Here is a 72,089-nt window from a genome sequence, read left to right as displayed (position 1 = left end):
GAATATTGGCAAGGGCAGCTGGAAAGATTCAGCGATGAACTGCCTCATCCTCTAAGCCAGAAATCAAGACCGATTTACGAGTCTCTGAACATCATCAAAAGAATCTTGTTCTTGGATATCTGTTGTTTCTTGGTGGGAGAGGACAAAGATTTAGCAGTGAGCGTGTTGGAGGGATTGCATTACAAGTCCGAGTTCGTGCAGAGTCTATGTAATAAATCACTCATAAGAGTTGATGATTATGATCTTCGAACAGGCCATGAAATTGGAAGCGGAACGGAACTGGATTACGAGGATCTGTACCTACCGCCACCATGGAGAAGCTATAAAATTATAGTTCAGGATGAAGTTAGGCTATTGGCGAGAGATCTAGCGCAAGAAGAGTTTCGTGCGTCGAAGCGACTACGCCTTAGCTGCGTAAATGATCTAGATACTATGTTAATTTTAGGGGTCAATGAAGATTCCTCAATAGAAATACGGGGAATTCGAATGTCTGAACAATTCGATTTACGGGAGGCTCCCATTCGCGGTAAAGGCGTTCGTCTCTTTGTGCTGGACGGTCCGATACAATTATCATCATTTTTTGGATTGTGGGATGTGCGGGGACAATTAGTTTGGCTTCGCTTGCGCAATTTCGACTCTACGTTTCCTTCTGCTATGAAATTTTTCAGCCTCAGAGTTTTGCAGCTTCAATGTCATGGCGACTATCTCGAGCAGAAGTTTCGATTCCTGCCAGATTGGCCGGGGTGAAGGACAAGACTGTCTGCCAGTTGTATTTTCTTTTTTTTGCATTGGGTACCTAAAATGGCCATGTTGCCGGGACCCATTCATTATTACATCACACTCACCTAAGTTATGCTTAAGGGGGGGTGTTGGTGTACATGCACTAGCTGTAGACTAGCCGTAGACTTAGACTAGCTGTAGACTAGTTGTGTTGGTGTACATGCACCTAGATTAGCTCTAGTTAACTTATTGCTTGCATGCATGCGGCACAACACACTTAACTTTAGTTAGCTTTAGTTATTGCATGCACAACTAAGCTTAACTTAGTTGCTTTTGTGTATTTATTCTAAACCTCATAATGTAGAATTTACTTTTCATTCTTTTCTCAATTCTTGCTCGCTTTCTTCCTTGCCTTGCAAGCTTGTTATTGTTTTGCAAATCTAGATCTATCTGTGTTTCTCAAAATATTACAAACTTTACGTCAAACTTAGTAAGTCTAAATGAACAATGCTAAATCCATAAAATATATTAGAAAAGGAATCTAGATGGTTCTTTGTAAGTCTAAATGAACAATGCTAAATCCAATACCAAAGATATGGTAAAAAAATATATTAAAAAAGGAATCTAGATGGTTCTTGAATTCCTTATGCCTTATGGATGTGAATTCCTTATGCCTTATGGAACCAATACCAAACATATGGTAAAAAAATATATTAGAAAAGGAATGTAGATAATGCCTTATGGATGTGAATTCCTTATGCATTATAGATGGGAAGGGCACACGGTAGTGTAAGTTACACATTGAGAATATAAAATCATGGAACGGTTCACTAGTTGATCTATGTTTTGATCGCCTCATGATTGAGAAGGTCAAGTTTACTAGAGAAATTTGATTGGTTGAAAGAAGATTAGTTGCAAGATTTGTTGCCATCTAGATATTATGGACAAGCTATCAGAATCACCCAATAAAAAAAATTGTGTATATATATCATTATACGTGTATATATATCATTATACGTCAGGGCCATATGATACAACCATAACTTTCCTTAACTTGGTCCTTTCCTGTTTAATATGGAAACTGTTTAAGACAAAAGCATAGATGTGAAGTAAATGATTGAATCATTTATAGTAATAGTCAATGAATGACTAATCATATTCACTCGACGTGTCAACATGTGTTTTGAAACTGTAAAGGTTTACGATTATGGAATATCTTCTTCTTAGAGCATCAGATTTGTCTACTACAAATATCTATAAGTTCCTATTATGGATGATTTCCGGAAGTTTTCAGGAAGTTTGAAAAGAATATGAAATAAGAACGAAGTTAAAGATTTGTATAGGGAATTAAAAAAAGGGTTAATATTTTGAAATCGGTTTGTTCCAATATATAAAGGTAAAATATTATCCCTGGTGGAACAACCCATAATTATGTTGATTATGTACCTAAATCTAAGCACTTTATGAACAAAGAGGGTCCCTTTAATTCTCAAACATTTGAATATAGAATTCTCGAACATTTGAATATAGAATTTACAATGGTGAATAATAGATAAGAAGATACCGCTAAAGAGAAGAGAAATACTTGGAGGTAGTTCCTTTCTGAAATTTCTCGAACATTTGAATTTAGAATTTAGAGTGGTAAATAATAGATAAGAAGATACCGATAAAGAGAAGAGAAATAGTCAGAAGCAGTTCCTTCATAAAACTGTGAATTGCGTTCAACAAATAAAAATTTTGAGGCATGACGGTTAGTTCCGATAGGTCAGCTCGAGTCGACCATCAGGAGTAAGAGCACTTGCACCAAAAAAAAAAAAAAAAATATATATATATATATATATATATATTAACTGAAATAGTTAGAAGTAGTTCCTTCATAAAACTGTGAATTGTGTTCAACAAATAAAAATTTTGAGGCATGACGGTTAGTTCCGATAGGTCAGCTCGAGCCGACCATCAGGAGTAAGAGCACTTCCACCAAAATATATATATTAACTGTTATGGATCACTTCCTCCAATGGACACGTCCTACAAAAGGAACTCAGAATACCCTTTCACAGAAAAGTGAGTAAATAATACTCTGCAAGTAAATGACGAGAGCCAACAAGATCATAGATTTCCACATTTAATTTTCAAAAGTAGGCCATTGAACCAAAGACAAAATTGGAAATTCAAATTCACCCATTACCAAAAAGTTAACGGTAACTTGAAAGAAACCTGTTAGGAACTAAATGTTAACTAGTTTATAAATCTGAATAAATAGGTCTAATTAAGAAATAACTGCAAAGCTACTGCCAACAAAATATATATGCGATACAATGGAATGTTTAGGAACACATTTATATATAAAACTTGTATAGTAAATCAAGCGAGAGTTTATGCATAGCCACTACATTTCAACAAGTCTATATATCTGAATAAATATGTCTAATTAATAAATAGCTGCCAACAAAATATATATGCAATACAATGAAACGTTCAGGACCAACATAGTTAAAAAAACCCATAGTATAAATTGTATTGGTAAATCCATGTTGACAAACAAATCTTCAAGCTAACCTTAAGAGTTTCAATACAGCAGAATAGTTCAAAAGAACATGATTAATTTGACTACAAGCGGACACAAGCCAAAATACCTGGAACCGACTAGGGTAATTTTCCATGTAAAGAAAATGGTTACTAATTACAAGAAATTCAAGGATCAAAACCCTGGAACCGAGTATGGTAATTTTAATTTTCTATGTAAGGAATATGGCTACTAAGTACAAGAAATTTAAGGGTCAAAACCTTGGAACCGAGTATGGTAATTTTGCATGTAAGGAATATTGCTACTAATTACAAGAAATTTAAAGGCCAAAACCCCAATCCAGTTCCAGGGAAGCCTGGAAATTCAAAAAGGATGGAAATTCAAAAAGGGAAGAAAGAAAGAAGCCAAACACACTCCTATAGGAAAGAAAGAAAAAAGCCAAACACACTTTTTACAAGCACAAAATTGTAATAGCAGCAGTTGTGGCATGGATGTTAATGTAGAGCTATACCAATGACCCATTGGTAGGTCAATTAATAGCAGCAGTTGTGGCATGGATGTTAATGTAGAGCTATACCAATGACCCATGGATTACATAAAGGACTGCGAAGGAAAGCTGTAACCAGAAATATACACTTCAACCCTCCAATCCTAGGGCTAGCAAGTTCAAATATCGAGTCATCCTTCTATCCCTATGGACCTCAAATAGAGAAACAGGGGAGGCGTTGTTCAGAGAATAATATGGTCGAAAATTCTCATAATGTGGATGGTCATCAAGAACCTGTAACATGCGAGAATAAGTCATTTCAGGAACCTGGGCAATTCTTGAGACAGGCTCTAAAGTGAGTGACCGCACCGTAGTGAGTCCAAATACAACAAACCTGCAATTGTCGGAAGGTCGGGTTAATCAAATTTCTCGTCGAAAGGGATACAACCTTGGCAAACTAACAAAACAGGGTAAGTGGAAGCTGTAAAAACCTTAATTGAGTTGCTATTCAGGCGAAGCTTAATTAGCCAGGGAGAGGTTTAGAACAACTCACTGTTGGCTAATTTGGAATTCCAATATAATTCTTTACCAAGCGCAAGGACTGAGTGTTCACCTTCTTCGCCGTGTCTCGGGTGAGGAAAAACGTGCAGAACTGCTAGCCCGGAAAACATATTGACCTTGAGGAATAGCAAACAGAGTAAAGCATAAAAGACGAGCATTCCCGTGCACTTAGTTACCTGGGTTCCATCTTGAAGAACACTGGTCGCAGAGCGTCCAACCTCTAGAACGCTAGGGTTTCGAATGATTCGAGTCCGCGTGAGGGAAGAGGGAAGGTCGTTAACATCGTAACTTCCACAGAAACTGACCGCCCCGATTCACCTTAGATTTCCACCATTCGATATGTAAGACCGCATTAATGATCCTATAGTGGTGGAAATAGGATTTTCCTTCGATGTTTGCCAGCAGATGCTTCAAGGACAAGTGGAGGACTATTGCGTCTACATCTGAAAGTCCAGAAGCTTCCGTCGGGTTCTGCGACGAGCAATGTTAAACCGAGATATGGACAGGTCAATTAATGCCAACCTTGTGGGTTTTATAAACATTGATAATGTATCATAAATATAAACCAAATGCTTAACTCGATAGTGCAGCTTGACATCGTAACTTGGGTTTTATAAACATTGATAATGTATCATAAATATAAACCAAATGCTTAACTCGATAGTGCAGCTTGACATCGTAACTTGGCATATATATATATATATATATATATTCGAACCAAACAAGCAGACACTTATTCCCGTATCTTGTGAAGTGTTAAAAACATGTATTTAAAAAAACAAATTTCAATCAGCCTATTATAATCCAAATAGTTAATTAAAAATTGATTACAAAAATACGTATCATAACATGAACACGGAGCTGCAGTAACTATTGGATCAGAATCGCTAAACCTCACTTCAGCTTCATCGATTTTAGCAAAATTAATAAAAGAGAATTTATTTTTTTTAATGTAAAATTACATGAATTTATTTCAATCGAACTAATTACCATATAAGTGATTTAATTAAAAAATGTATTGCAATGTCTTTCTCCTCTATATGGGTATGGTACGACCTATATGGATATGGTACGATAAGCACACTGTTTTTTAATATATATATATATATATATTATTTTTTAATAAATATTAAATTTGTGTATGAGATTTTTTTGTTTATAAGTATATACTCGATTTTTTTTTACTTTTTTTTTTCTCATTTTAAATTAGGACACTATTTTTTAATATATATATATATATATATATATATATTATTTTTTAATAAATATCAAATTGATGTATGAGATTTTTTGTTTATGGTACAAGGGATCTACTAAAAATCTGCATAGGTATATATACTAGACTCTTTCTTACTTTCTTTTTCTCATTTTAAATCTATGACCTCTCAAAAAATATAAAAACACATCTAAAAAAACACATGCTCTTAATCATTAAGCCACTAAAACTATATCAAAACTAAACTTAATCAATTTTCGTAAATGTTTCTATATTTTTTTTAGCCATATCACTTTCATTTATGCATTTACTGTATGTATAGTAACAGCGTGACAGGGCCTACCGATGACCAACAATTCGTTGCTTCTTGAGCCCCGGGGAAACGGCTCAGAGGGTTTCCCGTCCTCCATCAACGACACACTTTGCACTATACAGAATGATGGTTCTCGTGACTTCAACCGATTTACTCTCCTCAATCAGTGGCACGTGTCCCACCTCTAATTCTCTGAGAGACTGTTTCGACAGCATGTGCTACCAATTATTTTTTAATTAACCAAACACGAGACTTCCATATTAGGACTGCATATCTTCAAAGAGATCATTTGCAAAGGCCAAGAGAAAGGTTAGTGCATAATTTTATGTAGTGGACTGTTAAAATAAAAGAATAGAGGCCGTTAAAAATTTTCCTGTCAGCTTTTGTCTTACGATAGCAATATATTTAAATAAAATTATTTACCAAAGGCAAAGGTAAGAGATTAGAAATGGCAAGGAGCTGTTCTTTTTTGAGGTTTCCCTGTACAATGTTTGGGAGCTGGAGCTGGAGCTGGAACGTGAGAGAACGTGCGTTTTCCCAGAGAAATCTAGACACCTATTCATAGTCACCTTCAGGTTTCCCTGTACACTTGTCTTCTGCTAAGCTTCCGCAGGGTGTTTGAAGCCTATGCACTCCTCGCCACCTTGTGTCTTGAACGTGCTTTCCTCAGGCGCCCACAGGTAATCTAACTATTGGTTGGCGGTCTCTTTCAGACACCTATCAATAGTGTCCATTGGTTCAACCTCCTCGTATCTAGCTTTTAGATACTACCCTCCCTATCAGTTGGACATGTTATTGTTTTCATGCATGGAGCGGGATTAGCGGTTTACGTCCTCTCCCAGGCTTACTGCGTCTATTATACTCCTTCAGACCACCTTTCTGTGGTTTTTTTTAATCCGAGGCCTTTCGGCCTTGGACGGTATTGAAGAAGAGGAGTTATTTGGGTCTGTTACTTGACTTTTGCATATGTTAGTCTCGGGGTTCCTCTTGGGATCTTTCCTGCTCTTTGTAAGGAGTTTTCTCTGGTCTGATTTCGGACGCCCTCTCCCGCTGTCTCGGTAATAGCTCCAGCGAGGTCAGTTGTTTTTTCACCTTCTCTTGCTTAATGTTCTTAACAGTTTTTTCAGGAAGATGAAAGTTAGTTATTGTATATTCAGAGTTGTTATTCTGGATTGTTCATATTTAAGGGGAGATGATATAGGTATTCAATGGTTCTGATATCTAAAATGTTGAAGTCTATCTTCACTAAGATAAAGAATTCTATAGTCCTCTATAGCCCCTGCTCAGATTTTCGCATTAGAATTGGGAACTGGTGGTGTGTATTCCAACTATACTGCTACTGTATAGTCTGCCAAGAATGCTCATCAGCATAGGGTTTCCATTCGTCTTCCTGAATCAGTAGCTGTATTCATCCATAGAATTAGGTTAGGCTAAGGTTTCTATCTTACCGAACTCCTGGAAATTTCATCTCTTCAGCCTCCTGTAACAGCTTTCCGATCATCTGAAAAATTCAAATTTTCAGACCTTCAGTACCAGCTAATTTTCTTGCTCTGTCTGGGTACCTTTCCATGGATTTGGCAGACCTACCTCTATCTCTCATTATGATCTTAGTGTCCTTATCCTGCAGAGCTTCATTAACTCTCATATCATATTAAATTCTCCTGCCTGGATCGGATCTACGGATTGATCTTGCCTGATCTGTCTCTTTAATTCCCTTTTCTCTAGACCTTTTTCTATTAGGGGGTTATGCTCTGGAAGATCTCTGGACAAGATTGAGCTTGTACTTGGAACAGTGGGTAATCCCAAAGCCCCTGTCTTGTTTTGATTTTGTCTCGAAACCCCAATCACAATGGTGGATGACTCAGACTCTTCAGCCACGAGGGCACTTGTACAGGCTGCCATTCAAGCTGAGGAAGCGCGGGAAAAGGTCCCCTCCCTTACAGGTTGGCAAGCCACAGTCGAGGACATGATAATAAATCCGTCCTATAAGGAATCCCTTCGGTCTAAAAATAATAGTTTTGGGAAAGATGGGTCCCCGTCCTCTTTTTTCAACAAATCAAAAAACCCAATCAAGACTGTCCCCCCCCCGAAAGTTGTTTCTGTGGAGGATGCTACCTTAGCTGATAGAATCGACAGCCTGAAGAACTTAGCACTGGTAGGGAAGTGGCAATTCCCGGAGATGGGTGATTCGGACATGAGGAAGTGGCTATCGGAAAAATGGTCTCCCTTACTAGGGTATACCCCCATCATCTCTCGGCTCATGAAGGAATGGTACTCATTCCATTTCTTAAAAGCCCAAGACCTTGAATTAATCCTGAATAACCCCTGGGTATTTGGTAGAAGTTTCCTGGCACTTTCTCGCTGGTACATTGGTTTCGACCCATTAAAGAACACCCCATCGAACAGCCTGATATGGGTGAAACTTCCGAACCTACCGCTGGAACTTTGGTCAGAAGAGACCCTTGCTAAAATTGGTAATTCGATAGGTAAGTTCGTGTATGTTGACCCCTGGTGCAGGGGAGAGAAGGATAAGCGAATAGCTTGGATCCTTATTGAGAAGCAATATAAGGGCGGATATCCTGATCATCTGGAGATCATATGGGGAGGATCTAATATCCATCAAAGGTTAGACTTCTGGGGCATTCCCTTCAGGTGTTCCGGTTGTCATAAAACGGGACATCTGATCAAAAATTGCAGTCTTCGATTCTCAAGAAGAATAAAGAAATCAGTCTTCAATCGAGACAGGAAATCAGAATCTGAGCATTCTCAGGAGATATTAGATGTCCACGAGTCTTCATTTCAGAGAGAGAAGAAATTACAAGAAACAAATCCGAACCATAAAATATCTTCCCAGGATCTTCCACCTCAGTCTGATATACTCTTCTCTTCTCTTGATCCTCCCGGTCGAACTGATGCATTTTCTCCGCCTCCTAAAATTGCTCATATTCCGGAACCCCGTGAGGACTTCCCTGTATCTTCCCCCCCAGATATGAATCAGAGGGACTTTATAATTGGATCTCTTCCAATTCAGATTTCATCCTCTACTCCATCTCCGGTCAAAGTCCACTCAAAAGGAAAGGAACCTATTCTGTCACAAGGGAATGATCTGCCTTCATCGGACAATCAGCTTTTGGAATCTCCTGTTAATAACCCTGACAACGACTTAGACTTCCTTTTCAATAGATCATCTCTGGATCTAGAACCCCTGACCATTCATAAGCCGATTAGCTCTCCCAATCAGTACATCAGTCCAAATTCGGCCAAAAATATTACGGTTAGGAAGAAATCCAAAGGGGGCAGTCGTCATTTTAGAGGAAGGTCGGTAGTCTCTGCACATGGTGTGAGGAACTTATCATTAGTGGAAGTCCCTGTCTTGGAATCATCTGAGTTTCAGCCCCTTAGAGCATGTGAGGCTGGCCAATCTTCAAAATGACCTTTCTTGTTTCGATGAATATCAGGGGACTAGGCGCAGCCCCTAAATTTAATGCGCTAAAAGAGGTCTTCTTCAGGGCTCATCCAAAGGTCATTTTTATTCAAGAAACTATGCATCCTAGTAATGTGTCGATTGTATATTTTAGGAGAATGTTTCCAAAGTGGTACATGGCTGCCACTGAGGCAAATGGTCAGTCAGGCGGTCTTGTTGTTATGTGGGATCCAGAATGGATAAGGGCAAAAGCTTATAAATGCAGTGCAGGAATCCTACTAACAGCTTCTATCAGGGGTCAAGACTTCACTTTCAACTTGATAAATATTTATGCGCCATATAAAAATAGACTTGCTTACTGGGAAAGGATCTTTCAATCCAGAATTCTTGAAATTGAATCTCTATTGATGGCCGGTGATTTTAATCTAGTTCTGGGCTCTGACGAATGTTGGGGTAATTGCAGGAGATCTGATAAAATGGCTGGCAGAATCAGGAAAGAACTTCTAAACAGGGACTTGGTCGACATTGTGCCGGAAAATATGAGACCAACATGGGACAACAGCAGGACCGGGCAGGGATACATAGCAAAGCGAATCGATAGAGTTATTATGCATGCTAGCGTTATTGCAAAGATGGGAATGCCTGTTTTATCCATAGGAAGTGATCACACATCAGACCACAGACCCATCATCCTAAAATGGAGAGAAAAAGTCTTCAGGCTCGGTTATCCCTTTAAATTCAATAGGATTCATCTAGCAGATCCTTCCTTTAATGAAAAGATCTCCAACAAATGGAAAAGTGTTCTTGAAGATGATATGGTGTTGTTTATCCCTTTCCGCATCAAAATGGATAGGCTGCGGGCAGTGACAATGGAATGGCAAAGACATAAAAGGAGGCTGGATAAACAGGAATTGGAAAATACGAGAAGGGAATTGGACTCCCTTTTTCAATCAGCTGACCAAAACAGTCTATCTATCGATCAAAAAATTATGATTAGGAATCTGGAGAAAAAGAAACACCAGATCTTGCAAAGGGAGGAGGTTACCTGGCGTCTCAAGAGTAGAGCCATCTGGCTCAAAGAAGGAGATAGGAATACAAGATTCTTTCATAGGTTTGCAAATGCTAGGAGGGAAAGGAATTCCATATGGAGCATAAAATACGATATGGGAAATATCCTCTCTTCTCAGGAAGAGATCACAAAGGAGGCAGTCAGATTTTTCCAAAGCCACTTTAAAAGAAGGGAGGTTCTCTTTCAAGATGTTTTGTGGGGCATAGAGATGGTTCCGGAAATGCTGGATGGTGCTGCAAATGAAGAATTTATCAAGCCTATATCAGAAGAGGAACTCTTAAGCGCTATTAAGTCTTTCAAAAAGGACAAAAGTCCGGGTCCCGATGGGTGGCCAATAGAATTTTTCTCCCACTTCTTCGATCTTATTAAATCGGACTTGCTGCGGATGCTTGAAGCTTCAAGGATGTCCGGAAGTATTCATCCCGACATCTCTTCAACTTTTATTGCTCTGATTCCAAAAAAATTCAGGGCGGAGACCTTTCAGGACTTCAGGCCTATCTCGCTCTGTAATATTTTGTTCAAACTATCTTCCAAAATCATTGCAGAAAGATTGAAGCCATTTCTTAATTGCTGCATTTCGGGGGACCAACATGCCTTCTTAAAAGGCAGGTTCATCTTGGACGCGATCACCATGACACAGGAAGCTCTTTTCTCTATGCTATCCAAAAATAAGGACGCAGCCATCCTCAAGATCGATTTGCAAAGAGCTTACGACTGTGTGGATTGGGGTTTTTTAAGAATTCTACTGGCTAAAATTGGGTTGAAGGCTCCTAGTGTCAACTGGGTCATGAACTGTGTAGAGAATGTTAAATATTCAGTGATTATAAATGGATCTCCCTCTCCTTTTTTTCAGGCGGAGAGAGGCCTCCGACAGGGGTGTCCCTTATCCCCTTTGCTCTTTATTCTGGTTATGAATTCTCTTAGCTTGCAGCTGAACAAAGCAGTAGCAGAGAGGCGTTGTCGGTTGGTAAAGATATGAAAAATTGTATCCCTTTCTCATAATCTCTTCGTAGATGATGTTCTAATTTTTGCTATGCATTGCAAAGACTCTTGGTTATGCATAAATGATATTCTTGTTAAGTTCCAGAGAGCCACAAGCCTGTTTATTAATAGGGGAAAATCCTTCTTATTCCATAATGATTCGAACATGGAAATAGTTCGCTGGATTACTGACCTGATGAGCATTGCTCCTATTTCTATATCGCAAGGGCTTAAATATTTGGGCTTTCCTTTAAAAGCAAAAGGCAACTCAAATTCGGATTGGTTATGGCTCTTGGATCGTTTTTATAAAAGGATTTCAAGCTGGGAGTATAAACTCCTTTCCTTGGCTGGCAGACTCGTTCTCGTTCAGGCTGTTCTCTCTCAACTCTCAGTTTATTGGGCTCATTTATTTTATCTTCCTTCAAGTACTATTAAACATATGAATAGATTGATCACAAATTTCCTTTGGGGTGGACACTCTTTTCATAATAAAATGCACCTTGTTAAGTTAATGGCTATATCTAAGCCTAAAAAGGATGGAGGTTGGGGTCTCCTAGACTTGCGCACCTTTGGAAATGCTCTTCTATGTAAATCTCTCCACCGAGGTATTTTCGGAGTCAGGGCATGGAGTAAGATCACAAAGGGTAAATACTTAAGAGGTAGATGCATTGAATTCTGGTACAGGAGGGGATCCGTTGGCATCAGGAAAGGATCGTCGATCTGGCAGAGTCTCAGGAAAGTTCAGCCTTATTTCCTACAGTATTTAAGTTGGAACCTCTCCTCGGGTACCAGTATGCTCACTGGTTTCGACACTATCTCATGCGCTCGGGGTTTCTCCTTTCCTCATCCGCTAGTTCTCTCTCTCCATAGGCAGGGTCTTTTCACATGGGATAAGTTGATAAAGCAATGGTTGGGTTCTGTCCCGGTCTGGAAAGAAGGGGAGGATCTGTTTTTGCTACCTTTATTGCGCCCGCTTTGGGATTCGACTAAATCTAGTCTTGGCTGCATGGGAATTAAGCGATCGGGCACACATGATCACCTGGTGTGGTGCTTAAAAGGATCCAATCAATATGCAAACGTGAAGCTCATTTATGCAGACCTGATTTCATCTTCAGTAAGGAGTCCCTTTCCGCTCTTTCCCTCATGTTTCTGGAAGGCTACTTGCCCTCTTAAAATGATCGTTTTTTTCTGGCTGTTATTTTGGAATAAGAACCTCACTTGGGAAGTTCTACAGAGGAAAAATTGGCAGGGACCGAGCAGATGTTCCATGTGCTTCAACGATGCCGAATCAAATCTGCACTTGTTCTTTCAATGCTCCTCGTCCCTCAAAATCTGGTATGAATTGTCTTTACAGTTTGGTTTTCCTCTCATGTCTTTTTCTTCTGTTCAGGAAGCTTTTCTTTGGTGGAGTAGAGAGTCCTCTCCGGGGAGATCGTTGTTCATTATATCCTGCTGGTTCTTGTGGTTATGGCGGAATGCTCTAATCTTTCAAGATTCTAAAGAGCCCATTCAGGTTATTCTTCAGAAGATTCTGGCCTTCTATGATTCGTATATCCAGAATGCCGACCTTTCAGCTCCTTGACTCTATGTTGGTGTTTCTGCTTATGATGGCATCAGTCTTTGTGTTTTTCCATCGCTCTTTGGCAGTTGAGGTTTTGGTCCCTTTTTCCTTTAGGAGGCTGTCACCTTTTTCCAACTTCTGTAATCTATCGCAATCTGTGGTTACTTTGGACATATGGTTATTTAGATGGCTATGTTAGGGGCTTTTTTCTGGATCCAATCTTTGGATGATATGGCTACATGTCAATGGTGCTAACTGTTGGGAGGCTCGTTATAGCTCGTCCATTTGCCTTATGTATTGTTATATGTCCTTTTATATTCTCTTAATATAAAACTATGCTGGTTTCTTTCTCTGAAAAAAAAAAAAGGGTGTATATTTAAATCAAATTATTTGCCAAATACAAGAGATTAGAAATGGAAATATATAGTTTTATGGATAAGATGGTAATGTAATTTTTATGTATAAATTAATTGATTGGGTTTTCAGATTTCCAAGCCTTGTGTTGTAAGGTTGTTAGGATTGTAATTGTGTGACTCAGGTTTTTAAGGTTTCAAATTCATCGTAATTGGTAATAGATATTCAAAAAATAGTTATCCATATTAAAAGTTAAGTTGTTGTGTGGTAATTTTGGTGGAATAGATGTATGTTGATTAGGGTTGATTTAGATGTTTCTGGATTGCTACACATTTTTGGAGACTCCAAAGTCCCCATCCATCATGTTCTGTCCAAAAGTCGAATCAGAAATATACACCTTACAGGCTAGTTAAACAAGATTGAGGATTGGTGGCTCAACAGGAAGGACTACACCATCTCCCACATTTCCAGAGGAAAAAATCGAAGAGCAGAGATTTTTTCTAAGTAGGGACTTACATCGTCGCAGGGCATATGGAGGCTGCAGATTTCTGTGGACAACTACACCTGCCAGGTCCAAGATTTCTCAATGACAGGTACACAATTCACTATTTTGTGATACCAATGCCAGGTCCAAGATTTCTCAATGACAAGTACACAATTCACTATTTTGTGATACCAATCCGATAAGATTTCTGTTTCCCTACTTATGTCTCACACATATGTGGTTTTTCATACTATACACTGGCCCATTGAATCTATTCGAAGATATGTCCGATGTTATATTTCACTCCCTATGATCCAATTTTTTATTTGGATACACATATCCGTCACCATGAGGTCTATGGTTTTATTTTTATCCTACCAGGACATATGCCATAACTATAATGATGTACATGTTTCTGTTTTTTGATTAATACAAAATATCTATATAGCTTTTTTCGTGCTGAAAAAAAAAATGTTGTTAGGATTGTAATTGTGTAAGGTTTTTAAGATTTCAAATTCATTTTAATTGGAAACAAATATTCAAAAAATAATTATCTATATTAAAAGTTGTTGCACAGTAATTTTGGTGGAATAGACCCTTGATTAGGGTTGACTTAAATTTTGAAAAAATCAAAATAAAATAATAATAATAAGAGTATATAAATTAAACAATTAAAAATATTAATAAACCCATCATAAAATAATTCCTGATGAGATCTTATATATTAAAAGTTGTTGCGTGGTAATTTTGGTGGAATAGACCTTTGATTAGGGTTGACTTAGATTTTGAAAAAATCAAAATAAAATAATAATAATAAGAGTATATAAATTAAATAATTAAAAATATTAATAAACCCATCATAAAATAATTCGTGATGAGATCTTAAAAGATAAAAATAAAAATATTAATAAACGCATTCTAAAATAATATCCTGATGACATCTTAAAAGATACTTTGTGATGGCCTAATTAACCCGTCACTCTTAGTACAATTGAAAAATGTGTTACCTATTTTTTTATCTATATAACTTTAGGAGTGACCAAACTTAGATTTATTAATTGTTAACAGGTCACTCTTAATACAATTGAAAAAAGTGTTACCTATTTTTTTTTATCTATATAACTTTAAGAGTGACCAAACTTAGATATATGATATATTATTTTTTGAGCTTTTTTAAGTACACTTGTTTCACTATTTTTTTTATGAGTTGAAAGAAGTGTTAATTATTTTTTTATCTATATAATTCTAGGAGTGGCCAAACATAGATTAGATAAAACCTAGGAGTGGCCAAACTTAGATTTATGATTTCTGATTTGTATTTGAGTTTTTCTTTAATAAGTATATTTGTTTCACTATTTTTTTTATGAGTTTTGTTTTCCTCATTTTGATGTTAATTTTTTTAATATTAAATTCAACAAAAAAATTAATTTTTGACTTTTTTAATTTTATAAAATTATTTAAAAATTATTATATTAAAATGATTTTATTTTTTTTTAAATTAAAATTATTTTTTTGAATTTTAAAAATTTTATTTTTATCAATCTAAACCATGAATTAGATTATTTCTACCGAATTTAATTTTCACTTTTCAAATATAAAAATAAAATATAAAATATGAATTTAAAAAAATATATAAAATTTACACATAATTTATAATGACAATCTATACCAACCTGCTACAAACCTTTTATTTCAATTTACCATCAAATCTCAAATCTAATGCTTAAAGTTAAAATTCGAATGACAATCTATACCAACCTACTAAAAACCTCTTATTTCATTTTACCATCAAATCTTAACCTCTTATTTCATTTTACCATCAAATCTTAAATCTAATACTTAAAGTTAAAATTCGAATGACAATCTATACCAAACTCCTACAAACCTCTTATTTGAATTTACCATCAAATCTTAAATCTAATCCTTAGAATTAAAATTCGATTTATGAGATAATTAGATTAATTTAGTGGAAAGGTAGTTTATGGGAAAGTTGGATTAGCAGAAAACCCAAAAAAACAAAATCATATTAAAATGGCTTGCCTCGGCTGATGCAATGAATACAAAAATTCATGTAATTAATACATAGAGTTAATGTAAGATAATTAGATTAATTTAGTGAAAAAATAGTTTAGGAAAAAGTTGGCTTCCCAGAAAATAAAAACAAAACCATATTAAAATGTTTCTTAGTTGATGCAATGAATACTAAAAGATTCCTGTAATTAACATATAGAGTTAACGTAATCCTGCTTAACCACGAGTTTCACCTATTCTCGTGGGTCCTTAACATCAGCGAATGTAAAATTGTGCACGAGTTTCACCTATTCTCGTGGGTCCTTAACATCAGCGAATGTAAAATTGTTTTTGAATTGTTTCCTTTGGTGATTATTGGCCTCTATTGCCACTATGTCTGTTAATTAATTTGTTGTTCTAATTTGAAAATTAGTGTTGAGATTTTATTTTTTAAATTATTGTTTCATTTTTTACTACTTTCTCCATGAGTCCTCGTCGGTCAAATTTGGTGAAAACATGTCAAAAATTCCCCCGACGCGCCCTCCCCGCTCGGAAACTAAGAACCCAAGAAATAGGATGTGATATATAATTAGATATTTATTTAAAAATTTTGTGTAATTTCTAAATCTAGGCTTTTTTCGCTTGCTAATACTTCAATTACTAAAATTACTTTGTTAAACCTCTTTAGATCCTCATACTCATAAAAATATATTTGTGATGAAAGACAAAGAGGTTCAAGTGTTAAAAAGTTTTTTTATTTAGATATTAGAGGTGAAATAATTGTATCATAATTTTAATAATTTTTACAATTTTTTTTTGCCTTTTCCAACTATGATATTCTATATTCTTACAGTTTGACTTGTATAATTTAGAATATAAATTATGATGGAGTCATATTTTAAGTAAATGAGATAATTAATATATAAAGGGAGAGTTGATAATTAGGTTTACTAATCGAATATGAGGTGAATTGAATTGATTATTAAATAAAGTCTTATTGATTAAGTAAGAAGTTGAAACCGTTGGACTCTACTTTCTAATTGTTTTGTGCAAAATACACAACCATACGTCAAGGTTAATAGAAGGATTTGAACCAAAATAAATGGCTTTAACACCATTAATATAAACCATTAAAACTATCCCTTTGACAAGTAAAACGATTATTAGGTTGTTTAACACCATTTAAAATTTGAATAAAAGTATTAAATAGTTTATATCTAGTTACAAAAGTAATAACAGTGTTCTTCATTTTAGTCCTGTCGTCTCGGCATGGGACTATAGTAATCGAAAACGATGAAGTTAATATTAGTCGATGAATTTAATATTAGTTGAGTTGTCTGCTAATCCAAGTTCATCGAATATAATCAAATTTTTTAGGCACATAGTGATTTACCATTTAATTTGGCCTATTACCAAGGTAGAAACGTTGAAATAATATATTATCTTGGCTTTGTGTTGTTCATTTTTCGACGATGTCGACTGATGCTAACATTAGTCTACCACTATAAAATGCTAGCTTCTGGGTATTTTCTATGCGGGAATTAGTACATCTTTCCTGATGTGACTGATTGGCTTTCTCTTGGAATTTATTAATCTTTTAAGTTGCCACCTATCGTTGTTGTGTCTACTGTGGTGTTGTTGTGGTGTCTATGGAACCGAAGTTGAACTGAAGATAGATAGAACATAAGTGATCATAGTTGTGTTGTGTTTTTCTAGGTGCCCAGTGGAGGAAAATAAAGGGTCCTCATAATTGTGTGTTTTTTCACTGCCATCTATTGGTAAGGACTTATTTGCAGTAAGAGCTTCTCTGGGGTAAGGTGACACTAAAGCTCGCTCACTTCAAGCAAGCTCACTCGACTTACTCGATCAAGTGTAGAGGCAAAGGTAACAAAGTGATAGAAAGTGTATTACAACGAACAAGGGAAGCATAGATACCATCATAGGACTAATAAAAAACAACTAGTGCTTACAAACATGCACTTTCTAATGGTAAAACACAGGTCCTAGAGCACTCTATAATCCCTAGAGGAAGAAGATTTATTTGGCTGACATACCTTCCATTCAGAAAGCCTCAGAAAGCCTATTCGAAAGCCAACATCCTATTCTATTCCAGGTTTCCTTCGCCTAGTATCAAAGCTTTCATAGCTTTCATATGCAAAAGAAGGAGCTTCAGTTTTGAACCTTGAAGCAATCCCAGTTGAAGTTGCAACGTACCCATCAGCATCAAAGAAGGAAGAAAATTCACCACTTGTTATTACTATCCAAAGGAAAAGGGTCGTCACACTCAAGGTGGTATTCTTCCTTCAACTTGTCCCATTCCCATGTTGTCAGTTCCAATAGATAGGTAGCTCAGAGTTTCTTTATTCATTGATCATAAGAACAACAGCTCAAAGAAAAGGTGCATATAATAGATCATCATTTTACAAACCATTTGAGCTCTGTAAGCTCATTCATCACAAACTTATTCTTTCATTACTATATGGATCAATTTATTAGTCAACTGATATAAGGGTGTATAGCTCTCATAGTTGGGTTCTGCCTGAGAGAATAAGCTATTGATGAACCCACTATTTTCTCAAGACTTTGGAAGGAACAGAACACAAGGATACCATCCAGATTCTAGATGGTTGTCTCCATATGGAGTTCAACGAGGCTCTATTTTTCAGAAAATTTGGGATCCTCTAAAGCCCGAGACAGTTCTCTCTCACAGATCCGCCAATTAAGAAATTGTTTCAATTTGACACAGACACTACAGGCCAATCAAATTAGCATGATGCAACATTAAAGGGCATCCTTGAGGCTTTGATGCTACGTTATGGAGACTAAGCGGTGAGGACAGGTGACCCCCATTTAGGCTTACATGCTATGTTATGGAGATTGAGTGGTGAGGACAAGTGAACCTCATGTGAAATGTGAAGGACCATCATGGGCATTTCTAATCTATTTTTTATTCCACGTGTTGTTTAAAAGTCATTATTCGACGTGTTGTGTTTAAAAGTCACTTTAATGACTTGGTGTTAAAACATTATTGGACGTGTTGTGTTTAAAAGTCACTTTAATGGCTTGGTGGACTATCAAGGACAGTTCTTCTTCTCCAAATTCTACACAAGTTCTTCACAGCTAGAGTTTCCCCCTGCAAAATTTGCACATTTACATTTTTCCCTCTCCAAAATCTACAATGTTTAGGGCAAATAGGCGAATTGAATAACACAACATTGATTATTTAGTTGAATAATGCAACATCGATTCTGTAGGAAAATATGTGTTCAGTGGGTTGGGAGGGTTATTTTTTGTTGTTGTTCCCTCAAGGTTTTCATTATATAATTATGGAGGGATTACGATAACCTGTGCTCGAAGTCTTCTGCAACATGGGCTCCTAAGGTTTGTTTTGTAATGAGAATTTTCCACAGCATTGTTGTTTAGGCTTGTTCAAAATCCAAAGCTATTTTTCCTTAATGGGTTCTTCACTTGTCACTCTTCTGCTATAAAAAATAATACCATTATCACTAGTGTTTTTAATTTTTGTCAGGATTTTAGTGCTGATAAACTTGTTTGTTCGATGCATTGGTAGTTATTTTTTCTGCTTGGGCATTTTTTTACAATGTTTTTACACTATTGATGTACTTGGGTGTCTCAGAAACCTTCAGCAAATTATACCCAAAATCCATATGTCAACCCCTACTCCAAACACCATAATTAACAACAAATATGGTGCCAGAGTAGTATTTACAATAGTGTCTGTTACAGACGAACCTATTTTTGATGGCTAAAATTGTTTGTACCTCAACCTAGACAGACGAAATTTTGTTATCACTTGGAACTTACCGAGTTTTCAGTAAATTCCATGATTTTCACAAAAAAGGAGGATGCGAACAAACAACTAAGATGGCTTTAGACAAGGTTTGAACTCTAGCCCAATTCATTAGATTTTTATGCATATTTTTTAATTTCTACTTTTCTATTTTGAAAATGTTGATACTTAAATCACTAAAAGAGATGCAATTGACAGCCCTTCAAATAGTACAGTCCTAGCCATCATTACATCAGAATATCCTTTCCTTCAAGTAGGGAAAAGGCATGAGATGCATCTCTACATATAGTTTTTAGTGACTGATTTGTTTCAATAATGGTTTTAAAACCTGTGGCTTAAATCTCAACAAAGTTCACGGCTCATGCATGTTGTTATAATCATCATTTAGGGGCTCTGTATGAGGATAACCAGAAACTATACTGACTGATTTGTTTCAATAATGGTTTTAAAACCTGTGGCTTGAATCTCAGCAAAGTTCTTGGCTCATCTATGTTGTTATAATTAACATTTAAGGGCTCTATATGAGGATAAACAGTTTGTCGAAGTGTTCATTGGAATTTTCAATTAGATGATATGAATAATTGTTATGGTTTCTCAAACACACTGCTATTGTAGTCCAACCGATAATAAATTGGAAACTCATATTGGAATACTTGATATTTTATATAATAAAATTTATATGGTTGATTATTTTTATTTGGACTTGATATTATTTATTCTTGTAATTAACATATGTAACTTTGAGTTATCATATTAGATAAACATGCACATTGTATGGCATTTTTTAAAAATTTAGTCACAAAATCATACTAATTAATTTATGTTGATTAATAATGAACACATAAAATCAATCTAAAACTACTAATTTAGTAGTTTATATTAATTGATGATGAACACGAATAAGATGAATATATGAGTAAATTAATCGTTTATAATGATTACGAATGAAATTTAATTAAATGAATAGAATCTACTAAATCAATTGTTTATAATGATTATGAATGAAATTAAACGAAATGACTAGAAACTACTAAATCAATCGTTTATATAATGAATATGAAAATACCAAAAAAAGATAAATGACTACTGCAAATGATAATTTTTTTATTAAAATGACTAAATTTTGCATACATACAATTATTAGTCGCTAATTTACAGTATCTTATAACATGACTAAAATTTAGTCATATTTCTTTGGTTATTAATTGGTTTCAAATGATGACTAAAATGTACATATATATGTTATTATTAATAGCTTATTTACAATATCTTATAACACGACCAACATTTTGGTCATATTTCTTTGGTCATTAATTGGTTTTCTCAAAGATTCATATAGTAATATATTTTGTTGTATATTTGGTCATTGATTGTGATAATTAATGACTAAATCAATGAAAAATTTATGACTAAATATACTACTAGATGGTAAAATTGAGGAAACCAATTACTGACTAAGCTAAAAATCACTAAAACTTGGTTGCGTTATAAGATACTATAAATTAGTTACTATTGGTCACCAACTAAAAAATTGTCGTTTATATGAAAATTTTAGTTTTTTTCAGTAACTAATTAGTCATTTTGTACTAGTGTACTGACCAACCAGGTGCTCACACTTGGTATGTTCTCGTTTGATGGTTTTAGGTCATTTTTTATTGGTTCATGAATGATTGAGTGGACCAATGGGGAGGTGCCACATGGCCCAATCACAAGCTACCACGTTGGACCCCCAGAGTGCATCAAAATTTTGATATGGTCGATTAGAGGCCCAGGCGGATTGAACCCCAGACCTGCTATTCAGTATTGTAGTGCCTTACCACTAGGCTCACGACAGTTCTTATAATACATATGGCCAAAACCTATTTATAAAATTTTTAATGACACTCATTTGGAAAAATGGGTTGGGCTAGCAGCCTTGTCCCTTAGTCATAGTGAAAACATATGACCATAGCACAAAAGGATGGGGCTTGGGGACCAACCCTGAACCTTGGCCATGATGCTCCGATAGAACCATAGCCAAATTGAAAAGGCGCCGACGGGATGAGGCTTGGGTTAAGGACCTAGTCATGGGCATACGGATCGGTAGTATAGGACCTCGCGCAGAGAAAAAAGGGGGTCCAACATATGAGAACTTATGGAGGGGGATAGCCCCTGGTCTAGTCACAACAATGTGACCACAGTGTGATAAGAAAGGCGACCCGATGGTTAGGGTAGGTTGGTGGACCGACTTTCAATCCTGTGGAAATAATATGGCCACAGCCCAAATCTTAAGGGGATGGACCAGTGGAGGGAAGCACTAAGGCCCAACCCATGGCCACATGACCACGTGGTCTTAATTTTTTTCCTTAAGGGGTTATTAGGAAATTTAATTGTCCCAAAAATTGCACCGTCGAAGCATCAAATTGTCACGACACACCGGAAAATAGGGCACATTTGTAGGATAGTTAGACTTTTACTCTGTTTTGTAGGACAGGTAACAACAAAACTACACGGAGAGCCTATAGAGCATATCATTGTTATATTTTTTCATTTTGGAGCTCAAGAAGAATCTACCTAGGGGTTTTTGGACTTTTTGGATCCAATGGTGACCTCTATTTGTTGATTTGAGCACATCTAAATGAATTTTTTGCAGGGTCCAGTTCATGGTTGTATGGATCAATCAATGTTTTGGAGCAATTCTTGAAGGTGTTTGAGCATGGAGAAGGATTTGTAGGAGTTTTATTACCTTTCAATGTCTACTGCAGCAGCTTTTACTTGCAAGGTTCATCTCTTCTATACTTTTCTCACTATATCTTGGTGAGGAAAGCTTTGTTTTTGTCCTTCAATGTGCAATTAAAGTTCTTATATGCTCATTTCCAGTTGGAGTATAGGGGCTTTCTAGGAGATGCCTTGTGTTGCTAATGTTTTCATGATGAATGTAGGTTTTCATGCTATTTTCTATGAGAGTTCTTTGCAAGAGGACATTTCCCTCGAAGGAAAATAGCCACATGTTTATTAACAAATTTTTATGTACTCCTCCTTCTACTAAATATATGGAGTGATCTAGCTATGTTGGCAAGCCTAGAGATGTAGCCCAGGATGGGTGAACTCCGTCAACAATTCCTTTGTTCTAATTTTCCTGTATGTATGTATGATTTATGTGATGTTGTGTTGCTTATGCTTAAGTTTACATGTGAAAACTAACTCATATCTTGAAGAGACCTTTTGGAAAACATGTTTTGCGTTAAGACCCATTTTTCCTTGCAAAGCGCCGAAGAATGATCCTTTTTTTTGGAGAAGAGAAAATTGATCACCTCCTCCATTTTCAGATCAGTTGGTATCATAGCCTCATCTGGCAAGTCTGCAAGAATGGGAAAAAAGAGTCCCCAAGAACTAGAGTAGACGAATTTGGCTCTCCGAATGGAGAACATTGAGTTTAGAAGAATGCTAGAAATGGCTAAAGAGTAGAAGAGGCATATGCACCTTTAGTTTCAGCATCTTCTAGAGGAACAAGTTGTTGAAATTTCCCCTCACGTGAATGCAAATGACACCTCCAAAATGAAACCAATATGTGAGCATGGTTCAAATAGTAGTTATGGACCTTATGAGGAAGATGATGCATATGCATTTTGTAAGCATCTTCAATATTCTCACCATATTCCAGTTAGTAAAAGTGGGTGGCTAGATCCATTTGCAATGTTGTCATCATCATTAGAAGATGAGAAGATGAATATAAAGTTTAAGGAGGTAATAAGCATTTCAAGTACAATTCATTCTATTTATGTTCATAACATCTCTTTTGCAACATTTTAGAAACATACCAAAGGCATTGATATGAAGCTTCTTTCTAAAATGGTTATGAAGGAGAAGGCCTTCACATCAATGGCTAAGGGATCACCAATCTAATCATGGCTAAAGAGAGACTAGAGTATCAAGCATTGGGATATGGTCAAAGGTAGCTTGAAGAATGCTCTAAATGATTTGAGGCACAAAAATCATAGGAGGATGATATGTCACACCAAGATGGTGGTGACAATGTTCATTTGTCTCTCAAGCGAGATGAATGCTCGAAGCGACCTTGCATGTCATCTTCCACCTCACATCATCAAATTTGCAACCCGAGAGATAGCTATAAATCTCATGGGTTTTTTTCCAGATGATGGTAATTTTGACTACTTGTGGAACATGAACCCTTGTACTCTTTGTGATGCATTTGCTCATTCTGTGGTTGTCTGTGAGCAATGCATGGTAATGGTTAAATGAATGGATCAGATTCTATGCATGAAGCATAATTAATCTCCTTCACATGAGAGGACTTCTTTGTCAGCAAGAAAGAGAAAGTTCTTTTGTACCCATTGCATGATGCATGAACATGGAAATGAACGATGTTGCAACAAGTATGTGTTTTTCATTGATGTTATGTATTTGGCTTTTTATAAGTCCATATGTTGAAGGACTTTTGGAATGTATAAGTTGTCATCCAAGATTGCCTACAAGTTTTTCATGTACACATCAATTCAAGTATTCAAGATGGAACTTATTGTGAATATAATCTTTGTTTAAGATTGTAAAGATGACTATTTTTTGTAAGAAAAGTCAACTACGTCATTGAAAATTTTATAGCCTTGTACTTTTGTCTAGAAGCTCAGTGTGAGGACAGTAAAGAAAGTTTTATGTTGCTTCTAATTTCCAAGATGGACTCAAGTTTGTCTTCAACAACTGAACTTCAAGATGAAGTCGTTTTTGAGTGGTACAAATATTATATTAAAGACAATGTTTAAATTCCACTCATCATTGTTTTTTCTTGCATCAGCGATAAGAATTTTTGTTTTATTCTTAACAGGACAATAGGTCTTCACAAAGAAGATAGGTGAAGTGCCTTGATTGCGGATTGAAGGGAACCAATTGAAAAGTGAGAATTTTGGATTTTTTTTTTTGGGTGATTTTTAATTTCAACCTTATTTTATTTACTAGGAGAAGTAAAAATTTTGAGTCCAAAAGCTCCTTGTAGGGAGGTATGATTTGGTGATCAAATTTTAGCTCAATAATTAAAGTGATCATAAAGTCTTGAAATTTGCATTAATTCAAAGTGCTCACCGTTTTGAATCCAATGACATTCATTTCACCTCAATCTGACACCGTATGCTCAAGTTATCACGTTCTGATCATTTGGCCCAAGAGTAAAAAATGAGCAAGGATGTTGACTGGGCAGTTGACTAGGCTTTCTATAGCTGAAATTAGCCAGGGTGATTGTGTAGGGTACATACCAACCAGTTGTTCACACATGGCATGTCCTGGTTCATTAGTTGTGTCATTTTTTATTGGTTCGTAAATTATTTGTCGGATAGAGGCGTGGGTGGATCGAACCCCCGACCTCCTATTCAACAATGAAGAACCTTACCACTAGGCTCATGGTGGTTCTTACAATACATAGGAACAAAACCTCTATATAAAGTTTACAATGGCACTCATTTCGGAAGACAAGTCGGGCTGCCAGCCTTGATCCCTGGTCATGGCGAAAAGATATGATCATAGAGCAGAAGGATGGGGATTGGGGACTAGACCTGACCCCTGGTCATGATGCTCCCATAGAGCCTTAACAGTATCGAAAAAGCGTTGATATGAGGAGGATTGAGGTAAGGCCCTAGTCATGGGCATATGGACCGGAAGCATATGACCTCACGTGTGGAGAAAAAAAGGGTGTTGATAGATCGCCGCTTACATAGGGGGCTAGCCCCCGGTCTTGTCACAACAATTTGACCATGACATGATAAGAACTGGGTCCCGACGATTAGGGCTAGTCGTTGACCTGACCCTTAATCCTATGGCAATAATATGACCACAACTCGAATCTTAAGGAGCTAAACTAGCAGGGGCGGGCATTAAATACCATCCCATGACCACATGGCCATGTGGCCTTAATTTTTGCCATTAAGGGGTTATTGGAAATTGAATTGTCCAAGAAATTGCACTATCGGAGGGAAAAAATTTCACCTCGGCAACGGAAAACAAGGAGAATTTATAGGACACTTAGAATGTTAATCCAATTTGTAAGATGGATAACAAAAAAACTACAAGGAAATCTTGTAGAGGATATCTTTATGAGTTTTTTTCCTTTTGGAGCTCAATAAGAGTCTACCTACAGTTTTTTGGACATTCTAGATCCAATAGTGACCTCTATTTGATGATTTGAGGACATCTAAAGTAACTTTTTGAATGCTCAAGTTCATGGTTGTATAGATCAAACAGTGTTTTAGAGCAGCTCTTGAAAGTGTTTGAGCATGAAGAACGATTTGTAGGAGATTTCTTACCTCCAGATGTTTACTACAATAGTTGTTACTTGCACAGTTCATCTCTTCTACCATTTTCTCACTATGTCTTGTTGAGGAAATCCTTTTTTTGTCCTTCAATGTGAAATTGAAGTGCTTATATGCTCATTTTTAGTTGGAGTATAGGGTTTTTGTAGGAGATGCCTTGTGTTGCTGATGTTTTCAAGATGAATGTAGGTTGTCATGTTTCTTTTTGTGAGATTTCTTTGCAGGAGAACATTTCCTTGAAATGTAAATAGCCACATGTTTATCAACAGACTTTTATGTATTCCATTTTCCACTAAATACATGGAGTGGTCTAGCTATGTTGGCAGGCCCAAAGATATAGCCCAAGTGGGGTAACCCCATCAAAAAATCCTTTGTTCTACTCTACATGTATACATGTATGAGTTATATGATGTTATGTTGGTTATGCTTAAGTTTACATATGAAAAATAACTCATAACTTGAAGAGACCTTTTGGAAAACTTGTTTTGTGTGAAGACCCATATTTCCTTGTAAAGTGTTGGAGAATGGTATTTGGTTTTGGAGAAGAAGAAATTTATCACCTCCATTTTCAGATTAAGTAAATATTATAATTAAATATTAGTCACATGGAGACAAATTGTGATAAACAATTATAACAGTGGTAAACAAAAATATAGCTTCAGAAATAATGGAGTATGCAACATAGTTGAGGCTTCTGAGTTGAATGTAACATAATAATTTTGAAAATAAACATGGAAGCAGTTTGGAGAATAGTGTTGCTAATTCTTAAGAAAATATTATCTTTACGTCGAACTTAGTAATTCTAAATGAACAACGCTAAAGCCAATACCAAAGATATGGTTAAAAAAATATATTAGAAAAGGAATCTAGATAGATCTTGAATTCCTTACACTTGATGGATGTGAAGGGCTCACGGTGGTGTAAGTTACGCATTTTGAATAGCAAATCATTAAACGGTTCACTAGTTCATCTATGTTATGACTGCTTCATGATTGAAAAGGTCAAGTTTACTAGAGAAATTTGATCGTTTGAAAGAATATTAGTTGCAAGATTTGTTGCTATCTAGATATTATGGACCAACTAACAGAATCACCAAATTAAAAAGAAAATGTGTATATATATCAGTATATTTCAAGGCCCTATGACACAACCAAAACTTTCCTTCAATGTAAAATTGAAATTCTTATATGCTCATTTTCAGTTGGAGTATAGGGTATTTGTAAGAGACACCTTGTGTTATTGATTTTTTCATGATGAATGTAGGTTGTCATGTTTCTTTTTGTGAGAGTTCTTTGCAGGAGAACATTTCCTTGAAAGGTAAATAACCACATGTTTATCAACAAAATTTTATGTATTTCTTTTCCACTAAATATATGGAGTGGTCTAGCTATGTTGGCAGGGCCAAAGATGTAGCCCAGGAGGGGTAAACCTTGTCAACAAATCCTTTGTTCTACTCTACATGTATACATGTATAAGTTATATGATGTTGTGTTGGTTATGCTTAAGTTTACATCTGAAAACTAACTCATAACTTGAAGAGACCTTTTGGAAAACTTGTTTTGTGTTAAGACAGGTATTTCTTTGCAAAGCATTGGAGAATGGTCTTTGGTTTTGAAGAAGAAGAAATTTATCACCTCCTCCATTTTCAGATTAAGTAAAAATTATAATTAAATATTAGTCACATGGAGACAAATTGTGATAAACAATTATAACAGTGGCAAAGGAAAATATAGCTTCAAAAATAATGGAGTATGCAACATAGTTGAGGCTTCTGAGTTGAAAGTAACATAATAATTTTCAAAATAAGCATGGAAGAAATTCGGAGAATAGTGTTGCTAATTCTTAAGAAAATATCATCTTTACATCGAACTTAGTAAGTCTAAATGGACAATGCTAAAGCCAATACCAAAGATATGGTAAAAGAAATACATTAGAAAAGGAATCTAGATAGTCTTAAATTCCTTATGCCTCATGGATGTGAAGGGATCATGGTGGTGTAAGTTACACATTTTGAATAGAAAATCATGGAACAGTTCACTAGTTCATCTATGTTATGACTGCCTCATGATTGAAAAGGTCAAGTTTACTAGAGAAATTTGATCGGTTGAAATAATATTAGTTGCACGATTTGTTGTCGTCTAGATATTATGGACCAACTGGAAAAATCACCAAATCAAAAAGAAAATGTGTATAAATATCAGTATATGTCAATGCCATATGATACACCTAAAACTTTCCTTAACTTGGTCCTTTCCTGTTTAATACTTCTTGCAAAATGTTTAAGTCAAAAGAATAGATGTGAAGTAACTGATTGGATCGCTTCGAGCAATAGTTACTGAATGACTAATTATATTCACTGTAACATTTCTCAACATGTCAACATGTGTTTTGGATTTGTAAAGGAATATGGTTATGGAATATCATGTTCCTAGAGAATCATCTTTGTCAGACCAGAAGGTAACTCCTCAAATGTAATTGATTTATTCATTCAGGTTGTTCATTATTATATACAAGAAGGAGTGATTGTGCAGTTCATCTCCTGATGACTCTCCATTTCTTCTATTATTTATTTACACTAATTACAACTATTCACCCAATCCCTATAATTAGGTGTAAACATTGCCCCCCTAATCTGAAGGGATGTTGGCGAGTCCAAGCATCGTTTTGAATCTTTCAAGCTTTTCTCTTCCAAGCGCTTTTGTGAAGATGTCTGCAATCTGCTCATTAGTGGAACAATGACAAAGATGGATTGTTTTGGCCTCAACATGATGTCAAATCAGATGATATTTTGTATTTATGTGCTTTGTTTGATCATGGAACTTTGGGTTCTTGGCCAACTTTATTGTTGAGGTATTTTCAATCATGAGTGGAGTCGATTATACTTGTTTTACTTGCAAATCTTCAAGAATTTTCCTGAGCCACACAATTTCTTTTGTTGCCACTGTTGCTGCCACATATTCTATCTCTGTTGTGGAATCTGTTGGAACTGTTTTTTTGCGCGATCTCCAGAAGATAGCTTGTGATCCAATACTCATAGCATAACTAGAATTAGATACCCTAGTTTCTTTATCTCCATCGAAGTCTGAATCAGAGTATCCAATCAAGCTGAAGTCACCCACCTGTGTATACTTGATTCCAAAGTCTTGAGTTCCCCTCAAGTACTTTAGAACTCCTTTTGCAACAAGCCAATGTCCCTCACAATGCTTTTGCATAAACCTGGAGAGGATTCCAACATCAAACAAAATGTCTAGTCTGGTAGTAGTTAGGTAGTTGAGACTTCCTACAAGCTGTCTATACTTTGTTGCATCCTCAAATTCTTTCAATGGATCCGAGCTTTAAGTTTTGTTCCATTGGAGTAGTCAGAGGATTGCATTCAATCATACCAAACCTATTCAACATATCTCCAATGTACTTCTTTTGAGAAATGAATATGGACTTCGGATGTTGATTTGCTTCAATACCAAGATAGTAATGAACATAGCCCAAATCAGTGATTTCAAAACCTTTCCTCAATTCCTTCTTTATGTAAGCAATGTATCTCTCATTGTTCCCTATCATCAAAAGATCATATACGTATACCACAAGATATACAACTGTTTTGCCAACCTTCTTGACAAACAAAGTTGCATTGTCAAGATCATAATGTTTGAAATTGAGTTTCAGAAGATGCTCGGTTAGTTTTTCATACTAGGCTCGCGGTGCTTGTTTGAGGCCATACAAGGATTTCACAAGTTTTCATACTTTATGTTCATGTCGTTTACAACAAATCCTTCTGGCTAGGACATAAAAACATTCTCTTTTAGATCTCCATTCAAGAAAACAGTTTTTACATCCATTCAATGAGCTTTCCAACCATTCTGAGCTGCTAGGGCAAAAAGTGTTTAGATGGTAGCCCATTTTGCTGTGGGGCCGAAAGTCTCCTCATAATCGACCCCTTCCTTTTGTGCAAAACCTTTTGCCACAAGCCTGCCATTCATTATCAAGGCATCATACTCCTTTTGCATCGCTTCTTTCCATTCATCATGAGAAACAACTTCTTTGAAGGAAGTTGGTTCAAAATCTGTAGACAAATTCAATTCACAATCATAAGAAGCATCTATATCAACAGCGAAATTAGAGTCATCTACATCACCTCCATTTTGTCAGTTTGAATTTCTAGCTCTTGCCTTTCCAACCTCATTAGGATGAACACTTTCAAGTGTCTTTGTCAGCCACTTTGGGGGACCTTTCTCAGATGGTCCAAGCTACTTCGTTGATTGAGTTGGGACTAGATCAAGATTGAGTCTCCCAATTCTGTCAATCACATCACTCAAAGTATCATCCATTGTTGGAGTTTCGTGCGGGCGAGAGAGTTCTTTAGAAGAAGATTCCACAGGTTGATCTAATATAGGAATCCCCCCTTCAAGATGTGAAATCTAATTATCAATTTGTTGAAATGATTTTGCATTTACAAATCTATCCAAGCGATCAAGTTGCCGCTCAACAACATTGTCAGTTTTGGGTGATTCAAGAAAGATTACATCTCTAAATACAACAAATTTTTTATTGACTCATCATAGAAATGATATGCTTTGGAGGTGTTTGAATACTCCAGGAAGATAGACTTACGAATTCTTGCACCAAGTTTGTTTCTATGTACCTTTAGTATCAAGGCATAACATGTGGAACCAAAGACCCTGAGATGCTTTTACCGAAGGAATGTTCCCATACCACATTTCATAAAGAGTCTTGTTTCTAATACCATTAGATGGACATCTATTCTTTACATATACAACACATAAAACTGCATCAGCCCAAAACATCAATTTTACATTTTTGAAAAACATCACGGAGCGTACCCTATTTAAGATTTTTCTATTCATTCTTTCAGCTACTCCATTTTGTTGAGTATTATAAGGCACAGTTATTTGATGTTTGATCCCATGTTGGCAAAGGTAGTTTTCAAATTCATTTAAAGTGTATTATTTTCAATTATCAGTGCGAATAGAGCCAATATGACATTGTGCATCATTTTCAATCCATGTATGAAAGTTCTTGAATGTTTGAAAAGCATTAGATTTTTTCTTCAATAAATAAACCCAACACATTCTAGTGTAGTCATCAACAAATGTCATCATATATTTATTTCCATTTGCAAAAGGAACAAGCATTGGGCCACATAAATCTGAATGAATGAGTTCAAGTTTTTTATGTGCTCTTGAATGTGAATCATGAAAATACTTTTTTCTATGCTTTCCTAGTATGAAAATATCACATTGCTTAAGTTCCTAGGAATTGTACGCAAAGCAGCAACACCATTTTTCTTCAACAAGCGGAGGCTATCATAGTTCAAGTGTCCAAATCTCGCATGCCATAATAAACTTGATGGAAATGTACCTTTTTCATAATGAGAAGTTCTTTGCAGGAGAACATTTCCTTGAAAGGTAAATAACCACATGTTTATCAACAAACTTTTATGTATTTCTTTTTCCACTAATTATATGGAGTGGTCTAGCTATGTTGGCAGGGCCAAAGATGTAGCCCAGGAGGGGTAAACCTCATCAACAAATCCTTTGTTCTACTCTACATGTATACATGTATGAGTTATATGATGTTGTGTTGGTTATGCTTAAGTTTACATCTGAAAAATAACTCATAACTTGAAGAGACCTTTTGGAAAACTTGTTTTGTGTTAAGACAGATATTTCTTTGCAAAGCATCGGAGAATGGTCTTTGGGTTTGAAGAAGAAGAAATTTATCACCTCCTCCATGTTCAGATTAAGTATAAATTATAATTAAATATTAGTCACATGGAGACAAATTGTGATAAACAATTATAACAGTTGTAAAGGAAAATATAGCTTCAAAAATAATGGAGTATGCAACATAGTTGAGGCTTCTGAGTTGAAAGTAACATAATAATTTTCAAAATAAGCATGGAAGAAATTCGGAGAATAGCGTTGCTAATTCTTAAGAAAATATCGTCTTTACATCGAACTTAGTAAGTCTAAATGAACAATGCTAAAGCCAATACAAAAGATATGGTAAAAGAAATACATTAGAAAAGGAATCTAGATAGTCTTAAATTCCTTACGCCTCATGGATGTGAAGGGCTCATGGTGGTGTAAGTTACACATTTTGAATAGAAAATGATGGAACAGTTCACTAGTTAATCTATGTTATGACTGCCTCATGATTGAAAAGGTCAAGTTTACTAGAGAAATTTGATCGGTTGAAAGAATATTAGTTGCACGATTTGTTGTCGTCTAGATATTATGGACCAACTAGAAGTTCTTTGTAGGAGGCTATCATAGTTCAAGTGTCCAAATCTCGCATGCCATAATAAACTTGATGGAAATTTACCTTCTTCATAATGAGAGTTCTTTGCAGGAGAACATTTCCTTGAAAGGTAAATAACCACATGTTTATCAACAAACTTTTATGTATTTCTTTTTCCACTAAATATATGGAGTGGTCTAGGTATGTTGGCAGGGCCAAAGATGTAGCCCAGGAGGGGTAAACCTCGTCAACAAATCCTTTGTTCTACTCTACATGTATACATGTATGAGTTATATGATGTTGTGTTGGTTATGCTTAAGTTTACATCTGAAAACTAACTCATAACTTGAAGAGACCTTTTGGAAAACTTGTTTTGTGTTAAGACAGATATTTCTTTGCAAAGCATCGGAGAATGGTCTTTGGTTTTGAAGAAGAAGAAATTTATCATAGTTCAAGTTGAAAGTAACACAATAATTTTCAAAATAAGCATGGAAGAAATTCAGAGAATAGTGTTGCTAATTCTTAACAAAATATCGTCTTTACATCGAACTTAGTAAGTCTAAATGAACAATGCTAAAGCCAATACCAAAGATATGGTAAAAGAAATACATTAGAAAAGGAATCTATATAGTCTTAAATTCCTTACGCCTCATGGATGTGAAGGGCTCATGGTGGTGTAAGTTACACATTTTGAATAGAAAATCATGGAACAGTTCACTAGTTCATCTATGTTATGACAGCCTCATGATTGAAAACGTCAAGTATACTAGAGAAATTTGATCGGTTGAAAGAATATTAGTTGCACGATTTGTTGTCGTCTAGATATTATGGACCAACTAGAAGTTCTTTGCAGGAGGCTATCATAGTTCAAGTGTCCAAATCTCGCATGCCATAATAAACTTGATGGAAATGTACCTTCTTCATAATGAGAGTTCTTTGCAGGAGAACATTTCTTTATAGGGGAACATTTCTTTGCAGGAAAACATCACATTGCTTAAGTTCCTAGGAATTGTACGCAAGCCAGCAACACCATTTTTCTTCAACAAGCGGAGGCTATCATAGTTCAAGTGTCCAAATCTCGCATGCCATAATAAACTTGATGGAAATGTACCTTCTTCATAATGAGAATTGTATGAAAAATTTTGTGCACAAGTAGAGGTACCCTGCAGCTTAAGAAGCCTTTCTTCTTCTATCCCCATCATGACAATTGAGTGGTCTGATGCTTTTCTCACCTCAAGCTTGCCATCAAACCTATGAATGGAGTGTCCTTGCTGGCGGATGTGGCCCAAGGACAACAAGTTTCTCCTCAGTTGTGGGAGATATAGAACATGATGCAGAAGAAAGTCTGGAAGACCAAGCAATTTAACCCTGATTGTGTCAAGCACTGATGGCTTGAGTTTTGCTTTGTCTGCAAAGTATACTACTGTTGTGGGGAAAAGTATCCGATGTGGATGACCCTATCCCTACTCTAAAGGTGACAGTCTTTAGCAACAACTGAAAGTAAAGCTTTGATGATTTCCTTTATGAAAGTACAGAGAGAAGGAAAAGAAGGTCAACCAACCTGGTGTCTTTCGCTTAGTCGATCCTTGTCCTCTCTCTTTGTCTCTTGTTCCCAGCTCTTTGCTCTCTTTTCCAGTCCAGCTACACACAGATCTGCACAAAACAAGAGAGGAAACTATAAGATACATGTACTCATAACTGATGCATGGATTAGAGTGAATCAAATATACAAGTAAATACAATCCAGCAGCACCTCCCCAACAGCAAGAACTCTCCTCTTCACCTCTAGTAAAACAATCACCCAATAGCTCTAACTGTAAACCAACAGCACCTCCTTGCTTTACACAAAATTCCAACCTCCCTTAGACCTCATAGAAGAGCTCTATATATAGGAGAGAAGAAGAGAGGATGAGTCAGCTTGAGGCTGGCATAGAGCTGACTAGTGTCCTCTCCCTCTTCAGTTAATCTTCAGTTATTGAGTCCACTTGGAGATCCTTGCTTACACATGGTGATCAAGTACCTCTTACTCATCACAGGGTGAATCTCATGAACCAAGTGTCAGTTTGGAAGCTTCTTGGGCAGTTGACACCTTGCAGGATGACTGTGCCACTTGGCCAATCTCGCCCAGCGCAGGTAGCCTTCATTAATCTTGACTTCCAGCGCAGGTACAAGGAGGAACAGTTGCATTCCAACGCATAAGCTCAGTGGAGCAGCTGACATGATCCAAAATAAGCCTGTTTTGAAGTGTTTTCAGGTGGAGAACTGATTGGAAATGCTGTTGTTTGATGACCTTGTTCTTTTAGGGGTAAGAACAACATGTTTAGGGACTGAGGATCCCTGTAATTATCGACATTTCATGCTCCATGACGCGAGGCACAAAAATGTCTATAACAGTTGCCCCCTAAAGTATGAGGCCGTTTATCGGGTGAAATGCTTTATCTAGAGGATCCGAAGTTCGTTCCAGTGCTGAGGAGAGTGCCCTGTAATACAATACAATAAAATACATTATTTTTCATTCTATTTTCATGATCTAGCTGAGGCGGGCATTCCCATGCTCAGCTTTTATAAACACATTTTGGTACATATGACAGATGATCGTCTGAAGGTAGACTGATAATTTTCTGCTGAAATTATCATCCTTTGAATAGGATGATCATCTGCTGCAATGATGTACATGGAAAATGCTTTTATATTTCCTGAATATATATCGCAGCCCGGATGGATGAAACTCGATCCGGGGTCTTCAAACTCGTTCGATCTTCACTCTAAGTACAAGTCGATCCATGTGAGAATTTCGCTGAAGTCGAACATGGAAAGACATCGCTTGATTACCGGTCAATAATGAAAATCGTTAACAAGCGCGAGAGGAATCACAAATAATGACGATGACCCTCAAGGTACTGCAGTACAATTCACGTGGCGTGAATAAAGGACTTGGCGTCAAACGCCACGCAAAATCTTCTGGTCGAAGGTCATTGATGTATACCTGTCGCCGGAAGTGAGAAACTTGCCATTGAGGCATGCAAGCTTCAAAGTACTGATGGGGGTGTTCCTAGATCAACTTCTTGGATAATGAGCTGAAGTCGACAAGAAGCGATCCGTCAAAGGAGGGCCTTAATGAATCCCACATCAATGACACGGAACGGAGCTAATGATTTTAGTGGAGGTGAAAACAAACTGTGACATATGATTCAGGGTGGCGATCATGAATGGATGAAGGATAGTGTATTGTAGTGGATGGGACACGGTTGACACTTTCAGAATGACCCCTCTTGAACATATAACGACACTAATGCGATGGATCGGTAGCATTACCCCAAATGTGGATGGTTTGGCGAGGACCATGGCGATGAGACCGGCGAATGAAACAACCCAACCCGATGTGGTACGGAGGAAAAGTGTCATGTTCAAGAGTGACTTGCTACCATTAAACGTTGATGTTCTCCCAATTTTTCCCCAGTCATTTCTGACCAGTACCTCTTTATTTTTGTCAAGCTTGAGGAGGATAACATATGCTTGTTCTATAACCTGCCCTTCGGGCAAGCCCATCGCTATGATTTAATGAGCCTAGCGATAGGGAAACTCGTTCTCGTCTAAAGACAAGTTTGTCGCTATTTAATCATTTTAACGAGTCTAACGACAAGGAAAACTCGGTCCTTTTCATTTTTAGAGAGTCTGAAAAGGTACAGAAAGTCAACTCCATAATTCCTTTTTCGTCAGCTAATCCCTTAAGTCCGAAAAAGTATAAAACAATACAGAAGGGATGGTTGTTCGGTACTTTTAACGAGCCGAACAAGACAAGCGCTCGATCCTTTTGTGCAATAATCCCTCAGGTCCAAAAAGATTAAAATTTAGATGAGGGATAGCGTTCCGGTCATTTAACGAGCTGGAAGGCCAAAACTCGGCAAACTTTTCATATTTTACGAGTCAGCGAAAAGCGCTGAAAGAAGACTCATCTTTTGAGGAACGAGTGATAAACAGGGATAGCAGCAGATTCCAGGTACAGGTTGGAATTTTCCAATCACGGCAGTGTCACAAGGATGGCTAGGTGAAATCACTCTTCGCAGCTGTTTCTCAAAAGAGGTAAACACACAAATGGAAGTGAATGATCGGCCAAATGATGGTGGAGGTGATGGATGAAAACACGACCAAGGCTCTTATGGCTGATGAATTTACGATCTCAAAAGGTTATTTACCGGTTCATTTTTTCCATGAGCTTGAACTCTGGGGGAAACTTTTGCTCACACTTTTCTATTTTTTAACGAGCATAAATTCAGTCATAAAACTGCTCGAATTTTGCGTTTATTTTTTAACGAGTATGAACTATATGCTAAAACTGCTCGATATACCAGTCATAAAAAGAACGCCTCTCGTAAGGACCAATTTTTATAGAGCTTATGCCTTACCACAGCTATGCTCACTTTTGGCAAATTTTACTTTTGCCCCACAGGCTTCTTTCATGCAAGTTTGGAAACGGCTAATCTTAAAACCAGATAAATAACCGCCCCTAGCTTGCACTCCAGAAGGTTTGCATGCCCCCAGGTATAGGATAGAATTTCGAGGCTGCCCCTCCTCTCCCCTACCTCTGCTTTTCTTTGGGTGTTCACAGTTACTTGTCATCTTGCTAATCTAATGCTAACGACACTTGTCTTCTCGTTATTTTAAGCGGTCTTACGCAGTACTCAGGCTTCCCGTCGGCCCACTTTTAACAAACAGCTATTTGTGACAATAGAAGAACACTACTCAAAGATAAAACATTGGCATTATTGAGGGAGGCTTGCCTCTTTCTTATTATTCCAAAGACGGTTCGATTTGCTGCCGCAGATCAATCTCTTTCTTCGGCGGTGTCTATCATTGGGTTGTCCAAAGATGGTTACCTTCTGTCAAAACAAAATAGTCCCCTTCCTTGTAGGCTGCCCCTGCTTATCCTTCAAAACATATGTTTCGATGGGCGAGGCTTGAATTCAAGGATGTTTACTATTTGTTGCAATAAGGAAATTCCCACTCGGGCATTGCCCACTTTTTTAGACAAAGGTGAATGACTCTTTGGTCAAACACATAACTTTAACAAAAGATTATTATTCTAGAACAACCCCACTTCCTTCGGACGGGGTACAGACTAGTCATATTCTTCTGCGGAAATTCTTCCTTATACCCGGGGTTTCTTCTGCCCGAAGCAGACCAGGGTGCATGCCCCCTGGGTCCTAGTCTTTCTTTCCGAATTACTCGCGCTCATCGGGAAGGAGGACCGGGGGTGGAGGCGAATCTTGAGTGAACAGACCATTTAGGAATGGTATTTGACTATTTGCGATGCGAGATCCCGGAAATGAAAGTTGGTCTACGAGCTTGACCACCCTTCCTTCGTGTGGAAAACACATTACTCTAAAGAGTGAGGAGACTATCGCTCCCATGCAATAAATATAGTCGCGTCCAAGGAGTAGGTTATAATCCAAGGGTCCTTGGACGACCATCACGTTCATCCTGACGGTCTTCCCTTTTAATGTAACAGGTACATCGGGGAGGATCCCTAATGGTCGACTGGTTCCTTTATCAAAACCTGAGAGATATCTCAACTTAGGTAAAAGCGCTGGGGAACCCAGTGCTTTCCAAGCAACAGAGGAAATGATACTCACAGACGCCCCTTCATCAATGATAGTACCAGCCATAATCATTCTATAGATCTGGACAATGATTCTGAATGGTGTACTGGCTGGTAACCGGGGTCTGCCTAGTTGATTCCAATCAAAGGATACAACCAGGTTGCTTGGTGGTGGGACCGAATATACGGCCGGATATGACTCTGATGATGTTCCTTCCTGCGATAAAGGAATGGGCGCATTGCCCTGATGCTCATCGGAGTCGGTGCTGATGAAAAGAACCTGGATGGTGTCATCCTTATTCTCTTCAGTGAGGGTGTCGCATGAAGATGACTCTTCGGTGACAGTGTCATTTGAAGACGGGTCTTCAATGACGGAGTCATTGGACGATAGAACCTCCGAAGGAAGAACCGGGCCAACTGCCGTTTTGACCTTTAGACTTTCGTCTGGTCTAGATTCAGTATGTTCATTCTCAATGACCGACACTTCAGCTGACCACTTAAGTGGGTCAACTGGATTTTCAACTATCGAGGGATTGGGCGCGAGTTTTCGGTATCCAGGAGGAAGTTGCAACGGTGAAACCGGGCGATCTTCCAAAACTCTCTTTGCCTCATCTAAGAATGGACATTTGTGGAGGGCATGATTGCCTTCACACAATAGAGAGGGTGATCTTGGTCCCCTTCTTCGTCCTTCACTCTCGCTAGTCGACGGAATGCAATCAACATGACAACCAGAGGTTGATGCTACCGGATTGTGCAACCTTGGGGACCAGTCCCTTAGTATCCGGGGAATACAAGGACAATCACGATGGAAGTGGATCCCTTTGCAAATGACACATGGCGATTTAGGCCCGGTCGGTGCAGTGTGTGGGTTTTTGTCAGCTTTCTTCTGCTTGCCCCCAGTCGCCTTCGCCAGAGGCTCCTTCTGCTTCTTTTCTCTCTTCTTCTTTTCTTTCTTCTCCTTGGGAGGCTGACTTTTGCCAGCTTTACCTTGCGAAGAAGAAGGATCAGAGGAAGTATCATAAGAAGTGGAAGGCTGGTGGGTAGTTCTAGATTGTTCTGACTGTTGATTCGACTGCTCAGGATTAGTGGCGATCTGGACTACATTAGTTGAAAAGAGCCATACAGGGAGGCCGATTGTCAATCCTGGAAGTGACAATGTAGCCATATGAGGCGCACCAACATCTCCCCAAGAGGAGAAGGGATTTGGACTTCCGCCAAGGTTACTTCCTTGGTTGGTGGGCTCCATACTTTTCAACTGAAAGATCAACGTGGGAATAACAGGTGATTATGTTCCGCTTAAAATAAATTTTATTAACGACGCTTTTAGACACAAACTTGCTTTTTCATGTTTTAAGAGTCGAGAAAAAGCTAAAGATGACTCTAGTCGCCTTCGATGTATTAACGAGCCCGAAGTGACAAATGCTCGGTTGGACTTTTTCAGTTATAGAGTTTGAAAAAGGCCAAAAGAAACTGCTCTGGAGCTCTAGGTAGAGGGTGTGCCAAACCTTTCGCGAAACCACAGAATACGTTTTACGGTACGGGTGGTCGATCTTCGTGAATGCTGTGTTCACTGCATCGCGATCAGTAGGGCGGCCGACACGGCTTCCTAAGGATAAAGGATAAAAGCCTATAGGGGTCTCCCAATATACGCGACGGTACGCGGGAGCTCAAGTCCGTGTTAGTGCCACCGACTCTCAGGAGGAATCACCCACCTTCGTAGAGATCGACAGTCACTATGTTTAACGACGCCGGAACACGTCTCTACCTAGACCTCTAGATGTTTGCATTAAATTCCAAAGCGTTGTTATGTAAATTGAGTTTATTTTAATGTTGATCTTGCTTAACAGTTTGCCTTTCAGGTTCGCCACGAGATGTATATATACAACTTCCTATATGCAATCTAAGAATGAGAAGCAAATCTTTTCAATCTTTCAACTTTGAAAACCTTAATCTACTGAGGGAAAAGAAAGACACAACTTTTTCCACAGATCATAGAACACACACTAAAATGCACATTTTCCTAAATCGTCAAGCATACAGTCAAATGCAAAATGCACAATGCATGTATTTCTTTTCGTTATCCTTAATGTTGATGTAAGACAGAAAGGAAACTGTTGTATAATTTTGAATCTAATTTCAAGTAGAAATAAACAAGCTTGTCCACAATAAAAAAGACACCTTATGATAGACTTGTTTAAACACAGGAAATGTATAGATTCAAACCATAAAATGAAAAACAAACAAACTCAAACAGCCATGAACAGTAATAAAACTAGCTCATAAGATCACAAAGACACTTTTACAGTTCAGGATCTAAGAGGTCACAGCTATACTGGTTCGCTTTTCACAATGGGAAACTGTAACTGAAACAAGAAATACTGAAAGAACACTCACAGTTTCATCACACAACTGAGGCAGAATAATGTCAAGGAGAATGGTTTACAACAAGTACAATGACCAGCAAGCAATCAGCAAAAAATCAGTGCAAACAAGGCCAAGACACAATGGGAAAACTGAGCAAGACAATGGCTAACTGGACCAGCGCAGGTTCTAGTCTGCCAGTTTGACTCTCAGCGCAGTTCCCGAAGGGAGCACCTGCGCTGTAATGCAGACTGCCTGTGGACAGCCTGCACTGACACACGAGAGTTTCGTCTGCAAAGTTTTCCGGGTCATAAAAAGCTCAAAAATGCACTGTTTTTGCTGAAATAAAAAGCTATAGGTCAAGTACAGGCTAAGGGATGATCAAGAGGATGAAGATCTATCACAAAGAGTAAAGAGTCTTTTGTAGATAAGCTCTTCAAATCTTGAATTTGCTCAGCAAATGAGCAAGAGTAGCAGTCCCTCTACTTCGCTTTTGATATAGTCAAAAGCTTTTCGATTTGGTACTCTTTTCTTCAAGAAATGAATAGCAAAATACTACAAACACCAACAAGATACTAGGCTCCCCAGTGGAGTCGCCAGTTTGTTGTGGGGAAAAGTATCCGATGCGGATGACTCTATCCCTACTCTAAAGGTGACAGTCTTTAGCAACAACTGAAAGTAAAGCTTTGATGATTTCCTTTGTGAAAGTACAGAGAGAAGGAAATGAAGGTCAACCAACCTGGTGTCTTTCGCTTAGTCGATCCTTGTCCTCTCTCTTTGTCTCTTGTTCCCAGCTCTTTGCTCTCTTTGCCGGTCCAGCTACACACAGATCTGCACAAAACAAGAGAGGAAACTACAAGATACATGTACTCATAACTGATGCATGGATTAGAGTGAATCAAATATACAAGTAAATACAATCCATCAATGTAATACAAGTATATAGGAGAACATGCAAAACTTTATTGATAGAAGTAACAGGGTTCTGAGAAGGTTACAACCAATGATGGCTCCAATCCAGCAGCACCTCCCCAGCAGCAAGAACTCTCCTCTTCACCTCTAGTAAAACAATCACCCAATAGCTCTAACTGTAAACCAACAGCACCTCCTTGCTTTACAAAAAATTTCAGCCTCCCTTAGACCTCATAGAAGAGCTCTATATATAGGAGAGAAGAAGAGAGGATTAGTCAGCTTGAGGCTGGCATAGAGCTGACTAGTGTCCTCTCCCTCTTCAGTTAATCTTCAGTTCTTGAGTCCACTTGGAGATCCTTGCTTACACATGGTGATCAAGTACCTCTTACTCATCACAGGGCGAATCTCATGAACCAAGTGTTAGTTTGGAAGCTTCCTGGGCAGTTGACACCTTGCAGGATGACTGTGCCACTTGGCCAATCTCGCCCAGCGCAGGTAGCCTTCATTAATCTTGACTTCCAGCGCAGGTACAAGGAGGAACAGTTGCATTCCAACGCAGAAGCTCAGTGGAGCAGCTGACATGATCCAAAATAAGCCTGTTTTGAAGTGTTTTCAGGTGGAGAACTGATTGGAAATGCTGTTGTTTGATGACCTTGTTCTTTTAGGGGTAAGAACAACATGTTTAGGGACTGAGGATCCCTGTAATTATCGACATTTCATGCTCCATGACGCGAGGCACAAAAATGTCTATAACAACTACTCCATCAACATTGTCAGTAAATTCTTCAAAAAAATCTCTTCTAAAATTCATGTGGAAAGTTGCTCCTCAATCAAGCAACCACTCATTTTTCCAAGAAGCAAGTGAAACATTATATAAGCCTTCATTTACTCCAATATTACACCACAACATAGTGAGTGGATTCATGTGCTTTACCTTTCTCCTTGTCATTAGTTTTACCTTTGGATTGATTTCTTTCTTGCTCAATTCTATCCCAAGGCAACTTTCATGTGGATGCATTATGTGATCCATCTCTTTTGTAGTATATGAAGTGTAAATCTGACTTTTCTCCTTGAGAGTGTCTGCCTTGCCCCTCCCCCGGCTCTGAAATTTCTTCCTCTTCCTCTTTGACCACCTCTTCCTCTGGAAGAATCTTGAGCAAGAATCTTTTCTCTATGAGCAAGGCGCACAGCCTCTTTAGAAGACTCAAGAGTTGTCTTCTTCCCAAAATCTCTCTCTTTCAGCAATTTTTTTCACGAGGGAGTCAAAGGTAATATCTTTGAGATTTTCGTTTTCTTGCAATGACTCAAGATAATTTGAGTAAGTGGGAAAAGGTGCCTTGAGAAAAGCTATACAAGGAATATCTAGTTCAACATTAGTGACTTTGATATCATGCATTATAGATTTTACTTCTGATGCAAGAGCAAGAAGATCATTATTTTGTAATTCAAAGGTGAAGAGTTTAATCATGAGTTGAATAACTTCAAGTGTAGAGTGTGAGTCATAGAGTTCCTAAAGTTTTTGTAAGGATTTGAAAGCATTTGAAAATGGCGAAATATGGTGCCTCACCTCTTCATTTACTGATGTTGCAATCAATGCATAGGCCTTGCTGTTCTTATTTTCCCAAATGAAGAATTCCTTGTCCTTAAAAAATAAGTGGTATCCCAACTTGACCACTGTACATATTTTGAATCATTAATGGCAAAGAATCAATGAATCTGGTCATTCAAGGTGCCAATCTAGAGGAACCAAATATTCAAGTGCATGGTTTTAGATTCGAATCACCAACAAATCCAGAGCTCAATTCAAGGTTTCGTAGGGAATAATGGCAAAGTTGACAATAATATAGCCTAGGTCACTGACAGGCTTCCTCTAGCAGAAGGATTGGATAACGGGCACGAGCAGAGAGATGTGAAGTTTTATAAGCAGGAGTATGTGAAGTTTTATGAGCCAACAGGTGTATTGTATGGCGTTAGGAGGAAAGTATTATGAATCAAGCATATTATGGCAAGTATTAGAGGGAGAAACATTTTGACTAGAGAGAGAGCGGTATTATAATGGGCGTCGTTTTGAATATTGATTCAAATCACAGTTTGTGGAGGAATATACCACAAAATAGTCAAAAGAAATGTAAAAATAAACACATCATAATACAAAACAGTGATATATATGGTATGCAGGTGGAGGGGAGGAATGCCAAACAAAGTATACCACATAGCGTATTTCTCTTAGACACAGTGTAGTGGTAAAAAAAAAACACATCATATACCACATATAATTCGCCTTTCATGCGGCCTGGAGGAGGCTCACCACAGCTTGAAGTTGTGTCTGCGGAATACCAGTTAGGGTAGCACTACCACACCGAGAAACATATGGCCATAGAAGGAAATCACACCTCCTCGTAGCGTTTCCACAACAAATCCACTCACCACAGCTTGAAGTTGTGTCTGCGGAATACCAGTTAGGGTAGCACTACCACACCGAGAAACATATGGCCATAGAAGGAAATCACACCTCCTTGTAGCGTTTCCACAACAAATCCACTGCATATACTCAATAATGCATGAAATCCAACGTTTAACACACCATTGCATTCATTAATGCATGAAATTTCTGAGGGATTTAACAGAGATGTCAGTTTGCAAAGGATGCATGACAAATTTATGGAAAAAAAGGCAGAAGGGAGTTACAATGGCAGAAAGGGATGCCAAAAAATGGAGTTGGCTCTGATACCATGTCAGACCAGGAAGTAACTCCTCAAATGTAATTGATTTATTCATTCAGGTTGTTCATTATTATGTACAAGAGGGAGTCACTATTCAGTTCATCTCCCGATGACTCTCCATTTCTTCTATTTTTTATTTACACTAATTACAGTTGTTCACACAATCCCTATGATTACGTGTCAACAATATTTATGTACTACAAATATCTATAAGTTCATTCTAATTTATACATCAAGTTACCACATTTGATTTAATTTTGGGAATTATATGGCACTTCTTCACAAGTATTGCAACCAGATGGTCTTAAGATGGAAACAATTTCATCTTAGGCTCTTTGGTTTTCATAAATAACTTGAGATTTACATCTATGATAGACCTAAAAAATAAAATTTTGAAGTGGATTCCAGAGAGAGTATTGTGAAGCTTCTTACCATGTATTTCAGTTGTGGTAGTTTGGAAATGCGCACCATGTGTTTGACACTATTCTTCAATGAAATTTGATACCATGGAGTGCCATGGTTTCTTTAACTCTTAAGATTTAATCTTATACAGGGTGATATTCCATGGAAGAGTACCTCTAGAAATGTGGTAAAGAGGGAGTTTATTGAATAAATTATGTGTATTTAACATGTTTTAACATTGTATGGAGCTCAAATTTTCAATGAGGGAAATCAAAGAAAACCACAGCTCATCAATCATCATCAAGCGTTCTACTCTGTTAGGATAGGACCAATCCCTGGCGTAGATGTTGTATTGTTCATATTAAGTATAAAGGCTGGAAACATTGACACAAAAGAACACATTTGGGTCTATTTCCCTTCACATTGCAACATGAGAATCATGTGCCAATTGTAAGAAAATTTCCTGCTGCTGGGACTAATTGGAACGTGAGCAACAGAGAATTGAGATAGAGTTGTCTTCATAGGGCTCTGCATTTTGGTCATCTAGCAATTGCGGGGGTGCTCATTAAATCTGGTGCCTTTCTCATATTAAAATATTTTAAGCTAGAATACCCCAACTGCGCGGCTTTCTTATCCATTGTAGCATTTTGTTTCTAATAAAAAATAAAAATAATTGTTTATACCCCCTTAATCAGAAAAATGTTGCCTACCATCAACTTGGAATTACAGTATACCAATACTTATGTGTAGAAGCTACCATACAAGGTGGAGGCACTTCAAGGTTTACCTTAGTTGATACATAGTCAATATCTCACCAAATTAACTCTCTTCAAACAAGAATCAATGTAGAGGAAGTGACTAATAAGAATAGCGTAGTAGTAATTAGGTTAAGACAAGTTACTAGGGATGTTATTAAAAGAAATGATTAATGATAACAAGTGTACTGAAATAAGATAATTCTTTTGTTGAGGCAAAATTATGGTTTATTAACCATTCCACATGTAATCACATGTCAGATATATATGACAAAGGAAGAAGTGAATAGTATATGATGGACAAAGGAATAATATATATAACAAATGAATCCTTGGTTTTCCCTTAAAAGGAAATAGCAAAGCATCCAAAATTCGGGCATCAGTGCATTACTTGGACAAGGTAGAGAACAATATAACTACATTAAAAATGACAATAAAGGAAAGTTATATTAAGTTCTACTTATATATGGTTAATGCAAATGTGATGAGTAGAATTAAGCTAAAAGGCATAATGATGCTACCGAGCATGAAAACATGCTCATTTCAATTTATCAGAAAGATAAGAACAATGAATGATTTCTGGATTTCTGAAAATTATTTATTGTCAGTAATACTGATATTGCAATAATGTTGTTAATTTTGAATGCAAACTCTTAACTTTTGTTAACATTTGTTGTGCAACGTGATCAACATGTTGACAACCTTTAATAAGCACACCAACAATGATTAATGATGCTTGTAACATGATTGAGATGATTATATGAATATGCATGTTTCTTACATAATGATTGAAGGAGACTAATGATAGCCTTGATAATTGTGAATGTAGGTCAGACCTCATTGAAACTCTATACCTGCAATCGAAAAAAACAAACAAGAAGAAAATGCTATGGAGGCAAGCTATCACAAAATAAAGTGCATATAAGGCACTTTAGCCAACAAAGGTAATTTGAGTAGATTAAATTTCAAGTGAGAAGCAGATTTCGCCCTGGGTTGAAGGGCTAGAAGCAAACACCTAGGACGATGTTTCGCTCCGAGAAGCTAAAGATGTAACAACCCCCCAATAAAATTTAAATAACTAATTTACTTTTTCTACAGTAACTTAGTAAACTCTAGGTTGTGGAAGCCTCATTGAAAGTTTAATATTTGAAGTTATTTTGATCTTATTTAAAAAAAAATTGGTTATGGCTAGCCAGGGAATTTACGAGAAAAGTCACTAAGAAAAAGTTTCATTTAACATAAAGTTAGGGGACAATTACTCCCACCCCTAGAGATAAATCATCACAATTGGGGAGTGAGAGTGAGAGAAAGGTTGAACAAATTGTGGGGGAGAGAAAAAGAAATTAGTTCCTTGTACATGTTGTTGTAAGGTAAGGAAAGAAGCTACAAGTAGGGAACTCTTGAGAATGTTAGAGCCAGTGGAATCCTAAAGCCATACATATGAGTGTGTGAGCACCTGGGACATATAAGCATTTTCTTGTTTTTCTGAAATATGAAAGTAATTTCTGTAGTTCTAGAAGCATGGTTCCTTTGTATCTTTTTTTTGAAAGAAGAAGTCTGGTTCCATGGTTCCTTTGTATCATCTGTTTTCAACAACGAACAGTGACTGGTTGAAAGGAAATGGTATAATTTTCCTGCACATGATTATGTAAAAGACTATGTTTGTGTCAGCCTATGTGGGAAATGGATATTTAATATTATTATTGAGATAATTAGTACAACTCACTATATGGAACCGGAGAATTTCTCGGTTAATAGATAAGTACACTTACTGCTAATTTTCTAGGACATAACTGTGGTCTATATTAACGTGTTTCAGAATAAAACTATCATTGTATAGAAAGACTCGTAGTAGTAACCTATTATAACAATTTCCTGAAGTTGGCAAGAATATGAAATAAGAACGCAGTTAAAGATTTGTACAAGGAATTAAAAAAGGGTTAATATTTTGGAATCGGTTTGTTCCCATATGTAAAAGTAAAGGAAAACCCTAACTCAGTTAAAGATTTGTATAAGGAATAAAAAGAAAGGGTTAATATTTTGGAATAGGTTTGTTCCCATATGTAAAGGTAAAGGAAAATCCTTCGTGGAACAACCGAGAATTCTATTGAAGCAAGCAGCAAGCCCTGCAGAAAGGGCAGGGCCCCCTTAATTCTTGAACATTTGAATATAGAATTTACAGTGGTAAATAATAAGCTAAAGAGAAGAGAAATACTTAGAGGTAGTTCCTTCATTAAACTGTGAAATGTGTTATAAATACCAATTTCAGAACCGGCAATAGTTCCAACGAGTCGACCATCAGGAGGAGTAATCTGAGAGCAACAAAAATATATATATAACTGTTAGAAAGCACTTCCTCCAAGGAAGGACACGTCCAATAAAGGAACCCAGAATATGACTAAGGCAGAAAGAGCCGACAAGATCATAGATTTCCACATTCAATTTTCAAAAGTAGGCCATTGAAGCAAAGACAAAATTTGCAATTCAAATTCAGCCATTACAAAAAAGTTAACCATAATTTGAAAGAAACATGTTCAGAACTAAATATTAACAAGTTTATAAATTAAGAACGAAAAAAATATATATATGCAATACAATGAAATGTTCAGGACCAATACATTTATATATAAAACTTGTACATTTACATGTATAACGTAGAATAAACCGAGCAAGGTTTATGCATAGCCACTAAATTTCAACAAGTTTATAAATCTGAAAAAATATGTCTAATCAAGAAATAGCTGCAAAGCAACTGCCAACAAAAGATATATGCAATACAATGAAATGTTTAGGACCAAGACATTTATGTATAAAACAAATGTAAACAAATGTTCTTTGCTCAAAACCAGTACCTGGTGTAGTTAAAAACCCATAAGTATAAATTATATTGATAAATCCACGTTGAGAAACAAATCTTCAAGGTAACCTTAAGGGTTTCAATACAGCAGAATAGCTAAAAATAACATGATTAATTTAACGGCCACAAGCCAAAATACTTGGAACCGAGTAGGGTAATAAATCCACGAATAACATTATTAATTTAACAGCCACAAGCCAAAATACCTGGAACTCAGTAGGGTAATTTTGCAAATAAGGAATATGGCTACTAAGTACACATAAGGAATGGCTACTACTTAGACCAAATTTAAGGGTCAAAACCATGGAACAGAGTAAGGTAATTTTGCATGTAAGGAATATGGCTACTAATTACAAGAAATTTAAAGGTCAAAACCCCAACCCAGTTACAGTGAAGTCTAGAACCCACAGGAAAGAAAGAAAGAAGCCAAACACAGTTCTTTACAAGCACAAAACTATAATAGCAGCAGTTGTGGCGTAGAAGTAAATATAGAGCTATACGAATGACCCATTGGTAGGTCATATAATAGAATCAACAAATGAACTTACCCTAGATATAAATAATACAATGTAGAATATTGGGAATGTTCTTTTATAACAGGCCGCAACTTAACAAGAAAAAAAAAACAATTCAATTATTAACAATTCAATTGATTATAATTAGTTCGAGAGGCATGATAAAATTACAACAAGGGGCAATGCAAAGGTTTTTCCTCTTAAACGAAACTCCCAATTGCCAGAAACTATATAACAATGATTACATAAAGGACTATGAAGGAAAGTTGTAAGCAGAAATATACACTTTAACCCTCCAATCCTAGGGCTAGCAAGTCCACATATCGAGGCATCCTTCTAACCGTAAGGACCTCAAATAGAGAAGCAGGGGTGGCGTTGTTCAGAGAATAATCAGGTCCGAAATTCCCATAACATGGATGGTCACCAAGAACCTGTAACATGCTAGAATAAGTTATTTCAGGAACCTGGGCAATCTTTAAGCAGACTCTAAAGTGAGTGACCGCACCATAGCAAGTCCAAATACAACAAACTTGCAATTGTTGGAAGGTCGGGTTTATCGAATTTCTTGACGAAAGGGATACAAATTTGGCAAACTAATAGAACAGGGTAAGTGGAAGCTGTAAAAACCTTACCTGAGTTGCTGTTCAGGAGAAGCTCAATCCTCGTAACCCTGCGAACGAAATTAGGCAGGGAGAGCTTTAGAAAAACTCACTGTTCGTTAATTTGGAATTCCGATGTAATTCCTTACCAGGAGCAGGGACTGTGTGTTCACCTTCTTTGCCATCTCTCGGCTGAGCAAAAACGTACAGATGCATGGAAAACCTACTGAGCTTGGGAAATGTAATAAACGAATCAATACTCAATAGCAACCAGAGTAAAGGGGAACAATAACAACCATAATAGACGAGCATTCCCGTGTACTTAGTTACCTGGGTTCCATGTTGAAGAGCTTTGGTCGCAGAGCTACAACCTCTAGAACGCTAGGGTTTCGAATGATTCCAGTCGGCGTGAGGGAAGAGGGAAGGTCGTTACCATCATAACTTCCACCCTAATTGACCACCCAGATTCACCTTAGATTTCAACCGTTCGCTAGGGTTTCGAATGATTCGAGCCGGCGTGAGCGAAGAGGGAAGGTCGTTACCATCATAACTTCCACCCAAATTGACCGCCCAGATTCACCTTAGATTTCCACCGTTCGATGTTTGCCAGCAGATACTGCAAGGACAGGTGGAGGATACTTCGTCAACATCTGAAAGTGCAGAAGCTTCCGGCGGGTGATGGCGACATGGACATTTCAATTAACGCCAACCTTATGGGTTTTATAAACCATTGATAATGTACTATAAATATAAACCAAAAGATTAACTCGTTAGTGCAGCTTGACATCATAACTCGGCATATCTATATATATATATATATATATATATTCTCGAACTAAACAAGCAGAGATGTATTCCCGTGTTATAAAGTGTTAAAAACAAGTTATATTGACTTCATGTCCGGGAATTAACAAAAAAATATTCTCATTAACCGAAAAGAGCAAGTATATAGTGGTAAATGAGAATGTTCGTTACCTGTATAGTATTTTTTTTTTTTTTTTAAATGAGGTGCAGGAGATGTTACAATTGATTTTTTAAATAATAAAAAATTAATTTTACAAGTTTAAGTTCAATTTTAATGCGTTAAAATTAATAAATAATCAGGTAAATTATAGAATTACATGAATTTATGTACATTGATCGATCACATAATAAAATATTTATACTTTTCACTTACGGTAATTTAAAAAAACAAATTTCAGTCGGCCTAATTATAATCTAAATAGTTTAACTAAAAATTGATTAAAAAATAGGTATCATAACTTGAACAAAGAGCTGCAGTAATTATTGGATCAGAATTGCTAAACCTCACTTAAAGCTTCATCGATTTTAGCAAAATTAATAGAAGGGAAATTTACTTTTTGATGTAAAATTACATAAATTTATTTCAATCGACCTAATTACAATATAACTGATTTAATTTAAAAATGTATTGCAATGTCGTTTCCCTAAAATATATACTGGGGTTGGAAATAGTTTTCAACCAGCCATGGACGCGCCTCGGTTTTATCTCACTAGCTGCGTCATCTAGATGGTATTTGGGGTTCGACCCTCTCACAAATACGCTTTCCAATTGTATGATTTGGGTCAAGTTACCCAATCTGCCTCTGGGATTGTGGACTATAGAAACACTTATTGAGATTGTCAATTTCATAGGTAAATTTATATATGTCGATCCATGGTGCAGGGGGTGAAAAGGATAAGAGGATCGCTTGGATATTGATCGAAAAACCTTATAAGGGTGGATATCCAGACCACATCGTCATAGTTTGGGATGGGAACAAAATCAATCAAAGGCTTGATTTCTGGGGGATCCCATTGTGTTGCTCAAGATGTCATCATACAGGTCATCTCATTAAAAATTGTCGATATAGAATTAAAGGCAGATCTAAGGGGCACCAAAAGAGTCAGAACAGAAATCTGGAATCTGTTCCGAATCGTAAGAATCATGATAATTCCCTATCTTCTCAGGACACAGAACTCATAGATTCGACCGATCGGGGAGAAGACCCGAGGAATGTGACATTCATAAGCTCTTCAACACCTGAGCCCGCAGACGATCTACCTGTTCTTAGTCCGTTGCCTATAGAAAAAGGCGACTTTGTTGTAGGCTCCCACTCTATTTCGATCCCCCCCCCGATCATCATCTCCGGCATCCCCTCCTACAGCATTATCAAAAGGGAAAGGTGTGGCGTCTGCACCCACTCTGACCAACTCTCCTAACCGTTCGCCTGTCAACAAATCCGACAGCGACCTTGACTCGCTTCTCCTCAGGTATCCCTCAGTATTGGAACCACTCACCATACATAAACCCGCCTCCCACTCTTTTCCATCCATTAGTCCCGATTCAGCAAGGAACATCACTACACGGAAAAAGAAAAGGGGCGATAGCAGGCATTTCCGAGGTAGATCAATCGCCCCCGATCTTGGTGTTACAAATCTATCGCTAGTGGAGGTCCCAATCATGGAATCGACAAGAACACAGTCCCTTAGAGCATGGGAGACTAGGCAACCGTCAACATGACTTTTTTAATATCCATGAATATAAGGGGCCTGGGTGTCGGCCCCAAATATCTGGCGCTCAAGAACATTTTCTTCTCGACTCTTCCCAAAATTATTTTCATTCAAGAAACAATACATTCTGCATCAGTTACTTTGGCTTTTTTCAGGAGGATGTTCCCTAACTGGCATATGGTTGCCACGGACGCTTTTGGTCTATCAGGCGGATTAGCTATGTTGTGGGATCCCACACAGATTAATGCAAAGGCATTTAAATGTTGTGCAGGCATTCTTATTTCAGCAACTGTCAGGGGACAATCTCTTTCCATCAACATGCTGAATATATATGCTCCGTGCAGGGATCGTTTGCCTTTTTGGGAAAGGCTAATCGACTCTGAGTTACTGGATATGGAATCATTTATGTTAGGTGGGGACCTCAATGTTACATTAGAAGCAGATGAAGTATGGGGGGATGGGAGGAGGAACTATCCTCTGGGGGAAAGGCTCAGACAAGAATTCTTAAACAGAAATTTGGTGGACATTCTGCCAAGGAAAAGAATGCCCACATGGGACAATAAAAGACTGGGGGCCGCCTTTATCGTGAAGAGGTTGGATCGCTTCGTGGTTAAGACAGAAATTATTGATGCTTGGGCTATCACGGGGTCCGACTATTCCTCCGACCACAGGCCCATTTATTTGGTCTGGAAAGATGCGACTCCCAGGTTAGGCTACTCTTTTAAGTTTAACAGAGTTCATCTGGAGGATCAAGATTTTAATGATGTTATCAGGAACAAATGGAAGGAGATAATGGAATCGGATATGGCCCTTTTATCCACCTTCAGAGAGAAGATTCAGAGTCTAAAGGTGACCTCGAAGGAATGGCAGATTCGCAAGAAACAAAAAAACAAACAATTGTTGGCAGACATTCAAAGGAAGTTAAACTCTGTTCTAAACTCATCCAGTGCAGATTGCATGTCTTTCGATAAAAGGTCTCATATTACAACATTAGAGAAAGCCAAACAAAAGATTTTACAGGAGGAGGAAGCAACATGGCGCCTCAAGAGCAGGGCTCTTTGGCTCAGAGAGGGGGACCGTAATACCAAATATTTTCATAAAGTTGCCAACGCAAGACGAAATATTAATTCCATTTGGCACATCAAAGATGAAAAGGGTGACATAATATATTCACAACAAGGCATCTTTGCGGAAGCGTCCATCTACTTCCAGAGACAATATTCTCGTCGTCAGAGTAACATATCAGACATCCTATGGGCTGTGGATCTCATGCCAGTAATGTTCAACGATCAGGCAAATGATAATCTATTCAGTCCTATAAAGGAGGAAGAGCTTCAAGCGGTTATCAAAGCATTCAAAAAGGACAAAAGCCCCGCCCAGATGGCTGAACCATCGAATTTTTCACTCATTTTTATGACTTATTTAAAGAGGATTTGCTAAGGATGGTCGAGGCCACAAGGATTTCTGGAAATATAAACAGTGCCATCACTGCTACATTTATTGCTCTGATTCCAAAAAAAGATCGATCCGAGTCTTTCAATGACTTCAGGCCGATTGCTTTATGTAATATCCTCTTTAAAATCATCTCCAAGATCATTGCGGAAAGGATGAAGACGGTGTTAAGTTTATTTATTACAAATCATCAACATGCCTTTCTCAAGGACAGAAATATTCTGGATGCAGTGGCCATGACCCAGGAATGTCTTTTCTCGATCTTAACAAAAAACATCGACGCTGCCATTCTGAAGATTGATCTGACCAAAGCATATGACTGCGTCGACTGGGGTTTTCTCCGAATTCTGTTGGCAAAGATTGGTCTCAGAACGCAATGCATAAATTGGATTATGGCATGCGTTGAAAATGTCAAATACGCTGTTATTGTCAACGGTATTCCAACTAACTTTTTCAAAGCTGAAAGAGGCCTCCGGCAAGGTTGCCCATTATCGCCACTGTTATTCATTCTCGTGATGGACACTCTCAGCAATCAGATAAGGAAAGCGGTGTCGGATCAGAGGTGCAGGCCGGTAAGGATTTGCAAGGATATATCTTTATCACACAACTTATTTGCCGATGATGTGCTCATCTTTGCCATGTTGTGTAGAGCGTCCTGGGATTGTTTACATGAAATTCTCAATAAATTCCAATCGGCATCGGGTTTGGTGATAAATAAGGTTAAATATATGTTGTATCATAATGATTCTGAAAATGACACTGTTTTATGGATTGTCGATTTATTTGGCATTCCACAGTCATCTATTAGGGGCGGATTCAAATATTTGGGTTTCTCTCTGAAGGCCAAAGGATATGGTACTCGGGATTGGCTCTGGCTAATTGACAGATTCTTCAAAAAAATCTCTGTTTGGGAAGCGAGATTTCTATCTCTTTCCGGAAGATTCATTCTGGTTCAGTCAGTTTTATCACAATTATCAGTCTATTGGTCCCATTTGTTTCATCTCCCGGCTTCCATTATAAAAAAGATGTGCTCCATCGCGGGTAACTTTTTATGGGGAGGAAAATCTTTCCAGTCAAAGATAAATCTAGTTAAAATGGAAATCATTTCGAGGCCGAAGAATATCGGAGGTTGGGGTCTTCTTAACATGAAAATCTTTGGAAAGGCTTTACTGTGCAAATCGCTCTATAGGGACATTTTTGGGTCTGGTCCATGGAGCAGGATTATTCAAAATCGATATCTGAAAGGACGCAGCCTGGAGTTCTGGTATCGGAGATCTTCTTTTGGTATAAAAACGGGTTCTGCTATATGGAATAGCTTCAGGAAAATTATACCTTTCTTCATTCAGAATCTTCGATGGAGGTTGTACTCGGGATCCTGCATTTACATTGGTATCGACCTGACTGTCAATGGTCTGGAGCTCATGATCCCAAGATGCCTTATACTCTTTCTCCAAACAAAAGGTATATTTACTTGGGAAAATTTGATTAAACAATGGACATCCTCATCTCCTGTTTGGATTGGAGAGGAGGATTTATCGATCCCTCCACACTTGAGCACGATATGGGCCTCGGTGATCCAGAATTTAACAAGCAAAGGCATCCAGCAAATGGGCAACAAAGACAAATTGGTATGGTCTATTTCGAAATCAACTCAGCCGGTAAGGGTAAAGGACATTTACACTGCAATGATAGATGGCCTTCCTGATGACACAACTTCAAAGTTTCCGATGCCACTGTGGAAAGTGACTTGCCCGCTCAAATGTATTCTTTTTTCATGGCTGGTTTTCTCCAATAGGAACCTCTCCTGGGAGGTTCTTCCAAAGAAGGGATGGAACGGGCCGGGTCGATGTTCCATGTGTCTCTCGGATCATGAGACCAATGTTCACATGTCTTTTCAATGTGCTCAGACATTGCAAATCTGGTATGAATTGTCTATATCCTTTTGTTTCCCTTACCGCGTTTTTGCTTCTGTACAGGAGGGCTACAGGTGGTGGAGTGAGCAATGCATATCTCTTCATTCCATGTTTGTTTGGGTCATCTGGCTCATATGGAAGTGGAGAAATAAATGTATTTTTCAAGATCTCAGAATTCCACTTGCTTCTATCTTGCTGCGAATAACAGATTCATCTATCCCTCCTGATGTGTAGGGATCTCTTCTTCTTCTGCTTCTTGGATGTGGTCATTGGTGCCGCGCAGCCTTGAATGGATCTTTATGCTTATGGTGCTCTCGCTCTATCTGGAGCTTATGGTTTCATATGGTCTTTTTTTGGTTTTATTTTTCCTCTTTCTGGCTCGAGACTAATCTCTCCATCTATCTGTACATCTATAAATTCTGTACATTTCTCTCTTTCATGGTTTATTCTGTTCTGCCGTGAGTCTCCAGGCAATACGGAATTTTTGGTTTGCTGTATACAATGTCCATTATATTTCCTTAATATAATCTATATGGTTTTTTTCTTCTGAAAAGAAAATATATATATGGGTATGATACAGGCCACTGCTTTTTAATAAGTCATGAGTAATTACAATATAACTGATTTTTTTTAGTAATTACAGTATAACTGATTTTTTAGTAATTACAATATAATTGATTTAATTAAAAAATGTATAGCAATGTAGTTTCCATAAAATATATATGGGTATGGGTATGATACAGTACATTGTTATAGTTAAGCTAGATACATATTAATATTAAATTGTTGTAGATTTTTTTTATATAGATTTTTTTGTTTAGCACAAAGATTTATTTATATGTAGCAATTTGATTGTTAAAAATTTATGAAGATATACATACTCTATCTTTTTTGGTTTTGAATTTGTAACTTTTCTGGTTTTGAACTTGTAGCTTATACATCTCAAGAAAAATTACATGCTCTTAACTATTAAACTGACTATAACTATATTAAAACTAAACTTTATCAACCATTAAGCCTACTAAAACTATATCAAAACTAAACTCTATTAATTTTTAAGGATGTTTCTATCAATTTTTTGTCATATCAGTTGCATTCACGGTAGGTATGGTAACAAAGTGACAAGGCAAACAATTTGCTTTTTTTTTTTCAGAAAGAAAAGCATTATATTTATATTGAGGCAATATATACAACATATACTTGATGAGTTCTCATGAAAAACATGACTGTCCAGGAAAGACAGTATGGCAATCAGAAAAAGATGAGCTGAAGCATCACATAAGAGGAGATTTAAAATCTGATAAAAGATTTCACCACCATTGTCTCCTTTAAAACATCAGGAGAGGGAAGAATCCCACAGCCAAACTATAAACAAACTTCAGAATCAAAATTATAAGCATTGTACCCTCCGGACGATCTGCGGTCATGTGATAGGAGGATAGAGTGCTGTGACAGACGACAACACATATTTGAAGGAAATGTTTGAATTCTCAAAAAAATTTAAATTCCTCCATTTCCACAGGCACCAGATTGTTGTAGGGAGGACAGGGCGCTTGTTTACATCTTGACGTCCCCACCATTGAAAAGCTGCATCCACAGAAGAGAAGTTAGGGAGCTGAAAAGAAAAATGCATGGCAAGTTCATACCAGATTTGTTGGGATGTCCTGCAAGAGAAGAACATATGGAAGTTGGTTTCCTCCTCCATATTGCAAAATACACATCTGCTGGGACCATGCCAAGATGGCTTTCTTAAGTTTTCCCAAGTTAAATTCTTGTTGTAGAAGACAAGCCAAGAGAATATGATCACTTTTAGAGGGCAAGCGAGCTTCCACCATTTCGATGGGAAGATCTTTCTAGCCGGAATAATTTTCTTAGAGATGAGATCCGAGTAAATATCTTTGATGGTTGCTCTTGAGGAGGAAAAAAACCAGACCAAATGATCCTCATTCGCAGCGCGCTTCAAACCTACTTGTTCAATAGATAATTTGAGGTTATCCCATAGCGAAGACAATGCCTGCGGGATGCCGAGATCAGCTGCACTCTTGATCACAGGATAGAGCCCATTCCATTTATCAATGATCCTGTGGTGCCCAAATCAACATATATTGCATTTCGCGAAAACTGAACTGAAACCATTCTTCGTAAATCCGTTTGTAGCGAAGCAGAGAAACGCAGAAACTGAAACAATTCTATTCACAAATTTGTTTGCAGTGCTCTGTTGTTTTATAGGGTTCTGCCATCTCATGAAATGAAATTTCACGACATTCCATAGAATATCTGGAATGAAAGACGAAGATGAATCATGTTCCTTCCTGGATCTTCCTACCGAACACCGACAATTCGTTGCTTTTCCCGTCCATCAACGGCGCGCTTTGCACTATACAGAATGAGAATGATGGTTCTCGTGACTTCGACCGATTTACTCTCCTTAATCAGTGGCACGTGTCCCACCTATATTTCTCCGACAGACTGTTTCTACCTGTTTGCCTTCACGGAAGTGTCCTATCGCACCTGCTAAACAATTCTCTGTTGGTTGACAGATCTAAGGGATCACAACCTGTCCAGTAAAACGTTCGACAGCATGTGCCACCAATTATTTTTTAATTAGCCTAACACGAGACTTCCATATTAGGACTTCATATCTTCAAAGAGATCATTTGCAAAGGCCGAGAGATCAGAAAGGTTAGTGCATGGTCTTATGTAGTGGACTCCTGAAATAAAAGAATAGAGGCGGCTGAATAGAGGCGGCTGAAAATTTTCTAGTAAGCTTTTGTCTTACTATAGCAATATATTTAAATAAAATTATTTGTCAAAGGCAAGAGATTAGAATTGGCAATGCATCTATTTAAATTAAACTAAATTATTTGCCAAAGGCAAGAGATTAAAAATGGCAATGTATAATTTCATCGAGAAGATGGTAATGTAATTTTTATGTATAAATTAATTGATTGGATTTTCGGATTTGAAAGCTTTGTGTCGGTAAGGTTGTTAGGATTGTAATTGTGTGGATAAGGTTTTTAAGATTTCAAAATTCATTGTAATTGAAAATACATATTAACAAAAATATTTATATTTTAAAGTTGTTGTGGGGTTATTTTTGGTGGAATAGATGTTTATGGATTAGGGTTGATTTATATGTTTTTTAATTGTTATTGATTTTGATTCTTATATGTGATATTAAAAGCAAAATAAAAATAAAATAATAATAATAATAAGAATATATAAATTAAATAATTTTTAATTATTAATAAATCTATTATAAAATAAAATAATTCGTGATGGCATTTTAAAAAATAAAAAAATATTAATAAACATATTTTAAAATAATTGGTGTTGACATTTGAAAAATATTTGGTGATGGGTTAATTGTTAAATACTTGGTGATGGGTTAATTATATGATTGATTGTTAATCTGTGAGCCTTAATACAATTGAAAGATGTGCTATATATCTTTTTATCTATATAACTTTACGAGTGTCCAAACTTAGATTTATGATATACCATTTGTATTTGAGTTTTTTTAATAAGTATACTTGTTTCACTATTTTTTTTATGTGTTGAAAAAAGTGGTACCTATTTTTTTTATCTATATAACTCTAGGAGTGGCCAAACTTAGATTTATGATTTCTCGAGTTTTTTTTAATAATTATACTCGTTTCACTTTTTTTTGGAGTTTTGGTTTCCTCACTTTGATGTCAATTTTTTTAATATTATTAAAAATATAATTTTTAAATTTTTTTTTAAACATTTTTTAAAACTTTACAAAATTATTTAGAAATTATTATATTAAAATAAATTTTCTAAAAATTAAAATTAATTTTTGAATTTCTAAAATTAAATTTTATTAATTTTATTAATTTAAACCCTAAATTAGATTATTTCTACTAAATTTAACTTTAACGTTTCAACTTTAAAAGTGAAATTTAAAATATATTTTTAAAAACATATACTAAATTTCAACTTTAAAAGTAAAATTTAAAATATATATTTAAAAACATATACAAAATTCACACATGCACACATGTTTTATAATAACAATCTATAGCAACCCACTACAAACCTCTTATTTCAATTTACCATCAAATCTTAAATCTAATACTTAAAGGTAAAATCTATAGAAACCCACTACAAACCTCTTATTTCAATTTACCATCAAATCTTAAATCTAATACTTAAAGGTAAAATTTGATTTTATGAGATAATTAGATTAATTTAGTGGAAAAATAGTTTATGAGAAAGATAGATCAGCAGAAAAGAAAAAAAAAACCATATTAAAATGTTTCTGAGCTGATGCAATGAATACTAAAATTCCTACAATTAATAGATAGAGTTACGTAATGGAATTAATACAGAGTTAATGTAATACTGCATAAGCACGAGTTTCACCTACTCTTGTGGGTCACATCACCGAAAGTAATACCGTTTTTAAATTGTTTCTTCCGTTGATTATTTCCCTTTATTGTTATTGCCATTATGTTTCTTAATTAATGTGTACTAGATATCATCATTACAATTAAAGAATGATGCAAGGAAAGGATGCCAAAATTTTATATCAAGGCAGAATACCACTCATCGGATAATTCAATATGTTAGCAAAGTCCTTAGATGAGTTAGAGGTTATACAAGATTATCAATATGTGTTTTCATATGAGACTCTTGGTTTACCACCTAAGATAGAGATATACATTTACATAGGAATGATACCAGGATCAACATTGATGTATTAGAACGGATGGATGGAGTTGAAGATGCAAGTTTAAAAATTATTAAACAGAGTCAAACCCAATGTGTCACCATGGGGTGCACCAGTTCTATTTGTTAAGAAAAAGGATAGAACATTTCGGATATGTGTTGACTATTGTTAGTTGGATAAGTTGATGATTAAAAATAAGAATCCCTTACATGAAATATAGAACTTGATTAAGCAAGTCAAGGGAGTGATTACGCTCTCTAAAATAGATTTCATATTTGGTTATCACCAAGTGAGGGTTAAATAAGAAGACATATCAAAGACAACCTTTTGAATGTAATATGTAAATTATGAATTTACAATGTTACGTTTCAGACTTGAATGCACCTACTACCTTCTTGTCTATGATAAACAATGTGTTCAACCAATTCTTGGACAAATTCGTATTAATTTTTATAGATGATACTTTAATATATTCAAAGACCCTTGAAGGGAATAAGAAGAATTTGGATACAGTAATAAATTCCTTATGTAAACATCAAATATATGTGAAATTCAACAAATGTGACTTTTACCAAGACAAGACACAATATCTTGGGCATGTAATATCAAAATGAGGGATATGAGTGGATTCGAGAAGGCTAAATTCCATTATTTATTGGATGGTTTCAAAATGATGTGGTGGATGTAAGGTATTTCATGGGAATTACTAGTTATTACCACAAATTTATGGAAGTATTTTCTAAGTTAGCATACCATATAACGTCCTTACAGAAGGAAGGATTGAAATTTGTATGGATGCAATAGTATCAGGAAAGCTTTGAGAAATTGAAACATTTAGTTAACATTTCCATGAATCATTTACTTAGTACTTACCAGGTATTGAAAATAGAACACCCTAATAAATAATTGGAGGTGTATATTAAAGCTTTTTTAGAATGTCTTGGAGGTGTACTTATATAGGAAGGACATATAGTGGAGTATGAATCCCATAAACTAAAAGAACATGAAACGAATTATGTAGCTTATGAACTTGAGTTTGCATCATTCATCGACACACTTAAAATGTGGAGACACTATCTAATTGGTAAAAATTTCACCTTGATTCCTGATCATGTAAGCCTAAAATATTATTTTAGCCAACCATGCATGAATGTTAGGTAGGCCAGATGGATGACCTTGCTAAGTGAGTGTGAATTTGACTTCAAACACATAAATAGAAAAGAAGACAAGGTGGCAGGTGCACTAAGTCAAAGTTTGAAACAAATATATGAAATAAAATTAACTGAAACTGAAACAAATTTTAGTGATCATATTAAACACGAAACAAGAGTATATTAGAATTATAACCAAATTTGTCAAAATATGAAAAATAAAATTGATAAAAGAAAAATGGATGACTATGCAAGAAGTAAAAGTGGAATGTTCACATACAAGGACATACTTTATTTTACGAATGTACATAAAATATTAATATTAATATTAATATTAGATTAACATAACAAGAGATCTTTTTCATATCACTCGGGTTATCAAAAGATGACCACTGCTCTTAAAAATGATTTTTTCTGGCTTGGAATGAAGAAAGAAGTTTTTGAGTACTTTGGTAAGATTTCAAGAATGTTAACAGGTTAAAGTGGAGCACCAACACCTATACTAGTTATTAAACCCCCTGTCTATACCAAAATGGGAAATGGGAGGTGATTTCCTTAGACTTTATTACTGGATTACCTCATACACGAAAGCAAAATTATTCTATTTTGGTAGTGGTAGGATAATTATCTAATGCTTCCCATTTTATACCTATTCAATCTAATTATATAGCTACATAGGTAGTAGGGGTATTGAAGAATAAATTTTCAAACTTCATGGTGTGCCAAAATAGTGTTAGATAGAGACGTGAAATTCATTCAAATTTTTTGAAGGCACTATTCACTTGGATGGGTATGCAACTGAACTTGAGCATTGTATACCATCCACAAACTAAGGGAAAATAGAAATAGTTTACTAGGTCCTTGAAGATATGCTACGCATATGTAGTGAACCAACCCACAAAATAGGAGGAAAATATGTATATGGTAGAGTTTTCCTATAACATCAGTTATGAAGCGTCACTCAAGATGAGTCCCTTCAAGTTTTTGTATGAAAGGAAGTGCCATGTTCCTTTAAGTTGTTTTCAACCTGAGGATAGGATTATTCCACAACTACATTTGGTACAGAAAATGGAACAGATGGCAAAAAAGATCCAACAGAATATGAATGAAACATAGGAAAGAAAAAATACCTACATCGACTTAGAAAGGAAATTTAAATAATTTAAAGTTCGTGCAAATTTTTATATTAAAGTAAGACCAAAAAATATTTCCATCATATTGGGGAGTTGTTCCAAAATTAACCCCTTAGTTCTGTGGGTCATTTGAGATACTAGCTACGATAGGGCCAACGACCTACCAACTAGCAATACTAGGCATTATTAGCATTCATATTGTGTTTCATATATCTATTTTAAAAAAGTATGTACATGGCCCTGCTCATATAATTGGCTAGGATGTTTTAAAGGTCAAACAAAAAGCAGAGTTCTAGGTCAAGCTTCTACAAATTATGGATCAGAGGTGACCCTAGAAAATCGATCCATCGCTGAAGTCAAAATGCAATGGGAGAAATTTGGGCCTAAGGAGGCCACTAAGGATATGGATGATTAAATGAATGATGCCTTTCCTATGTTGTTCCATAGAGAAAGAAAGCCTAAAAACATAGAGGACAATGTTCCCTTTTAATGGGAGGGTAGACGTAATACCCCTCCAAAAGTTATTCTATGAATTTTATATTTAACTTTTTGTTGAAAATTAGAAAATAAAAATGATATGATGTGTTGATGTAAATATTTATTTTAAATAATAAAAGAAGAAATTGATTTACTATGTTAACATTTTTTAAAATATGTTAAAGGTTTCCATGTGATATTTGACTCCTAACTGTCAGGAAAATAACTGAAATCAATTATGCCAAAGCAGGTACACAAACAAAAATGAAGAAAAACCTCCTTTTCCCAATATCCAATACGATTTTTGGTAGAGAAAGACCACAAAGAAGTTTATATCGTTGTAAATAGATGTTATGCGATTGAACATGCATAAGGGAACTATTGAATATAAAGATAAAAAAAATTTCAAAGAAGACTAGCGAGAGAGAAAGATTGGTTAAGAACCCACATAATTAATAGGACACTGCTAAAGAGTTTAGGAGGTAAATGTTGAAAATTATTTTTGTGTTGTTTTCCTTACAAAGATGAGTGGAGCTCAAATGGAACTGGATAGGACATCTAGTGAGCAACGTGGAAGAGTTTAACATATATTCGGGAAGAAATTAGATAAGTATATATGTATTGATTAAATTCTTATTAAGTGATTTCATTTTGGAAAAAGGAAATATTTTCTATGTGATTATAGAATGCTTCACTACTATGTTTAAAATCTATGGAAGAATCCTCATAAGATTGGTAAATGTAACAAGTAGATATGTGTACATGAATATGTAGTTCTATGTGCATTTGTTCAGATCTATTACATGTAGCTAGCAGAGTACAAGTGCATAATCAAATTTTCCTCTATTGTGGAGACTGGTAAGAGATTTAAACTAGAAAACTCACTTTGGTATTTCCCCTGAGGGCATGTATCAACAACAAAAAAAGAATGTCACTGCAGGTGAAAAGGGTAATAAGCAACATAAATAATGCAAAACTTGTAATATAAATCAATTGTTCAATTCTTATGGGTAACAACACTGAATATTGACAATGATTGAATAAAAAGAGTTATATATGTATAAGTGTATATCTACATATAATATCTTACTATGAAAACTCCAATGAAAAGTATATATTTATAAAATAAAAATGGTAGAAATTTAATGTATTGATTTAAATTGTTCCATCAACAATTCAGAAATGCTGGCATTGTGATTTTATAAATATGTATTTATATATGCGTACACACATGGATTAATATTTGGACATAAATATGTATTTATGTCCATATTGATTAATATGTGGACATAGTCCAGATTGGTTGTTGCCAAGAATAGTTGTAAGTTGGTGTAATTGATTCAATGAGTTTCTTTCCTATCAGCTCTTTACTATTAAAGACGGTGGTGGTCGTAAAGGAAAACGAGGGTTGGCTTGGGGGTAGATCATGTAGGGATGACCAAGCAACTCACATTGAAAGTTAATATATTTCATTCTCACGCTCCATGAAAAGACTCTCGACTAAGAATTTATGTCAAAATAATTGTCGCATCGTGTGCAATGTTCTTATGTGACTTTTAGACACACCACACCATTTATATCTGGTTAGTTAAGTCAGGGGTTTGAGAGCGAAATAACGTATCCAATGCTATCATAACGTATCCATAAATGAGTGAATAGGTTTGTATCATGGTTAAACATATTTCAAGATATGAAGGTATGTGATAATATTTCATGGAAATTATGATATATTTATTTTAAAATATTACCATGAAAAATGTATTATATAGTTTGCCTGCTTTACATTATACACTGAATAAATACCTATATGATAATACAATAGTGATGTTGCGATTATTCATGTGTTCATAAACAAGCATTGATCTTGAAACACAGTTTCCATATCACCTTAATACTTTTGAAGTATGAATAAAAGACATTTTTTATGCAATTATTTAATATTTAGATAATATTTAATATTAAGTATAAATTTTCGATGCATGGTAAATATGCATAAATAAGATTTTATATTGAATTCAATTTGCACAAAAGAATGGTTATTTTTCTAGATGTCTTCGGAAAGGAAATAAATATTTATATGCATAAAAAGAATGAAAATGAATATCATTTCCATAAAAATATTTTCCACGTTGTTCTTTTAGAGAAACCGCATGGTATAAGGTCACTGCGCTAATCTTTTAAAAAGGAAAACATATGAACTGATGTGCATGAAATAATAAGAGTCAAAATTATTTTATTGAATTTGTGTACGAATCTTGTGCTTCAAGTCGTAAGAACTAGGATTATTTTCTTGAAAAATGCTTATGAAAATATTATGTATTTGTATGTATAGAAGTAATAGTTATTATGTTAAAAATAACATGTATGCATATGCATAGAAATAATAGCTATTACAGTAGCTTTCGTGAAAAAGAATGTGTTCACATATGTAAAATGAAATAACTATGGAGTTAGAGTTTTTTAGGAAGAAATATGTATTGCATGCATAAAAGAATAGCTATTATGCATTAAATTTAGAAAAAAGGGGAATATGCATTTGCATGTAAAGAAATAACAATTAACTTCTTTAGGAGGAACTGAGCATTGCATGAACAAAGAGGATAACTATTTGGGATAAATTTCTTGAGAAAAAGATTTATATTACATGGATCAAATGATATTTATTATACTTTTTATTTATTGAAAAGAAATATATGCATCGATGCATAAAACACTAGCTACGATGCATTTATTTTCTAGAAAACAAATATGTGTTCTTGCATGCATGGAAAGAATAATTATTATGATTTGTTTTGGAAAAGAATACCTATAGAGGTGCAGAAAACAATAGCCATGATGTTAGTTATTTGGAAGAAAATATGTGTTTATGTACATAAAAATATTAGCTAATGTGTTAGTGTTCCTGAAAATAACATATTGTTTTGTGCTTAGTTATACATGTTGCTCTTGCATGAAAAGAATAATATGAAAAGAATAAGCCATTATGGTATATACCTTGGAAATGTATATATATATATATATATATATATAGTAAAGAATATAATTATTGTGTTAGAATTTTTGAAAAGAAACATGAATTTCCATGCAGAAAAGAATAAGTATTATGTTATACATTGGAAAAGAAACATTTAATTGCATTTTCTTATGCATTAGAATTCTTGGAAACTTTCAATGGTTCTTGTTTGCACACACATTCGTTTAATATATTTATTTCCTTGAAAGGAGATTTTGTGCATTTATTATAAAGTTTTCATGGATTTTGTGTGGATGATATATGAATTATCTAAGTAACGTTTCTTGAAAAGGGTTACACGTGACCCTTGCACAACAAAATAATAGTTATTTACTACATCTCTTGAAAAGAGATGTGCATTTATGTGCAAAGAATAATGGTTGATTATGATAAATCTCTTTTAAAAAATATTATGCATTCCCAATAAATATTGTGCTAACTTTATTTTTGGAAAATATTATCTATTTTAATGCAATAAATATGTTATATTTCTTCTAGAAAAGAAGATATATTTGCATGCAAGAAATGGTAACTCTTATGTTAGCTTTATTTGGGAATAGAGCATGTATATACACATACAATATCTATTGTGAATACCTCTCTTTTGGAAAGGATGTTTTTGGAAAAGTAACATCCATTTGCATGCACACAAATAATATCTATTATGGTAGCTTTCCTTAGAAAGGTAGATGCATTTGCATGCATAAAAATAATATATGTTGTGTTAGTTTTGTTGGAAAATAATAACTAGTTGCATGCACAAAGAAGATAGCTAAGGGGCTAGTTTCTTTTGAATAAAATTTATATAATTATACGCAGAAAAGATCATAGCTAATTTAATTTCTTCCTTTAAAAGAGCTTGGATAGTTGTAGTGGTTTTCCTTTTTGAAGGAATGTGTTCTTGTAAAGGAAATAGTGGTAGTTGTGATGTATATATTTTAGAAATTGTTTCCCTCTTCTTACGTGAAGGGAGGGCAATAAGCATGGAGGTTCTTTGATATTATTGTGTTTTGTGCATAGAAGTAGAATGTAGTTGTTTCCCTTCTCATGATACATGTGAAATAGGGACAAGTGAGCATGCCTTGGTTATCTTTATGTATTTCTCCTTACGCGTGCGATTTATGGATGGCTAGACATGTGTCATAACTGGCCACATGTAAAGACAAATAGACATGTTTGGTAGCTATGTTCGATTAATTAATGCATGTGTGATAAAAGAGGCGTGTCTTGATATTTTGCTTCAATTTAATGTATGCACGTGGCTAAATGTTGAAACATAATTAATAAAGATGTATTGTTGGTTTAATTAATATTTTATCTAATCATGATATCAAAATTTTCTGACAGTAGCAGTTGCAGGAAAAGATTGTGACGTATGAAAGAGATAGTTCATGTTTGATATTATGGCTAGAAATTAGATAGTGGTCCACATATATTAAAGGAGTTTCTTCCGCAGGATAATTTGTTGATGGAAACAATTAGGTTGTAGAGGCATATGTCCAAGTATTTGTAGGCAAATGATATCAAGATGAATGGGAAAGTTATAGCTAGTTATATTGTATTTAATATGATAATTCTTTGTAAGAATTTATGACAATGGTCAAGCGATGGACTTCCTTATAGCCACTGAGTGAGAGATGAAAATGATCATGAATGTTTAATAAAATTGAATGTTTGTTGGTTTTCACCCTACAGGGTTACGGGGTATCTGGATGTCCAATGATGTGTTTTCCTTTTGAGCATTCTATTTTTTGTTACATCCTTACATGAAGAAGCACTTACATAATCAAATGATGTGATTCACTAGCTTAATGAAGTGAATAATGATAGTGATGTAAGATTACAACAAGAAGTTTATGCTTATATGCTACAATAATGGTTGTTAATGGTTATGTAACTTACTATTCCTTTACTAAAGTTACTCTATGTAATGATGAAGATTTTATCTAATGGCCAATGAAGGAATACATATTATCGATTCAAAAGATACAAGTTGATAAATTATATAAAACAATTCTAATCATTATGTGCTTTTAACGCGAAGTTACTAGGGGATGTTACAAGTGGTATGAGAGCAAAAGGTCATAGCATTGGCTCCTTTTGTGAATCAATAAGTGAAAAAGAAGTAGAGGTATGATGTTAGTGAGAATCAACTTAGGTATGATTCTAAAAAAACTACATAATGGTATATGCAGGAGGTTAGTTTGACATGAGATGTAAGATGCATGTTTATAGCCACTTTGAAAGAGTATTAGTCTTCTTTAAAACTGTGCTCATGACATTTGAATCTTCATTTGGACAAAGGACAATAAAAATTCTATTTCATTTAAAAAAAATACTTAACACTCATTACTGATAATGAGGATGAAATACCATTATTTAAATGCATATTATTACAATAATGATTATGGTGCATTTAAATAACATGGAAAAAGTTACAATGCACTGCTTGCAAATAATGACTGCATGTATTGATCTATGGGATAGTGAAAGTATGTAAAAGGTCGGGGTTATCCTTGAATAAGACAAAATAATGTTTTAAAATACATTTAAAGAACCCCTTTGGATGTTAAACATAAAAAATGGGTTAAGTTTTAAAGTATTGGCTATAATGGCTGAAGTATCAGATGTACTGGTTAAAGTATTGGCTATATTTGGATTGAATTTAAGATGACTGGTAAGATTGATTAGTTAGTATTTCATGACTAATTATTGAAGTTATATGCATGAATCAATTTTGATTAAAGATTATTACAATTTATAAACAAAGTGATTATGAAAGATTACCTCATGTTGTTGGCCTATTGGTAATAATACATTGTTGAAGTGGGTGTTATTTGGATTGTTACCGTAATTGTTAATGACATTTACACATTAATAATAAATTAATGTTTATATGAATTACTTTTTTCATAAGATTTTATGAATAATGGTGTTGTATGCAAGAAACTATAATGATTCTGAAAGTTGATGCTTATTTAGAAATGCATACAAATGACTGCAAGTTTGTGAAGGTTTCAAAGAACTTGGATCATGACACAATAATGTCATTAAGCGACTAATTTGATGGTTCTATCAACTTAATGATAGAACTAGTAGTAATAATATGATGTTGATTACCTTGTTTGTTTAAACTTTAGAAGTTTTCAAATTGATGATTCCATGATGATGTTAGGTGGTATGTTAATTACATTTTTTAGAAATCCATCTAGTGCATATGAATACAACAATGACATTACATTATAAAGTGATGTGGACATGTGGCGTTGCCATTGTGATCGTTAAATAAAATTCGGATGGCATTCAGATATATTAACATTAATAACATAACTACCGATCAAACAAGAAAATTATCGATCACCTATTCTTTTGATGTAGAAAAAAATCACCCAGTTTCGAAAAGTGGTTATGTAGAATACACATTTTTTTGGAGCATATTTTTGACACTTAAAGCATCAAGTATGATTTTGTTTTTTTAAATGTTAGTGATTTTCATATTAATGTTGAGAAGTGTTGATGCAGGGTCAACCCATTTGTTTTAAAGGACTTATTTTTGGCACTTTAATTTTTTTATGTATCAAGTATTATTTTCTTGATGATTTTGAAAATTGTTGATGTAACATCAACCATTTTTGTTTAAAGGGCTTATTTTTTACACTTTGAATTTTATAATGTATTAAGAGTGGATATTTAACTTTATATGTTAGTGATTTTCATGTTGGTAATAAAACATAAAAAATAATAATTTAAAAACTGACAAAAAAAATCAAGTATAAAAATATATATAGAAAAGACAAAAAAAAAATCAAAATGTAAAAAAAATACTAAATTAACTTAAACAAAATAGAAAATTAAACCAAAAAAATTAATAAATAAACACAATAATAAATTAAAAAAATATCAAAAAAAAAATAAATAAAATTATTTCAAAAAATACATAATTTAGGAAAAAATTAAATTAACCCCAAAAAAAACATCAAAAATCATTATTTTTTAAATTTTAAAAAAGAAAAAACAAATTAAAAACTAAAAAATAACCAAACAATTATAAAAAAAATAAAAAATTAAAAGAAATTAAAAATAAAAAATAAAAATAAAACAATGTTAAAAATAAATAAATAATTTAAAAAAATAATTTAAATTTAAATTATATATATATATATATATATATATATATATATATATAATTGTGTGGATTCTTTAATTTTTTTTTAACTTTAAAACAATTGTTTTTATATTTCTGTTATTTTTTTCCTTGGTCAAATTTTATTTATTTTCTTAAATTATGTGTTTTTTGAATTTATTTATTTATTTTATTTTATTTAGAAATTAATTTTATTTTTATTTTACTTTGTTTTACTTTTGTCTTTTTATATATTTTTTATATTTGAGTTTTTTTTGTCTCATGCCTTTTAAATTTTTTTTATTTTTTTAAAAAAAATTTTTTTACTTGTTATTTTTTTTTTTTTAAATTTTCGTGTCTTTTTATTTTTGATTGTTTGAAATTTTGTTTTCTTTTGTGTATATATATATATGGTCCATGTCAATGCTCGACTAGCAACTCAATCCTATTATGTGCAATTGGATAGTTGATTTTAAAGTTTTCGTTATAATGAATCAAGTCTGCTCCCACAATGTGTCAATTTCACGTTTGTTCTTTAAGTTTTCATTAAAATGGGTCGAGTTCATCGACACTGTGTGTCAATTTGATGGTTTATTTTTAAATTTTTGTTGCAATATGTCAAGTTGTCTTAGGTTAAGATTTGAAAATCATTATACATTTAGCATTTTAAAAGAAATTAATCTTGGTATAATGGCTCGTTCGTTGAGGTGTTCATTTTAAAAGATTTTTTAGTCATAAAAAATTTCCATAATGTCATGCTTGAAATATTTTGAAACCTTAAGGTTTTTTTTGTAGTCATAATCTTCGCTTTTAATTCCATGGTTGAAAATTTATCAAGATTTCAATGTTTTTCTAAGTCACGATATTTTATCTTTAATATTATGGTTGAAAATAGGTATAAGTATTTTTTCTTTAGCACCATGACTAAAAATTGTTAGAATTTTAAGGTTTTTCAAAGACATGATATTTTATATTTAATGTCATGCATAAAAATCGTTGGTATTTCAAGGATTTTCAAAGATGTGATATTTTATCTTTAATGACATGCTTGAAAATTGTTGGAAATTTAAAGTTTTTGGTAGTCATGATATTTTATCTTTAACATCATTATTAAAAAATGTTGAAAATTTATCCCCAAAAGAAAAGACGTTACTCCAGAATCAACACTTTTCTTTTTTAGGGTGTCTTTTTGCACAAAAAAAATGTTTTTACTACCATTTTTAAAAAATGTTGAAAATTTACCACAAAGAAAAATCATTGTTATTCCATCATCAAAACTTTTCGTTTGTACCCTAGTTTTTCATGTTTGTTTTGGTTTTTTTGGCTAGAGTTCTCATTTTGAGGTGATAGTTCTCTTTTGATCAATAAATTTGTTTAATAGCTTGTTTAACGAAGAGAAGTCTATGTGATTGGCTTGCATTTAGTAATGTTGCATAATGATAGTTGATTAGATGCATATGCATAAATGAAACGTTATTTTGCATCAGTTAGAATTATGGGAATATTAATGATTAAATGTTGTTTTGGAAAAACAATTTCACGAAAGCTTTGCTTTAATTTTCATTAGATGTAGAATTTCAAAGATGTATCCTTATCTGTTATGCTTTATTTAGTGCACACAATTGGTTTATGAAAAGTGATAGGACCTGTTAGCCCTAAGGTGCAGTGCTGCTATTTTGAAGACTAAAGGAGGGAAATGGTCTATTCTGTTGTCGTGGAGAGGTTTCCATACAATCCATCACCTCACTTTTCTCATTCATCCACTCCCATCCACGTTCACTCATTTCCTAACCCAACCCTCACATCATAACAAATCTCACATTTGGCTTGGCCCTACAGGAATTAATCCATTTTGCCCTCTATGTATTATTATTTTTCACGGCTCATGAAAACATGCACTAATGCGCAAAAGCCCCCGAAAACCTTGCCTCTCCGTCCATATGCCCCCCCCTTTGCACATTTCTTGATTTCATCCCATACCTTCGTGTCCCCCGCCATCAATCTTCCCACTGATCTGACGGTCCACACTTCATCCGACCAACATTATACGCTCACCCGCCTCAACCAATCACCATCGTCAGATCATTTTCAAAAGATCTAAATGCTACCACGCATATTGTTCGGGCAACAAGAGAGAGGGATACCTTCCCGATAAAGCGGTTTCCTCTCTCTCCTTCGCCGCCACGTGGTGATCGATGAATGGAATCGGGTGAGCTCTGAACTTTACCAATTATCGCCAGATATAAACCATTTCTGCTTCAGTAAACCACTCCCGAACGTTATCCTTCGAGCACCTCCTCCACCTAATAGCCATATGATCTGACCATCTAAGATCTGACGGCTCAGACTTATTCCACTCCTGCCATGACTTCAAGCCTTCAGCGATTGATCTCTTCCACCCATTCCTTCCGATCTGACGACCCTCGTTCACGATCACCATAGTTCATCCTCCGCCGCTTGACCAACATCTCGACCGTTGATCCACACCATCCAATGACCTACATGCCCTCATACCCCACTTCCCACCTGTCACCCGGGGAGGAAATTTGTTGGCTTTGTCAATGCTTTTGACAGTCAGACAATTGAACTGAAATAACAGAATGCATGGCTGAAAGGGGAAAAAATGACAGCATGATGCAGCCGAACCAACATAAATGATCATGGAAAATCGCTGGTACGAGTGAACCACCTAACAGCATAGGGAAATTACCAGAATTTGATTACTGTGTTTGTTAGAAACAGAGCTCTCTGAGCTCATACTTGTCTAGTTATGGCATCAAGTAGTTAGAATACAAAGGGGATTGATGAAGACATCTCGTGCTTCA

At 35.7% G+C, this 72,089-nt stretch overlaps 2 protein-coding genes and 1 pseudogene across 2 annotated transcripts; 2 read left to right on the top strand and 1 right to left on the bottom strand.

Annotated features, from left to right (window-relative positions):
* Nucleotides 1-11,809: 11,809 nt before the first annotated feature.
* Nucleotides 11,810-12,880, top strand: LOC149237495 (uncharacterized). The gene has a single exon (XM_089369296.1). The coding sequence runs from the start codon at nt 11,810-11,812 to the stop codon at nt 12,878-12,880; it is 1,071 nt and encodes a 356-aa protein (XP_089225422.1).
* Nucleotides 12,881-50,203: 37,323 nt separating this feature from the next.
* LOC149237494 (U4 spliceosomal RNA) lies at nt 50,204-50,328 on the bottom strand (annotated as a pseudogene).
* Nucleotides 50,329-51,315: 987 nt separating this feature from the next.
* LOC149237493 (uncharacterized) lies at nt 51,316-52,749 on the top strand. The gene has a single exon (XM_089369295.1). It carries the CDS (start codon nt 51,316-51,318, stop codon nt 52,747-52,749), a length of 1,434 nt encoding a protein of 477 aa, XP_089225421.1.
* The last annotated feature ends 19,340 nt before the right edge of the window (nt 52,750-72,089 follow it).

This window comes from Pinus tabuliformis, chromosome 8 (genome assembly GCF_031772625.1).
Source record: "Pinus tabuliformis cultivar Carrire ecotype Pingquan chromosome 8, CPIR1, whole genome shotgun sequence".
NCBI lineage: Eukaryota > Viridiplantae > Streptophyta > Pinopsida > Pinales > Pinaceae > Pinus > Pinus tabuliformis.
This window is presented reverse-complemented; position numbering and strand designations above follow the sequence as displayed.

Bases quoted from the DNA above. Each gene is read 5' to 3' on its own strand.
- LOC149237495 (XM_089369296.1), top strand. From the start codon at position 11,810: ATGGCTATATCTAAGCCTAAAAAGGATGGAGGTTGGGGTCTCCTAGAC.
- LOC149237493 (XM_089369295.1), top strand. From the start codon at position 51,316: ATGACTTTTTTAATATCCATGAATATAAGGGGCCTGGGTGTCGGCCCC.